Below are 72,089 nucleotides of genomic sequence, written 5' to 3'. Positions count from 1 at the left end.
ATAATATATAAAGCTATTATGGCCTGCTGCGTCGCGCAGCTCGATCCCATAAATATCCTCACAATGGACAAATATTACTGAGTGTGAAATGTATATATTTGTTTTTGAACAATTAATTCAACAGCAACACGACCCCCTGGGTCCCAAAATATTGGCACGTAGTCTAAACATGATCTTTAATAGGAGCCTCAGCTCAATTTCTCTAACACGTGGAGAATGTTCAGATAATAACATGATTCATTAATCTTACAACTGCATAGGATTTATTCAAGACACAATTTATATGGTGCACGTCTACATGCTCGTTACCTGTCGTGTGTGTCACCTCCAAAAAATTTATATCATACCAAATTCGGGGATTCATACCCTTAGAACCAAGTTTAGAAGTGTTACTTACTCAAATCGTATAATTCTACTCTGGTATGCCTTTGCCTCGTGAATTGGCCTCCAAATGCCTCGAATCTAGCCACAATTAATTCGATTCAGTCAATAAAATTTATTGGAATTAATCCCATAAGAAAATACTAATTTTCCAATAAAATCCGAAATTTAGCTCAAAAATATCGCCCGTGGGGCCCACATCTCAGAACTCGACAAAGGTTACAAAATACGAAATCCCATTCAACCACGAGTCTAACCATACCAATTTTACCAAATTCTGACCTCAACTCGACCGTTAAATCTTCAATTTAAACCAAGAGAGTTTTCTAAATTTTTCAACTTAATTCACCCATTAAATGATGGATTCAAAGACATAATCATGGAAATTATTCAAAACTGGATAAGAATCACTTACTCCAAACACCAACGTAAGAATCTCTCCAAAAATCGCCTTCTACCGCGCTCCCAATTTGATTTTGTGTTATGAACTCAAAATCCCCGTTTTGGAACTTTTAATTCTGCCCAGAAATTCCTTCATCGCGTTCGCGACCATAGCTTCGCGTTCGCGAAGCACAAAAACAAATCTGCTGCCAAGATTCCTTCTTCGCGTTTGTGATATCCTCATCGCGTTCGCGATGCCTTCGCGTTTGCGAGACACGAGCCGCGTTCACGAAGGTTTAACGCCAGGCAGGCCCACAACTCCCTTTCCTCTTCGCGTTCGCGTCTGCCCACTCGCGTTCGCGTAGGCTTTCCTCAGCTCCCTTCTTTGCGTTCGCATCTTCTTCATCGCGTTCGCGATGGGCAAATCTCAGCCGTCCAAAATCCTTCTTCGTGAACATGTGAGACCCTTCGCGTTCGCGAAGAACAATACCAGATATCAGTTCCAGCAGTTGCAAAACAAGGAAAAACGATCTGAAACCGTCCCGGAACTCACCCGAGGCCCCCGGGACCTCAACCAAATATATCAACAAGTCCTAAAACATCATACGAACTTAGTCGAATCCTCAAATCACCTCAAACAATGCTAAAACCATGAATTATACCCCAATTCAAGTCTAATGAACTTTGAAATTTTTATTTCTACAAACGACGCCGAAATCTATCAAATCATGTCCGATTGACCTGAAACTTTGCACACAAGTCATAAATGACATATGGAGGTATTCAAAATTTAAGAATCAGATTCCGACCCTGATATCAAAAAGTCAACCCCTCGGTCAAACTTTCCAAAATTTTAACTTTCGGCATTTCAAGCCTAATTCCACTACGGACCTCCAATTAATTTTCCGGACACGCTCTTAAGTCCAAAATCACCATACGGAGCTATTGGAATCATCAAAATTCAATTCCGAGATCGTTTACTCATAAGTCAATATCCGGTCAACTTTTCCAACTTAACTTTTCAATTATGAGACTAAGTGTCTCATTTCACTCCGAAATCCTTCGGGGCCCGAACCAACTAACCCGATAAGTCATAAATCAATTGTAAGGCATATATTGAGCAGTAAATAGGGGAACGGGGCTGAAATACTCAAAATGACCGTCGGGTCGTTACATTCTCCCCCACTTAAACATACGTTCGTCCTCGAACGTGCCAAGAGTTGTTTCCAAGCCACCAAATCACTAATCCATCTTACCACGCACGTACCCAGGGTGATCCTACTTCACCATATTCTGTGTAAATTGTATAGGCCTGACAACACAACATAATTGAAAATCATTACTTCAATCTTAACCCATAAACCTTGGAATTCAATTTCCAACATTCGAAATTTCTTTTCAAGACCTGAATCTCACATCAACACGCTGTATGAGTCTGAACAAGCTATATCATGCCATAACCCTAGCCCCGGATATAATCACTTAACATACTACACAACTTGCATACTCGCAGCACCATTTTCGATCACATTAACTACTCCAAAGTAACCGGTAATAGTATTAAACCCCATATCAAACAAAACCTCGTTATAAAACCTTCGTACACTGCTAATAATGAAAGAAACACGTGAAATCTCATAACACCTTATCAGATCGACAAGTCATGGAGCTCTCTCGTCCCAACCAGTACCATAATCACTTTCTAAGCTGACCTTCAATATTATCCTCCCTATATACCGTAATCAAATCTGATAGTATCCATTCTAGGTCCAATGACCTTATATTATTAAACACAACTATCCCATTGACATGCCACACCAATACAACTCAATCCACAACTGCGCAACCTTGTACCCAAAATGGAAGATGTCTCAAAGTAGAGAATAGTATTGTAAGTTCAACAAGCACCACCACAACTGTAATGCTATAATCTCATTATATATAGTAGAACAAAGACATACAAATTTAATAACAGTAACCAGCTCTTCTAGAGCTCACATAAACATCACTCGCACGGACAATTTACATGCTATAGTATCAATATCTGAACCCGCACAGATAACTCACGTGCCAATAATATCAATAATTTGAATATCAACAGTCTATCAACCAGGAGAGTACCGCAATACCAATGAACATCCGTAAATCAAAACACAATTCCCTTTCAACCGCACACCCTCATCAGGTATTACCGAGAAACTATAACATTCATCTGAATATATAACACTGACCATTCCGTCCAGAATTCGTGATCTTCCTTTCAAGAATGGACTGCCACCTCGTATATATAAATCTAAATCCCGCACAACACACCACATCTATCACGTGAAAAGTACGAGAATCTCATTATAAACTCTCAGTCACCAGCAAATTACATACCCTATTAGTTGGAAACTTTTCTCTTGCTTCTTTCTCGGTGGAAATCACAATGCACAACACGTTCCCCACACCGGTAGAAAATATCTGGTTCCAACCATGGTAGAAACCATTAAGAACACTTTGAAATCTATTTTCACCAAATCAAGCTATCAGAACTAATTTTCTCTATCTCGTCCAAGCCACGCTGGTCACCAAAACCCAAAAATATTTCCACCAAAATATCTATAAAGCCTCCACATCATTATTACCCACTATTCTCAAATCTAAATTGCACATTCCGAACGGACCACAAGACACAAGCCCCCATTAGCACAACAGCCCCCAAAGAAGTAACCCTGCCTTAACACCAACAATCAAATTCATACTCCGTGCGCACTACATCCTTCAAAATAACAATTTAATCATCTCATGTTTTTTTTCATAAAGTGCAATATAACCTGCATTCAAGAAGTTTTCTTACTCAAGTCATCCCCGATCTCAACCTCTGCAAATTATAACTAATCCACAAGTGTACCTCAGAACGAAACCAATATCGCACATAATCGCGCAATCAAATCGTCGATAACAGACTCCCCCACTTGGTCCAAAGCCATATAACAAAATATCTGATATCTCACCATACCTAGATAATATCTAAATTGACCATACTAAGCAATAAAAGATCAACTCTGTCATCGTCCCCTAATAATTTCCACACACGACCGATACACCCGGTACACAATTATAGTATCGCCCACCGGTGTAGATACATGAACAGGTGAAACTAAGGACTCACGGGACATATCCAGAAAATGAACAAAATATGATGAAACATATGAATATGTGGAACCAGGGTCAAATAATATAGATGACTCCCTGTGGCACACTGAGACAATACCTGTGATCTCTGAATCTGAAGCAACAACATCTCGTCTGGCACGAAAAGCATAAAATCGGCCCTGACTGCCACCGGATAGGCCTCCCCCTCTTGGTCGACCCCTAGCTGACTGAGTCCCACTCCGAGCTGGCTAAACGGGTGGTGGAGCAACTGGTGCAGAAGTAGTAGCCTGACTCCTCTGCTGAACTGGACCTCATGTATGGCGGGGACAATATTTCCTCATATGGCCCATCTCTCCACACTCATAGCAGTCCATCTCGAAGAATGGTGGCGTGTTCTGAGGCGGACCTCGGGAACCAGAATAACTACCAGAAGGACCTGGTACATATGATCCCTGAACTGATGGTGCACGGAGCGTACTCGAGGCTGGAAGGGCACTGAGAGCTGACTGACTCTGATGAGAACTGTATGAATCACAGTTGGATGATGCACCACGGTGAACTGGACGACCCTTGTTATGGTAGAACTACCCTCCAGAAGGTACCCCACCAAAACCTCTTGAACCTCGAGGCCTCTTAGCCTCCCCTGTCACCACTCTCCTGGCTACAGACCACATCTATATGTCGAGCAATGTCAACCACCTCATCAAAAGTGTCACCAGATACCCTCTCCCTAGTCATAAGTAACAGCAGCTGATACGTGAGGCCATCAATGAACCTCCTAATCCTCTCCCTATCAGTGGGAACCAACCAAACTGCATGATGAGCCAACTCAGAAAATCTCATCTCGTACTGCGTCACAGACATGCCATCCTGACGTAACTGCTTAAACTATCTACGCAGCTCCTCTCTGCGAGACTGTGGCACAAACTTCTCCAAAAAGAGAACGGATAACTCCTGCCATGTAAGTGGTACTGCACCAACCAGCCTGCGCCTCTCATAAGCCTCCCACCATCTGAAGGCAGCCCCAGAAAACTAAAAAGTAGTGAACGAGACTCTACTGGTCTCTAGAATACCTGTTGTTCGAAGCATCTGCTAGTACTTATCCAGAAAACCCTAAGCATCCTCTGACTCAGCACCGCTATATGATGGAGGTTGAAGCCTCCCAAATCTCTCAAGTCTTCTCTGCTCATCATCTGCCATAACAGGGACTACCGGGGCCTTAGCGGCTGTAACTGGTTAGGCTGGTAGTGCCCCCGGTATCTGAAGTCTCTGTACTACCTGGTCTGGAGTACCAACAACAAGGGTATGAGTACCTCCCCCGGCCTGAGAAGTGGCAGGTGCGGCCTGAGCCGAAACCACCTAAGCAAGACCAGTATAAACTGTCAATATATGGACCAGAGCCTCTTGAAGGCCTAGAATCAAAATATGTGTAGCTAGTGCCTAAGCTGGTCCCGCCGGCTTAACTGTATCCGGAATATGCTCCTGAACTGGAGCAACTGGTGGTACTACAGGTGCTGCTCCAACTGCTGCATGAGCTATACCTCGACCTATACTAAGTGAGCGGGTTATAAATAATGTGTGGTGCTTTTGAGTCAAATCTTGAGGCTAGGATGTTACGGTATTGTACTGTCACTACCCAAAATCTCACCTGTCGTAGTGGCGCCTACCTCAATACTAGGCAAGCTGACAATCTCAATAAACCACCATATCTTTTATGTTTAAAAACAAAATGATTAAATTCAGTGGAAGAAATCTCACAAATACAAATATAACACTCCCAAAACCCAGTGTCACTGAGTATATGAGCATCTAAATGAATTGTTGAGATCAGGCCTACGAGAGGTATTCAACAAGCGCCACTCAACTGCGCAAACTAAGCCCTCCATTGAAGTTCAAGGAAGTAAAGCTACATACTATTGGAAAGAGATAGGCTTTTTCCTTTCTATTTCTTGCGGGCTATTGATTTCGGGTTGAGACTTTGCTTGCTTACTTTCACACTTCCTTCAGTGGGCTACTTAAGGTTTAAGGTAAGGGGCACTCCTAGCATAGATTACCATTCTAACCTGTCTTTACTGGTAGATAGATGCTACACAGTCTGACTGGTAAAATTATTGTCTGAAATATAGAACAGTACAATAACTAAACAGGAAGGGAATCAAGTCTGCGGTCTTCAAGCAGCTACCTTGATAGTCTCCAATGGAAAGAACTCCGAATTCTAACAGTCCTCGTATCTGGGAGCACCTGGATCTGCACACGAGGTGCAGAGTGTAGTATGAGTATAACTAACTTAATAAGTAACAAGACTAACCTCTTGGCTGAAAGCAATGACGAGTTCTGCAGGTACAGTCCAGTATAAATAATGGTACAAAACATAGACATGCTTTCAAGTTCAACAGTTAAACTCAGTACAAGTGAAATAGATCAATACTGCATGATATGAAGAATATGACATCTCAGTAAAAAGGACCTCATGTAAATACTGGTCACAAATTATTCGGTCACTCGGTATAGTTTATGGCCAATCCAGCCCAGGGTTGTTCCAACCCGTATATACAAACACATATCGACTGACAGTCAGTCACTCAGTACCATATAAGGACAATCCAACCCTGGGGTACTTTATTCCCAAATGCAAATGAGACGGACAAATGCCTCGAATCCGGTATGCCTTTGCCTCGTGAATTGGCCTCCAATTGCCTTTGTCTCGTGAATTGGCCTCCAAATGCCTCGAATCTAGCCACAATTAATTTGATTCAGCCAATAAAATTTATTGGAATTAATCCCATAAGAAAATACTAATTTTCCAATAAAATCCGAAATTTAGCTCAAAAAAATCGCACGTGGGACCCACGTCTCGGAACTAGACAAAAGTTATAAAATCCGAAAGCCCATTCAACCACGAGTCTAACCATACCAATTTTACCAAAATTCGACCTCAACTCGACCCTCAAATCTTCAATTTAAACCAAGAGGGTTTTCTAAAATTTTCAACTTAATTAGCCCATTAAATGATGGATTCAAAGATATAATCATGGAAATCAATCAAAACTGGATAAGAATCACTTACCCCAAATACCCACGCAAGAATCTCTCCAAAAATCGCCTTCTACCGAGCTCCCAATTTGATTTTGTGTTATGAACTCAAAACCCATGTTTTGAAACTTTTAATTCTGCCCAGAAATTCCTTCATCGCGTTCGCGACCATAGCTTCGCGTTCGTGAAGCACAAAAAAATGTGCTGCCAATATTCCTTCTTCATGTTTGCGATATCCTCATCACGTTTGTGATGCCTTCCAACCTCTGCCCTATACGTTCGCGAGACACGAGCCGCGTTCGCGAAGACTTAACGCGAGGCAGGCCCCCAACTCCCTTTCCTCTTCGCGTTCGCATCTGCCCACTCGCGTTCGCGTAGGCTTTCCCTAGCTCCCTTCTTCGCGTTCACGTCTTCTTCATCGCGTTCGCGATGCGAAAATCTCAGCCATCCAAAATCCTTCTTCGTGAACATGTGAGACCCTTCGCGTTCGCGAAGAACAATACCAGATATCAGTTCCAGCAGTTGCAAAACAAGGAAAAATGATCTGAAACCGTCCCGGAACTCACCCGAGGCCCCCGGGACCTCAACCAAATATACCAACAAGTCCTAAAACATCATACGAACTTAGGCGAACCCTCAAATCACTTCAAACAACACTATAATCATGAATTATACCCCAATTCAAGCCTAATGAACTTTGAAATGTTTATTTCTACAAACGACGCCGGAACTTATCAAATCATGTCCGATTGACCTTAAATTTTGCACACAAGTCATAAATGACATAACAGAGGTATTCAAATTTTGAGAATCGGATTCCGACCCCGATATCAAAAAGTCAACCCCCCGGTCAAACTTTTCAAAAATTCAACTTTCGACATTTCAAGCCTAATTCCACTACGGACCTCCAATTAATTTTTCGGACACTCTCCTAAGTCCAAAATGACCATACGGAGCTATTGAAATCATTAGAATTCAATTCCGAGGTCGTTTACTCATAAATCAATATCTGGTCAACTTTTTCAACTTAAGTTTTCAATTATGAGACTAAGTGTCTCATTTCACTCCGAAATCCTTTCGGGCCCGAACCAACTAATCCGATAAGTCATAAATCAATTATAAGGCATAAATTGAGCAGTAAATAGGGGAACGAGGCTGAGATACTCAAAACGGCAGACCGGGTCATTACATGTATTTAATCTGTTTTAAATATTCTTGGTATGATGAGTTATGGGAGTTGTTTAAAAAGGTCGTGTCTATGTGAAGTGTAGTTTGATTGCTCGAGGACAAGCAATGGTTTAAGTGTGGGATGTTGATGGTAGGCTATAATCTCGTATTTTAGTCACTTATTGCACTCTAATTTACTGCACTTTTATTGTGTTTGAGTTTTAATCGCTAGTATTTTGTATTTATTGTGTGTTTTATGCCTTGTAGGAGTGATTCTGAGTTGTGTAGATGTTATGGAATGAATTTGCATGACTTGGAGCTTTGATGTCTGAGTAAAAGCCCAAGGGATTAAGCTGGGATCGTGTTTGGGGGTCAAGGACCACATTTGGATATCAAAAAGCAAGGAAAATTATGTACTCTAAGAAATGTCCACAGCCGCGGCGCATGGGGCGGCATGAGGGGCGGCGCGACAGCCCATTTTCCTGCTGTCTGTAAAAAATCAACTCTCTGAATTTTCCCAATAATGCCCCGCATGGTGCGTCACCCCATGCGGCGTGCCTGTGCAAATGTTATAGGGTAAATGTCCTATTTCGGCTAGGAAAAGGTGATTTTGTTTGGGCCCGACCCTACTTGGTATAAATACATGGAAAAACGTTATTTTTCTGGACTTTTGACACATATTAGACCTAGGAAGGCTAAGGAGGAGTTGGGGAAGCAAAAGCACAAGGAGTTCATCATTCAATCCTCACTCAAGACCCGAGTTTGGATTGTTTTATGTTTTCCTTTACTTTAAATATATTTGTGATAAATTACTCCATATCTATGGAGTAGTTCCCTTTAGGGTTTGATGGATATGGTGTATTGATGATTGTTTGTGGATTATAACTCTAGTTTTATGTATTGAAGCGTGTTTGGATGATTTAACTGTTGCATCTATATTCACTTGTACATGTAATCGAGAGAGGCATAACTTGTGATATCTTTGCATTATATTGTTAGTTGAGTTCATTAATTCTTCTTAGTAATCGAAAAAGGCTAATTGAATTATTGATTAAACTTAGATAGGAGAATAATCGGGAGAGGTTCTCCTAAAGACCAATCCACCACGCATTCTTGCATATCTTCACGTGCTTAAATTTGTTTATATTGGGAGGTTAAAACTTAATCGAGAGAGGAGCTTTTGCTGAATGTTTGAACTAATAATTAAGTAAATTCGAGAGACTCACTTGAACATTAAAAGTGAATTATCTAGAGTTAGATCCCTAATGATTATTTTCCACCTATCTTATTAACCCCTACTTTTCTCCACTTATAAATTCCTTGCTTACCTTTGTTGCGATAGTCATTAGTCAATAGCTTTAGACTCTTAGTTAATTATAGTTATTAATCATATAAATCTCAATTGTTGATTCTCTTGAATAGAAACCAAGTTAGAAACTACGAAAATATTGTTTAACTCCAATCCTTGTGGATACGATATTATACTATACTATCTTTGACTAGAGAGCATAATTAAAGTGGTGTTTCGAGCTCGTCATTTATGAATTATGTTTCTTAATGGGTACAACTGTCCGTCTACCTTCGGAGTATGAAGCAAAGGTGGGCTCGAGAGGTACCGCTTGAGTTCCTCCAAGGCTTGTTGGCACTCTGGGGTCCATGAGAAGTTATTCTTCTTCTTCAACAGTGAGAAGAACCGATGGCTCTTGTCGGAGGACATCGAGATGAATCGACCCAAAGCGGCTATGCGCACGGTTAACCTTTGAACAGCCTTGACATTGTCCACAACTGTGATGTCCTCGATGGCCTTGATCTTATCGGGATTAATCTCGATTCCCTGATTAGACATCATGAATCCAAGGAATTTCCCGGACCCGACTCCGAATGTGCATTTATCCGGGTTCAGCTTTATATTGTATTTCTTCAATATGTTGAAGGTTTCCTGCAAATATTTCAAATGGTCCTCTGCTCGCAGGGACTTTACTAACATATCGTCAATGTAAACCTCTATTGATTTTCCTATTTGCTCTTCGCACATCCGATTTACTAGGCATTGGTAAGTGGCACCGGTATTTTTTAGTCCGAATGACATTACGTTATAGCAGTAGGTACCATATTTAGTGATGAAGGACGTTTTTTGCTGGTCGTCCGGGTCCATCTGAATTTGGTTGTACCTGGAGTAGGAGTCGAGAAAACTGAGGATCTCGTGGCCGACTGTTGCATCGATTATACGATCGATGTTTGAAAAAGGAAAAGAGTCATTGGGGCATGCATTGTTTAAGTCTTTATAGTCTACATATATTCTTATTTTATTCCCCTTTTTAGGGACTACTACTACGTTTGCTAACCAATCCGGGTACTTAACCTCCCGGATGGACCCTATTTTAAGGAGTTTAGATACCTCGTCCATGATGAATGCATGCTTGACTTTGGACTGAGGCCTCCTTTTCTGCTTGGCTGGATGGAACTTCGGATCTAGGCTCAGCTTGTGAGTAGTTATTTTCGGAGGAATCCCTGTCATATCAAGGTGGGACTAAGCGAAATAATCTATGTTAGTTATAAGGAATTGGATGAGTTTTTTCCTGAGCTGGGGACTTAACCCCATGCCCAGGTATATGTTATGATCAAGAAGGTGTTCTATCAATATGACTTGATCTAGTTCTTCGACCATTTATTTGGTGGTGTCGGAATCATCTGGGACTATGAAAGATCTGAGAACTCCGTAGTCGTTGTCCTCACCCGTCCCCTACTTCTCCGGTTCGATTGAGGCTGGTGTCGGCAATTGCTATTTGGTTTCCTCTTTGGCCACAAGTCTTAGACCCTTCGATGTCGAAAGTGTGGATACTGGGATCACCTCGTCGACTGCGAACATCTCCTTTGCAGCCGGTTGTTCTCCATAAACTATTTTAATCCCTCCTGGCGTCACGAATTTCAGCACCTGGTGCAGCGTCGAGGGTACTGCTCTCATGTTGTGATTCCACGGTCTCCCTAACAGAGCATTGCACCTCATGTCTCCTTCGATCACGTAGGACTTTGTTTCCTGAATTGTTTCGGAGGTGTTCACCGGTAATGTTATCTCCCCTTTAGTGGTCTCACATGCCATGTTGAATCCATTTAGAAATCTGACTGCAGGCATGATTTGGTCTTGTAGACCTAGTTTTTCCACGACCCTCGATCTAATGATATTGGACGAGATACCTGGATCAATTAATATACGCTTAACTCGAGATTTATTTATGAGTACAGATATTATCAGTGCATCGTTGTGGGGATGCACGATGCCTTCAGCGTCCTCGTCGGTGAAAGACAAGGTTCCTTATGGTACGTAATCTAGAGTCCGTTTTTCCCTCGTGATGGATACTTTGGTGTGCTTTAACATCGACCCCTAGGGAACGTCGACCCCACTGATGATCATATTAATGACGTGCTGAGGCTCCTCTTGCTCGATATGCTTACTAGAATCTCTATTCCTGAAATGGTTTTTGGCTCGATCGCTCAGGGACTCCCTGAGATGTCCGTTGTTGAATAACTGGGATAATTCCTCTCTTAATTATCGATAATCTTCTATTTTGTGGTCGTGAGTGACATGGTATTTACACATTAAGTTGGGATCCCATTGGGTTGGATCGTACTATAGAGGTCGAGGCCACTTAGTGTCCTTGATGCGTCCGATGGCAGATACGATGGCAATAACATCAATGTTGAAGTTGTACTCCGATAACCTCGGTGCTTCCTTAGGCCCGATGGGTCTATCGAAATCGTTTTTGCTCATGAGTCCTCGGTTATTTTGACCTCGATCACTTATCCTTTCAATTCTCACAGGGTTTCATCCAGACCCGTTAACCCTACGATCACCGTTGTACGGTTGATACAGATCTCTACTTGACCTTGGATCACGATCAATGTCTCTTTTGGATCTGTCACTAGCTCGAACGGGATACACAGACCCGGAAGGGGCCCCAAGCTGATCATCTTCGACCCTAATTTTTTATTGATACCAGTTATGCAATCGGCCCAAGTTACAACCGGATATTCTACCAGATTTTACTTCAATTGCTGCCAAGCCAATGAGCTTCGAGTATTGAGTCAATGGGCTAAGGCCTGAACGGCCCAATCGTCTGCCACCGGCGGCAGGTCCATCCGTTCAATTTGAAACCTTGACACGAACTCCCTGAGCATCTCGTTATCTCTTTGCTTTACCTTGAAAACGTCCGACTTCCTGGTCTCGACCTTGATGGCTCTGACGTGCGCTTTTACAAAAGCATCTGCAAGCATAGCAAATGAGTCAATAGAATTGGGGGTAAGTTGTGATACCATATAATAGCTCTTTTTAACAAGGTCTCTCCGAAATTTTTCAACTGGACAGATTCGATCTCATTATCTTCCAAGTCGTTCCCCTTGATGGCGCACGTGTATGAGGTCACATGTTCATTTGGATCAGTTGTTCCATTGTACTTAGGAATTTCGGGTATGTGAAACTTCTTTGGGATCGGCTTCGGAGATGCGCTCGGAGGAAAAGATTTTTGAACAAACTTTTTGGAATCTAGGCCTTTCAGTATTAGTGGTGCTCCCGTGATTTGGTCGACCCTAGAGTTGTAGGTCTCCACCTTCTTGTCGTTGGCTTTGATTTTCTTTTCTCTCGTTTCTACCCATTTTGTCAATTCCTTAAGCATCTTTATTATCTCAGGGTTGGTCACAGGTTCACCTTCATTTGGCCTATGTGTGGCTGGTTCATTTCTGCGAGTGTTTTCCCGGGATAGTTCGGGCTAAACTCTACTGGGAGTACGGCTTTAGTTCTGCAGTTGGGCTATCGTTGTCTGTTGAGCTTGCAGCATTTCGAAGATCACCCATAAGTTGATCCCTTCTCCTTCATCATCACGTGTATTTTGTGCTACCGATCGGACTCCCCCGCGAAGGTTGTTCTCAGGATCGGTAGGCAAATTTGCGTTAATAGCCACATGTGAGTTGGCGTCGATTGGGTCTACGACCGGAATTCCGTTGGGATCGGTAAGGGGCACCTTGTTATAGAGCACCATATTGTTATTCTCTCCATGGTGTCCAGACTCATCATCCATTTTTAGAGGGGCAGATTGGGAGTTCGGCATTTTAAACTTTGACCTGAAATCAAAGACACTTCAAAGAACAAGTATGAAGTAGGGTGTATTATGGAAATAAATTGCCGCTATTATCCTTAGCCCCACGGTGGGCGCCAAACTGCTTACCCTCAAAATTGGATAATAATTAAATTTGTAAGTGGTTTTAAGGATATGCGAATTAATTTGATACAAAGCGATAAATTGAGTTAGAATGGACAAGTAAAGATACAGTAAATTCAAATCACGCGAGGAGGAGGATTCCAGCCTTAGTGAAACATTCACCCTCGATACGGGCTCACAGTGGATAATATTGATGAACGAGAGGAAAAACTTACAATAACAGTGAAAATAATAGTATATTGCTTTGGAATGCATGTTACCATGTGTCTAATGAATTATCATATCCCTTTATATAGTAGGGGAATCCTACTCTAAGTACAATTCCATAAAAGGTAAAAAAATTTTCTGTTTAACTGATTGTCGGTTCTTTATCGATACGTGCCCAGATCCACGCAGTGATATCTGTCCAGTCGAGGATATTACGGCCTTCTGTTGGTTGTGCTTGATTGCCCGACAATGTTCTCCGAAGTTTTTCGGGATTTGGATCAATCTCGAATCATAACCCCGATATTTTCGAGGGCAGGTATCGTGCCCCCAGATTCTGACTCGATGAGACCTTTGCTTCGATTCTGATCCTTCAAAATCATATCTCGAGCTCGTTTTATTCTATTGGAGGCCAGAGTGTATCATGAGCTCGATTTTTACCCGTATACAATTACCACTTATGCAGTCCCGTCAAAATGAAAGAATAAGTTGCCTTTAGTCATGGTAAATTTTGCTAACTTACTTCCCAAAAAAGAAAAAGAACTTTTAAGTTATAGTATTATTTATTTACACACGTGTTCGAAAAAAATGGGGAAAATGAAAAATAAAGTATTTTAGTAGCAATATTAATGTCCCTTTACTAGTAACTATGTCATAGTCATTCCGAAGAACGTTGAGTTTTTAGTCAAAATTATTACTTTTCTATGTGGTAGGTTTATTTTTGTTCTTTAAATATACCGCTACGGATTTTTAATCCCTTAAGTTTACTAGAGTGAAGCACCATTGATCCTAGAAGAATATTAATCTTGTTAAAAACTAAGGATTATTAGGGCCCGGTTGGCCACAAAAAAAATCATTTTTTTTCAGAAATATTTTTCACCTTTTTCTAGAATTAGTGTTTGGCCACAAAAAATTCAAATCCAACTTGAAGTTGAATTTTAGAATTTTCGGAATTTGAAAAACTCCAAAATCTATTTTTCACAATTTTCACTCCAAATCACTCACAAAAATTTAAAAACAATTCCAATTTGTATTCATATCCAAACACTACTTCAATTTTAAAATTAAATATCATTTTTAACTTGAAAATCTTTTTCACTTTTTTCGAAAATTCACAATTCTTAACGTCCAAACGTCCACTAATATGTTAGTGATGCAAATAAGAACAATCTAAGGCTGATGTAGAGTTTTAAGTACATCAACGACAAACTCTTTTTCTTTCAAGACTAAAATATATAAGCGTATAAGACATTAGATGGATATATAAGAGATGCAAGTAGAAAAATGGAAATTTTCTTTTCCTCAAACATCAATGTCAGCTATGTAATTCAACATTAAAAAAGCACGCATAAGGACACAATACAAAACAAGTAAAACCAAATCATAGATTTGATTTTGCATTTTTCTTACACTCTTTTTTATTTTCTCTCTTTTTTTCATGTCCTAAGAAGAAATATACTAAGCTGAGGTCCTCCATTCCCATCAAGATTCATCATATAAAAAGCTCTCATATACAACAACTCACCTTCCGACTCACTGCACTTTCGGCCATCGTCCACCACCGGAATCACTCCGGCTCCGACCTACACGTTTTGCACGGTACGCAACATGTGCCAGTCGGAGTCTGCACGCGTGCGTGAAAGCGCGTACCCGCTCTTTCTGCCGTTGCAATACATAGTCCACCTAGGTTCTTGGAAGAGCGCCTCACGTGCCGGCTGCCACATGGCGCTTTCTCGCACATAATATGTTAGGAGTTTATACGCAAGAGCTCCAAAATTTATCATATTATTTTTGCACTTTTCGTGTTTCAGCTACGGTATATTTGTCCATATTTTATCTCCACATATAATAGTAACTATATTTTAATGACTTTGCAAACGTTGGCTATTTTTGATTACCAGTTCAAAAACTCGCTAGCCCATGCTATTTTCACTGAGAAATAAGATCTTATAAATAGCTAGTTGGATTCACTATTTACTTTTCCTAACCGGTATACATATATTATGCATTGCTCATACAAGATTATAATTTATACATATATTATACATCCTTCGAGTATTTTTTATTTTTAGTTTAAGAGATTGAGTGAACGGTTTTTTGGTTAATTCTTCTAAAAAATTGAACCGGAATTTGCAAAACTTGGCATGGTACTTGTGTGAGTATGATACAATTATTCACTATGTTAGTCAAACATGTGGTCGCTCACAGCAAATTAATAATACATAAGATATGTCTTTTTATAAAGTTTTAAGTATCACTTAATAATTTTTAATTAATATATAAAGCACATATTGTGTCACTTAACCATGGTAATTTCATGTGATTCGAGGTAAATGTTGAGTGTGAATAAAGTTTTTTCGAAAAAACAAATGACCATATAGGTGATATTTCTATTTCTATTATATAGAAGAGAGAAGAGGAGGTTGACCAATGGCATAATGGTCATTTCAAATATATTAGAGCATTGTTTGCTTGTATACTAGGCTCAAAAGTTTGGTTGTGGGTTCTTAATAATAAGAAAAACCAAAACTAACGTGGCCATAAGTTATTAAATTCTTCGGGTGGACCCAACTTTCATTCAACCTTCGTTGTCTTCATTACCTACATTACTTGATTGTTATTATTATTTTTTTCAATAAATACTTTTAACTAGAAAAATTATCTCTTTGGTAATTTTATAGTTCAAATGTTCACCTCATTAAAAATACTATGGTAACATACATTTATATATGACAATTCTATTATCTCCTTAAGAAATATTATTTCATTTATTTTATTTATTAACTATTTCATGTAAAGAAGATTTTATTAAAAAAAGTTTAGTGATAATTATTATGTAGATTTACATTCAGACGTTCTTATATTATTATAAATTGATATCATTTTATACAAAGTTCTCATTAAATTGCAATTTCAATTGGAATACTTTAGAAAATTAGGAAAAAAATATTTAAGAATAAAATATAGTTTCAAATTCCCCTTTTTTGTTATAGAATATTGAAATTTGTTCAAATTGTATAATAAGTATCCCCTCTTTAAAATATGATTTGAGAATATCTGAAGTAAAACTTAAGACAATTAATTTGTGGCATTTGTTTTCTTTTAAAAATTATTATATATTAGGAAGTATGAGAAATATCGTCATACATGATTATACCTCTCCCTCTATGATCGAAGTTAGTTGGGTACTTCCTCTATTCAATAATAAATCAATATTATATAAATTTTAAAATATATAAATATACAATTAATTATTTTAAAACAATCTCAACAAATAACTAATGTGATGAAAATTGTAATATACCCTAAATAATATCTCATTCATATAAAATGAAACTAAAAAATACTGCAATATTTCAATTTAAGGTCAATTTGATTAGTATTTAGAGTGATCGAGAGATTAATTTATTTTTAATATTATGTCATTAAACTAGAACAAAATACAAATTTTCTTGTTAAAAATTCCTAATAATTAAAATCACGATTATTATTTCAAAGAACGAAAAAAATACCTTTTCATCAACTATTTGGGAATAAAATTAATATGTTTTATTATTCAAATTTTGATTAGTGTAAAAAGAAAGATTAATACTTTAACACAACTGAAAATACTAAAAGAATAAAACTATATATCATTCAATTTAAACAATGAGAAAAATACATCACGACTTATTTTTTAACTGGCTTTTTAATCATTATTTTATAGTAATTACTTTTAAGTTTGGTGGCGCAAAAATGTTTTAAAATAAAAAAGTGTAGACCCTATGTAGAAATAATTTAAATTATACTTGAATTATTATCTAATCATGGTATAATAAAGTATCAAACTTCGACAAGTATTACAAAGTGATTGTTATAGTAATACGATTTCAGAAAAATTAAAATACACATAATGCAAAAGATAAATAACAATACAGGTAATCATGATTCTATACGTTATTACACAAAAGCCTATTCTTTTTCTTCTTCCTAAAGGCATAGAAAGTGTATAATTAGCAATAGACCAAGAAATAATTTTTTTTGGCAATTTAAAATTTTATTACCAGGGAAAATATGTACAAGTGCAAAACAGTAACTCTTCTCTATCATTCTACAGTTGGACATGCAGCCCCAACTATAGAAACTCCTACTAATTAGCCAACACCAAATCTACGTAAAACAAAATCTAAGGATAGAAATTTAAGCTTTGTAGCCTTTTCACTAAGCTAGATTTCAGACTACCCCGGCAGTGGATCTCTTGAATTATCAATCTAACCATGTCCTCAACTAGCCTCTTCTGATTTCGAAAAATTCTCCAATTCCTCTCCTGCCATATGTGATAAACAGCACACGTTAGCATCAGTCTATACAAGGTTGCCGATGATCTTCTCCCTGATGCGAAACTTGTAGCCCAGCTGATCTCCTCAGTCCATCCTTTGACAACTCTACTTATTCCCGCCCATTGCAGTAGCTTCCCCCATATAGTTGCTGAATATTTGCACTCAAAAAATAAATGTTCATGATCCTCATCAGCTTCCTCACACAAAGCACAGACTGGAGTTGTTATGCTGCCCCATCTAATAAGTCTATCTCTGGTGTATAACCTGCCTTGTATGGCTATATATACAATGAAGATCTATTTAGGACAACTATCATTGTTACACAGTAATTTCCTCCATGAGACCTTTGTAAATTCTCCCCTTAGCTTGTTGTATATATCTCTGATGGAGTAACAGTTTGCATTCATCACCTCTTCCACTCTAAAATTTGCTTCAGTTAAATACTTACCAGCTCCTAGAATCTTCTGAGTCAACCATGCTGCTTGTTTAACTCTGACATTCCATGCTTCACCTTGCTTTATGTAGTACGTGTGCATCCATTGAATCTATAATCGATCCTTCTTTTTGCACAAATTCCAGAGGTGTTTAAGAATTGTTGCTTTGTTCCATGTAGTAATATCAGTTATATTCAAACATCCTGCAGTCTTAGGCCAACAAAGTTGTTTCCAAGCCACCAGTGCCTTCTTGCTACTACCAGCCTCCCCTGTCCAAAGAAATCTCTTGCATATAGTTTCAATCTTCAATAGAATCTTTTTGGCAATGGAAAAATATGTGACCAAAAGGATTGAATAGCAATGATAACACTCTTGATCAGTTGCAATCTTCCTGCATACGACAAGAATTTTGTTGTCTAATGTTGCACCTTTGCCAACATCTTATCTAGTAGGGGTTGACATTGGGCCACTGATGGTCGTTTTGTACTTAATGAGACTCCAAGGTATCTGAATGGAAGGCACCCCATAGAGAATCCTAGTCTATGCAAAATTTATTGTTGAACTTCCATTGACACCCCTCCAAAATATATACAACTCTTTCCTTGGTTAGCAATCAGCCCCGATGAGGTAGAAAACTGATGAAAGCAATCATATAGCATCTGTGTAGACATTATATCCCCTCTTCAGAATAACAACAGATCATCAGTAAAACTCAACTGTACTATGTTTAACTTCTCACATCTAGGATGAAAGTTGAAATCTGGTTTGTTCTTTAAATCCTTCAGCAATCTTGTGAAGTATTCCATTGCCAAGACAAAGAGATATGGTGATAAAGGGTCTCCTTGTCTCACTCCACGCTTAGCATCAAATTGAACTGTTGGTTTGCTATTTATCACAATTGAATAAGACACTGTGGTAACACATCTCATAATCCATTTAATGAACTGGCCAGGTATGTTTATTGTTGTGAGAACCTGTTCTAAAAATACCCACTCCAGGGAATCATATGCCTTTTGCATGTCTATCTTGATCATACATCTGGGAGAAATTCCCTTCCTTCCATAGCCTTTCACAAGTTCATGCCCTAGCAAAATATTGTCATTCAACAATCTCCCTGGTACAAAAGCTGCATGACTCTTATCAACCAAATAATCCATCACTGATTGCAATCTACTTGTTAACATTTTTTATATGATCTTATATATGATAGTACAGCATGAGATAGGTCGATACTGCTTGATTGAGTCTGGATTTTTTACTTTGGGAATAAGAGTGACTGAAGTGCTATTGACTGGCTTATATATTTTACTCTCATTGAAGAAGTTAAGAACTGTTGTTGTTACATCCTTCCCAATTATGTTCCATGCTTTCTTGTAAAAACATGCATTAAAACCATCACCTCCTGGAGCTTTTGAATCATCAATCCCCTTCAAGGCTTTGAACACATCATCACTGGTGAAAGGTGAAATTAGTTTCAGTTGTTGTTTCCTTGTTAAAACTGGCCCTTGTTTCATCACATTGGGATCAATTGCAGGCAATCTACTAGTTGACTTCCCTAGTAAGTTCTTATAGAAACCAACTATTTCTTGCTCAATTCCTGCTGCATTTCTTATTAAGCTTCCATCTTTAGCTGTAAGTATCTTGATTTGATTTTGTGAGGTTCTCCCTTTCATACTAGCAAAGAAAAAGGCTGTGTTAGAGTCCCCTAATTTAAGCCACTGCACCCTTGATTTCTGCTTGTATATACTTTCCTCTATCATACTTCATTTCTCAAGCTTCTGTCTAATGGTTTTTTTCTACTTCAAACATATCAGTAGTTGATGCAATGTTTCTCATATGTGCTTGGATGTTTGCCAGTTCTTCTCTCATCTACTTGGCCTTTGTAGCTGTATCAACAAACTCTTTCATATTCAAGCCTTTTAGAGCCATTTTCACCTTTTTTAGATTCTGCCATATACCTTCCATATTGATACTCCTATTTTGCCATCCTTCCTGTACCATTTGGTCAAAATCTGGATGATCAGCTAAGCAGTTATAAAATTTGAATGGCTTATTTCTGCTATCCACTCTTACTTCCATCTTTATACATAAGGGATAATGATCTGAATAATGAGGGTCCATCACTTGGACTTGCATAGGAGGCATTACCATCATCCATTGAGTATTGACTAAAACTCTGTCTATCCTGCTATAGACATGGCTATCAGTTCATGTATAACTTCTTCCCACACTTGGTAATTCAGTCGTTCGGCAGTCTTCCATAAAGTCTCTGAAATCTTTGACTTCACTTTCATGCACTACAGTACCATTAACTTTATCATACATATCCCTAATTGCATTGAAATCTCCCATAAGTATCCAAGGCATTGTCATCTGTTCCTTCAGCTCCTTTAAAGTATTCCAAAAATCATGCCTATGAGCAATTGTGTGCAAACCATATACAACAGTGAAAGCAAATTGGACATGTCACGACCCAAAATCTAACCATGGTCGTGATGGCACCTATCGTGTTACAAGGCAAGCCTATTTTTCAAAATATTACTACTAAATCGATTATAAGATTTTGATAAAATAATACCAATATTTGAATTTCTCATAAACTAAATCAACTCTAAATATAATATAGAAAATACGGAAACGAGCCCAAAATATCGGGGTGTCACTAAATCATGAGCATCTAAAACTATGAACTAAGATATATAAACTGTCTAACTGTCCAAAAAAAGAAATGACAAGAGAAGTAACAAGGTCCTACGGACGCTAACAGCTACCTTGCAGTCTCCAAAGATAGCCGACCTGAACTCAACGATCGCCGCGCTCTAACTCACCTGGATCTGCACATAAAGTGCAGGGTGTAGTATGAGTACAACCAACTCAGTAGTAACAGACATAACTAAGGAACTGAGCAGTAGTGACGAGCTAAGCAGAATAATCCAATTATTATTTCCACAATTAAGTACAAACAGAAGTAGACAGGTAATTTCATAAATCAGTAAGACTAAAAGGAAAATTAACAGGTAAATGCAGCAACAGCAAAAGTAAATCCAACCTCACAGCAATGTCACTCAATCACTCAGCACTCGTACTCGCACTCGCACTCAGCACTCAACGCTCAACACTCTGCACTCACTAGGGGTGTGTACAGACTCCGGAGGGGCTCCCAAAGCCCAAGCGCTAAGCACGGAGAACTCACGTGTCATCATATCAATACCTGGATCCGCACGATCAACTCACGTGCTACGCAGACAACTCACGCACTATGGTATCAATACCTGGACCCGCATGGTCAACTTACGTGCTACGCGGACAACTCACATGCTATGGTATTAATATCCTCACAACCAGGCCCTCGACTTCACTCAATCATGTACCTCACTAGCCTCACCATCATTAACAAATAAGGGAACACAACCCACATCAAGTATCAGAGCATATTAGAAAATAATAGAGACTGAGGTAAACATGTACAATAATTTTTATGACTGAGTACAAATAATATGAGCATGAATAAAGCCTAAGCATGATCTCTAACATAAAAGCAGATAAGTTCAACAACAAGTAACTACGTAAACACAGATGATGGCCATGAGGCCTCACGAGACGGACCAAGTCTCAATCCCTTGTGGTGCAAACTCACACGCCCGTCACCTAGCGTGGGTATCACCTCCAAACAATCACGTGATATCAAATCTCCGGGTTTATACCCTCAAAGCCAGAGTTAAAACTGTTACTTACCTTAACAGCGTAAAATCCTATTCCGGGATGCCCTCGTCTCTGGACTCGGCCTCCAAAAGCTCCAAATCTAACCATAATTAGATTAATACCATCAACATAAGCTAACGAATCGAATTCCACAATAAAACTACAAAATATGCCAAAAATCCGAAATCGGCCAAAACCCGCCCCCGGGCCCACGTTTCGAATCAGTCAAAAATAGCAAAATAATAAACCTCATCCTTTCCCGAGTCTAACCATATAAAATTTATCAAAATCGGACACCGTTTGGTCCCTCAAATCCTCACTTAAACTCTCCAAAACTCAAACCCTAACTCCCTCAATTTCACTTTGAAATCATCAATCAAATCCCAAAAACGAAGATGGATTCATGAAATATAACCAAAACTGAGTAGAGAACACTTACCCAATCCTTATTGTGAAAATTGCCCCCACGATCGCCAAAATCCGAGCTCCCCAACTCAAAATATGACAGAATGAACAAACCCTCATTTAATATATTTTTCTGCCAGATATTCTGCCTCGTTTTTTCATAACAAACGATCCCGAAACTCATTATTTATGCCTCCAATGGATTTCTTGTGAAAGTTTAGTCAAGTTAAGCTCTTGAATCACTCAATTTGACCTTATAATGAAGGAGATATGTAGGTTTCAATATTTGCAAATAGTGCAGATTTTTAAATACGCCGTCAGTGGTAATTACGTAATTAATCTGAAAAATCTCGCAACCTAATTCTTAGTAAAATGATCATAAAATCCTCATACGATGTCCAAATTCGACGATTCTTTTTGCTACGGGTCCATAATTACGATACGGATCTAATGCTTCAATCAAAAAAGAAATCAGAGCTTATTTGTTTAATATGATATCATTTATGCTTGAAGAAACGACATCGAAACATAAGAAAAACGAGCGCAACACACCTCAAACCTATCCGAAACTCACCCGAGACCCCCCGGACCTCAACTATTAATACCAACAAGTCATATATCACTACCCGAACTTAGTCTAACCTTCGGAACACCCAAAACAACACCAAAACACCAAATCAACCTCAGATTCAAGCCTAAGAACTTTTAAACTTTCAACTTTCGCCAATTGAAGCCTAATTCTACCATGGACCTCCAAATTATATTCCGGACACACTCCTAAGTCTAAAATCACCCAACAAAGCTAATCGAATCATAAAAATCTAAATCCGAATTCGTTTACTCATAAGTCAACTTCCGGTTGACTTTTCTAACTTAGCTTTCTAACTAAGAGACTAAATGTTCATTTCACTCCAAAACTACTCCGAACCCAAACCTACCAACTCGATACAACTCAACACAGCTGAACAACACATAAATAAGCATAGATGGGGGGAAATGGGGCTATAACTCTCAGAACGAACGACTGGGTCGTTACATCCTCCCCTCTTAGACAAACGTTCGTCATCGAACGAGCCAAGAGTTGTTCTCAAAACCATCAAACCACCGCATAACCTTACCTTGCACATACCCGAGGGTGATCCCATGCCATCCCTATCTAATGTAGGTCCGATAACACAACATAAGTGAAATTTCTCAATTCAACCAAACCTACCAACCTTGGAATTAATTTTTTTTTTTTACTCATCTGAAATTTCTTATAAAAAAATAATCTGAATCCTGCAACCTACACACTGTAGAACTCATTACCTCATACACACCCAAAGAACTAATCATACCCATTACCATGTCGATCCAACCTACTACCAAGATGTCCTATCAATCCAAGTTCCTTCTGAATTACCTTTAAATTGATACTTTGCCCTGCCATAACACCACAATCCTCAACCCAGACTCACCACACGAGACCCAAGCATAAAACCACACCTCCCTAAGGCTCATAAGCCACTGAATACTCTCTTAAATATCCCCAAAAGTACCACAAGCATGCGCTCACACAATCAACACCTCAGTGCTCAAGCTACAGTCAAAACTCAGCCTCATGTCCTCCAGACTGGCTCGACATCAACACACAGAAATCACATCTCGCACCTCATCCATGGAATCACAAGCCGTCGATGCACAACTGATACCGAGCGCCCATGTGCGTATACGAATGCGTGGAAGGAATTCAAAGAGTTACACTTCAAGCTGAATCAATACCTCACGAAAAGAATTCAAGAATGTGAAATTTTCCTAAAGGTTCTACAACCTCTCGAAGATAAGTACAGATGTCTCCGTATCGATCCGTAAGACTCTACTAAACCCGCTCATGACTCGTGAGACCTATGTAACTTAGGCTCTGATACCAACTTGTCACGACCCAAAATCTAAACATGGTCGTGATGGTGCCTATCATGTTACAAGGCAAGCCTATTTTCCAAAATATTACTACTAAATCGATTATAAGAATTTAATAAAACAATACCAATATTTGAATTTCTCATAAACTAAATCAACTCTAAATATAATATAGAAAATACGAAAACGAGCCCCAAACATCGGGGTGTCACTAAGTCATGAGCATCTAAAACTATGAACTAAGATATATAAACTGTCTAACTGTCCAAAAGAAAAAATGACAAGAGGAGTAACAAGGTCCTACGGACGCTAACAGCTACCTTGCAGTCTCCAAAGATAGCCGGCCTGAACTCAACGATCGCCGCGCTCTAACTCACCTGGATCTGCACATAAAGTGCAGGTGTAGTATGAGTACAACCGACTCAGTAGTAACATAAATAACTAAGAAACTGAGCAGTAGTGACGAGCTAAGTAGAATAATCCAATTATTATTTCCACAATTAAGTACAAACAGGAGTAGACAGGTAATTTCATAAATCAGTAAGACTACAAGGAAAATTAACAGGTAAGTGCAGCAACAACACAAGTAAATCCAACCTCACAGCAATGTCACTCTATCACTCAGCACTCGCACTCGCACTCAGCACTCAATGCTCAACACTCTACGCTCACTGGGGGTGTGTACAGACTCCGGAGGGCCTCCCAAATCCCAAGCGCTAAGCACGGACAACTCATGTGCCATCGTATCAATACTTGGATCTGCACGGTCAACTCACGTGCTACGTGGATAACTCACGTGCCATGGTATCAATACCTGGACCCGCACGGTCATCTCACGTGCTACGCGGACAACGCACGTGCTATGATATTAATATCCTCACAACCAGGCCCTTGGCCTCACTCAATCATGTACCTCACTAGCCTCACCATCATTAACAAATAAGGGAACACAACCCACATCAAGTATCAAAGCATATTAGCAAATAATAGAGACTGAGGTAAACATGTACAATAATTTTTATGACTGAGTACAAATAATATGAGCATGAATAAAGCCTAATCATGATCTCTAACATGAAGGCAGACAAGTTCAACAACAAGTAACTACGTAAACACAGATGATGGCCATGAGGCCTCACGGGACGGACCAAGTCTCAATCCCTTGCGGTGCAAACCCACATGACCATCACCTAGCGTGGGTATTACCTCCAAACAATCCCGTGATATCAAATCTCTGGGTTTATACCCTCAAAGCCAGAGTTAAAACTATTACTTACCTTAACAGTGTAAAATCCTATTCCGGGATGCCCTCATCTCTGGAATCGGTATCCAAAAGCTCCAAATCTAACCATAATCAGATTAATACCATCAACATAGGCTAACGAATCAAATTCCACAATAAAACAACAAAATATGCCAAAAATCCGAAATCGGCCAAAACCCGCCCCCCCGGGCCCATGTCTCAAAATCAGTCAAAAATTACAGAATAATAAACCTCATCCTCTCCCGAGTCTAACCATATAAAATTTATCAAAATCGGACACCGTTTGGTCCCTCAAATCCTCACTTAAACTCTCCAAAACTCAAACCCTAACTCCCTCAATTTCACTTTGAAATCATCAATCAAATCCCAAAAACGAAGATGGATTCATGAAATATAACCAAAACTGAGTAGAGAACACTTACCCCAATCCTTATTGTGAAAATTGCCCCCACAATCGCCAAAATCCGATCTCCCCAACTCAAAATATGACCGAATGAACAAACCCTCATTTTATATATTTTTCTGCCAGATATTCTGCCTCGTTTTTCATAACAAACGATCCCGAAACTCATTATTTATGCCTCCAATGGATTTCTTGTGAAAGTTTAGTCAAGTTAGGTTCTTGAATAAACTCAATTTGACCTTATAATGAAGGAGATATGTAGGTTTCAATATTTGCAAATAGTGCAAATTTTTAAATACGCCGTCAGTGGTAATTACGTAATTAATCTGAAAAATCTCGCAACCTAATTCTAATGATCATAAAATCCTCATACGATGTCCAAATTCAACGATTCTTTTTGCTACGGGTCCGTAATTATGATACGGATCTAGTGCTTCAATCAAAAAGAAATCGGAGCTCATTTGTTCAATATGATATCATTTATGCTTGAAGAAACGGCATCGAAACATAAGAAAAACGAGCGCAACACACCCCAAATCTATCCGAAACTCACCCGATACCCTCGGGACGTCAACTAATAATTCCAACAAGTCATATATCACTACCCGAACTTAGTCGAACCTTCGGAACACCCAAAACAACACCAAAATACCAAATCAACCTCGTATTCAAGCCTAAGAACTTCTAAACTTCCAACTTTCACCAATTGAAACCTAATTCTATCACGAACCTCCAAATTACATTCCAGACACACTCCTAAGTCTAAAATCACCCAACGAAGCTAATCGAATCATAAAAATCCAAATTCGAATTCGTTTACTCATAAGTCAACTTCCGGTTGACTTTTCTAACTTAGCTTTCTAACTAAGAGATTAAATGTTCATTTCACTTCAAAACTACTCCGAACCCAAACCTACTAACTCGATACAACTCAACACACCTGAATAATATATAAATAAGCATAGATGGGGGGAATGGGGCTATAACTCTTAGAACGAACGACCAGGTCGTTACAGAACAGTAGCATTAGCATTCTGTACTAATCCATGAATGAATTGCGTGTGACTTTGTAAAGCTGTGAACATATTACTATTAGTATCCCACATAAACCATATTCTTCCTCTGCCATTTGAAGAGGCATTTGAACACCACTTCCATCCAGCTACAACCTTATTTATTATATCCTTTACTTTATCATCTTTAATTCTATGTTCAACAACTGCTATCATAGTTATTTTATTCACCTGCAAAAACACCTTCATCTCATTTTGCTTATATACTTTATTGAACCCTCTTACATTCCATGTAGCAATCTTCATACTGATATGGATTGATGAGGAACCTTTTCTGTATTTTCCTTCATACTCCCCTGTCCTTCAACTTTATCAGCCCAGCTTGAATGTTCAACCTGTGGATCCACTCTTAAAGGAGTAAAGCCATTGGTAGTAACAAGTGTGTATTGCTTAGGACTGGAATAGTTAGCCTGCAGGCCTTTTCCACTAGCTTTTTGCCATGGTGCTTTATCAGTCTCTTGTGTCTCAAGTTGCTGAGTTTGAATTGACTGCCTATCTTTCACCTCATCGGGTTGTTTGGTTTATCCTTTTCTACCCATTGGACTGTTGGCTTTTGGATCTTTGCTTGTTGCATATTGCCTCCATTCTTATAGACTTTGTCTTGTTGATTTGGTGCTGTAAACTTCTGTTTCTGCTGGCCATCCCTCTATCTTTCTCCCTGTAGTTCAACAAATTCTTGTGAGTCATTACAATCATGCCCAACCATAAGACATTTTTGGCAATACTTTGGCACCAAATCATACTCTATTGTCTGCTCAAATTCTTTCCCCGATGGATCCTGCACTATAATGCACTTTGGTAACTCCTTGAAAATGTCCATTTCAATTAGAACCCTAGCATAAGAGATTCTAGTTGTACTTGATGTACATTCATCAGCATATATCGGGTATCCCAAACCACTAGCAATTCTACTCAGCGTAATCTTACCCCAGCAATTCAGAGGCAGATTTGAAAAACTCACCCACAATGGAATAGTCTTCAAAACCTCATCATAGAAGTTGAAATCAGCAGACCATGATTTGAGGATAATTGGCTTGTTCCTTATAGTATGTGGCCCTGTATACATTACTTCATTTTTATCCTCTATGGTATTGAACAAGATGACAAAATATCCCTCATTATGATAATAGACTCTTGGTTTAGCAGCAAAGTTCCAATGGGAAGCTATGAACCTTTCCATAGTTCCAATTGATGGTGAGGCTCCGATAACATACATTATGACTGCCTTATTCCATTTCTCGGTTTCTTCTGCCATTTCCTCTTGTTGCAATTGAACCTTCTTAACTCCATCCTGTATCAGTGGAGGAACATAGACGAAATCCATCCCCCTTTCAGCCAATCTGTTGCCCGCAAATAGATTCACCCAAGGTTTCCCTAACTTCCCATTATTTGGATCGATCTTCCCCTGTTTAAGAGCATTCTCATCTTGTTGCTCAGTACCCTGTTGTTCTTCCTCTGCAATTGGTTTACTCGTGCTAGCAGCAACCTTTGGAGAGGGAATTTGGCCCAAACTCTTAGTCTTCTCAGTCATTTGCACAACAGTTCTCTCTACAGTAACCAATGGAACAGTGCTATCTCCTGAGGTTATTGATCCAATCTTCCCTACCGTAGCTTTAGGCATTGAATTCAGATCACTAGTTTTGATACTACTCGAACCTACTGGTGAATTCAATTTCATGACATTTGCTCCTCCTGAATTAGGTAGTATCGAGCTTTTCCCTTTTTCACTAATTAGAGTTTCATTTGAAGAAGAAGCCATGCCTTGTTCACCACTGCAATTACCTGATACTACGAAGTCAACCAGTTGGATCTTCGTTGCATTCCGCTTTGGTCGTCCTCGCCCCATTTCCGGCCAGCGTTGTTTAGCAAAACAGACCAAGAAATATTAAAAAGAAAAAAACAAGAAGAAGAAAAGAAAAAAAGCAACAATTGAATGCGTGCATCACACGGGAACATCATCTAGTAACTACTCTATGCAATAGGTAGCAAATATTCTGGATTCATCAATTTTCTGCATGGTTGGAAATTTATGTTTTATGCATCCGTGGTTTCAATAATTTGAGTAGAATTCTTTATTTATCCTAAGTGTTACTTATATAAGCACAAAATCAAATATCATAGGGCTAAAAGATCTCAATAATGCATAGCCTATTATGGAACTAAATTAGGTACCTCTCCTACTCTAGCACAAAAGTTTCTTTCAAATATACACGGTATCCATATCTTCCATGACAATATATCCAAATAATAAAATGAAACCATTTGTTTATTATTACCATTGCACTTTTTGACACGTAGAAAATGCCAACATTATTTGACTCAACATTATTTTATTTTTCTCAAATTAGCTTGCTTAATATGTTAGACATGCGGATCTTCTTCGGATCATTTATGGTTAAGTGTGTAGTAAGATCCAAGATTGTCCTTTCCATGTGATCTGTTCTCTTTCACCGTTGTAGAGTCACTATTTTATGACTTATCACCTACATCATTTTCAATCTCTTATTAGTAATTAATCATAGACTTTATTTTTTCCTTATTAGTAATTAATTAATTATTAATTAAGCTAGATTTTGACATGTTAATATACTATAGTATAGAGTTGAAATAATTAAGCTATAATTTTAGTTCAGACTTAAGTAACTGATTTTTAAGCGACAAGCTTTTAAGGTTTTAGTTTCTATTCTTCAAAAATTTTAATACATTTTGGATGATATCTTTTAAAATATTTTACCCTTTTTTCCATTAGTTGCCTCCTAGCCCTCGCTAGGGGTGCACATAGGTCGGGTTGGTTCGGATTTTTCAATTAAACCAATCAATGGTGTCGGGTTCTTAAATTTATAAACCAAATCAATAAAGTCGGATTTTTCGATTTTTTTCGAGTTTTCGGGTTGTTTTCCGGTAAAGTCTTAATAGCACAAAATATGTAACTTGTGCTCCAAATATTTATTTTAGTCCTAGTAGGATACAATTATATAATGTATTTTCCAAAAAATAAATAATAATATGAGATGAATCATAACATTGCACTAAAATATTCAATAACATAGATAATAAAATCGCACAAAGAAAATATTACTAATTCTTACACCATAATAAAAATTAACATAATCTAAAAATACTATATAGGTCGTGTTAAAATAAGTACAACTAATAAGTACTATTAATTACATAACTAAGCATAAAAAAAAAAGATAAACTAGATTATACATTTTCATTATAAATCAATACAAAAATAAAAAATAGATATCCAACACTATTGTCATTCCTAGTGTTGAATTGAATTTCTTTCATTAGCATTAGTATTGATTTGAACTTTATTTGACTTACTACTTTTATGGGCTATAAAATTTATTGGACCATTCAAGAATATTAAGTCCAAACTTTAAATAATATTTTTAAAGATAAAACCGTGAACAAGTTTAAGAAATATTTATAAATTATATTACAATAAATATTTATATGCATAAAATATTTTTTAAAATTGTATAAATGTAATGTCGGGTTGGTTTAGTTTCGGTTTGACTTTTTTTAGTTAAAATCAAACCAAACCAATTATGGTCGGGTTTTTTTTCCAACACCAACCCAAATCAAACCAAACCACAATCGGAATTTTTTTTCCCGGTTTGACTCGGATTATCGGATTGATGCAGTTTATCGATTTTATTTGTACACCCATGCCCTCACAATAAAAAACTATTATTCTGCCATCAGTCTTTTGTTTGTTGTACTGTGATTGTACTGAGATAAGAACACAGCTTTTATTCTTTTTTTTGTTAATCCATTCAATCATTTGGGGATTTTTGCCAGCCTAAAAGTGCACCTTGAGCATGTGAAAATCTTTTATTTTGGATCCCTTTGCTTTTGAGCAAGTTTGATATAATAATAAGGGGGAAAATATGGAACTATTGAGAATATATTGAAGAGGTTGTAGCTGTGTTATAACCAACTGAAAAGTAACAGCCTGGGAAATATATAAATCCACGCATATAGGAGATATTTTCCGACCAATTTATCTTCAAGCCAAGTCTAGTTACAGTTTTTCTCTTTTTTGTTTAATTATATGTACTTTTATTGAAAGACACATCATGATTTGTATAAATATCTGTAAATATCTCCGGTTGGCGGTTGGCACCATGCATCTCATCCTTATAAACTACACACTATTGCCTTCTCCTTTAATTAATGTTAATATCTACAAATATCTTCCCTCTTTTTTATTTTTTTTATTTTATTTTTTATTTTTTCTTTGTTTTTCTCTTTTTAGATATCTTGTTCATATACTTTGAGTATTATGGGATTTACATATATCATTCATTTGCAGTGCATGATTGTTAGGAGGACAAACATCTTCTTTTTCATTTGGTTTTCGTTTGCACTGTCTATATGACTTGCTACCCACCATTAGTTCCACTTCTTTCTCACTGTTTGTTTCCCACCTTTTTTTTTTTTTTTGAATAATCAAACATCAGAATAATTACATTCTTGAATTTTTCACTCCTACTCATATTCCAAATTGAAGATACGAATCTCAATTTTTTAGCAACAAATTTTCTTCTTTTTCATTTTGTAATGGTAAAATGGTTGGGGTCAGAAGCAGATCCAGAATTTGAAGTTTATGAGTTCCTATCGCAATCTCAAATTAATATACCATAATAATTGGTTTCACAATTAGATATTTATAGACATTTAGTAAAAATTTTAATAAAAATACAGAATCTACGCAAAGTTATTGGGTTCCTAGAAATTTATATACTATACTCTATATACGCCCCTGATTGGGGCAATTTGTTCAATACACTAATAGCCAAATTATACTTCAAAAAGTTATACTATATTCTTCTTTTTTTTGGTTGGGGGGGGGGGGGGATGGTTGTAATGATCTGACTAACCCGAATTCACGCCTCGCATGACCCGTTAAAAGGGAGCACAATCCCTACAAGGAGTTTTTCAATTCTAAGAGCTCAAATGCGAAACAAAGTAAAACGATAGAAAAGATCTCGTGCATCCCACCATATTTCTGATAGTTATCTTCCCTTCAAACTGACTTTATAGACAATATGTTTCCAGTCGTCTATCATTAATTTTCCCATTTAAAATTTACCAGTATATGTAATTAGTTATCTTTTGGAAATTCTACATGCTCTTTCATTATTGTAAAATTTTCCCTTCCCTATAGTTGAACATCTGTCTAATTATGTGTGTGTACATATTGAGTTACCAATAGGTGCTTCTTTTTTTTTTTTGGGATGTATGTGTGTGTTTACAAGTTCATATCAACCCTTTTTTGGTTACCCAGTGGTAATTAAATTATTTTTCAGTAAATAATGTTTCTTTGTTGTTACTATATATGTGCCAATTTCATCACTACTTACGCAGTCCCGTCAAACGAAAGAATAAGTTGCCTTTAGTCATGTTACCCAAAAAGGAAAAGAACTTTTAAGTTGTAGTATTATTTATTTGTGCACATGTTTGGAAAAATGGGGAAAATGAAAAATAAAGTATTTTAGCAAGCAATATTGATGTCCCTTTACTAGTAACTATATATGTCATATAGTCATTGCGGAGAACGTTGAGTTTTTAGTCAAAATTAATAATTTTTATGTGGCAAGTCTATTTTTGTTCTTTAAATATACCGCTAAGCATTTTTATTCCTTAAGTTTACTAGAGTGAAGCACCATTGATCCTAGAAGAATATTAATCTTGTTAAAAACTAAGGATTATTAGGGCCCGTTTGGCCACAAAAAATTTTATTTTTTAAAAAAGAAATTCACTTTTTTCTAGAATTAGTGTTTGGCCACGAAAAATTCAAATCCAACTTGAAGTTGAATTTCAGAATTTTCGGAATTTTGAAAAACTCCAAAAGCTATTTTTCACAATTTTCACTCCAAATCACTCACAGAAATTCAAAAACAATCCAATTTGTATTCATATTCAAACACTACTCCAATTTTCAAATTAAATATCATTTTTAACTTAAAATCTTTTTCACTTTTTTCGAAATTTCACAATATTTTTAACGTCCAAACGTCCACTAAAATATTTGTGATGCAATAAGAACAATCTAAGGCTTATGTAGAGTTTTAAGTACATTAACAACAAACTCTTTTTCTTTCAAGACTAAAATATATAAGCGTATAAGACATTATTAGATGAATATATAAGAGATGCAAGTAGAAAAATGGAAATTTTCTTTCAACATTAAAAAAGCACGCATAAGGACACAAAATACAAAACAAGTAAAACCAAACCATAGATTTGATTATACATTTTTCTTCCTTTTCACTCTTTTTTATTTTCTCTCTTTTTTCATGTCCTAATAAGAAATATACTAAGCTCAGGTCCTCCATTCCCATCAAGATTCATCATATAAAAAGCTTCCGAGTCACGATTCCCTACGACTCGTTCAAACTTAGCTCTCATATACAACAACTCACCTTCCGACTCACTGCACTTCCGGCCATCGTCCACCACCGGAATCACTCCGGCTCCGACCGACACGTTCTGCACGGTACGCAACACGTGCCGGTCGGAGCCCGCACACGCGCGTGAAAGCGCGTACCCACACTTCCTGCCGTTGCAATACATAGTCCACCTTGGTTCTTTGAAAAGCCTCACGTGCCGGCTGCCACGTGGTGCTTTCTCGCACTCCAATGCGATTCGGACAAGACCCGATGACATGTCTTTGACTAAAGCAGATGTAGAGATGGCAAATTCAATCAAAAGAATTGGTTCTGACGTGGGATTATTTTGAATGGCGAAGCTGACGTGGCCTCTCCGATGACCGAATAAAGTTCCGGTGAATTTCCGGCCAAGGGAGATCGGTATAACAGAGAGATTGGGCGAGAGATTAAGCCACATGCACGTAGGAAGTATTGTAGGGAATGAGATAATTCTTAGAAAAGACTTGAGAAAATTAAAGTTGACTCCGCCACGGCTTTTGTGAATAATAGGTGAATATGAGAAATTATTATCCTCAAAAGGATCGTTAAAAATAGAATTTGATTTTTGGTAATTAGATGGAATGATCAACTTCTTTGAGCTATTGCAGCTGCTTGTTCTTGGAAGGGTAGAAACTGTTTGTTCATATTGTCTCATTGTAAAGGAGAAAATGAGACAAAAAAGAAATCTGTATGTACAAAGAATAGAGGAGATTAGAGGGAGACAAGATGATGATAATGTTTGGAGGTGGGCAATATATATAAATGGAAACTGTCAACGTTTGTGTTGTTTGGATGTTTAAATAATGCTGATCATTTCATGCATTCATGCCTCTGCTGAATCTTTACATTATAAATTATTTCTTAAAAAAATAATACAAGTGATAATTATCACTTCTTCTGTTTTAACGTATGTGATATTTTTAGATTAGAGAGTTAATTTGACAAATATTTGAAACTAAATTAGATTAGATTAATTTAATATTTTTTAAAAATTTAAAATTTAAAAATAATGCGGAAAGTACTATAAGATACAGATTTTTTTTACATCACTATAAAAAATATTTTAAAATATTTATCAAAATTCACATAGTTTGAATTTCGAGATGCAAAAAGTGCAACATAAATTAGAACAGAAGGAGTAATAAGAACTAATATTAATAACCTGAAAAACAGAGGTAAATTATCTGCCAAATCAAGCTAAAATACTCGATAGTGTTATATTCTCTCTATATATATAAGTTAAATCCAAATTTTTGAATTATAAGTACTTCCTCTGTTCACTTTTATTTGTCAGCTTTTTGAGAGTCAATTTGACTAATTTTTAAAGTTAAAATGCGTTAGATTTTTTTAATATTTAAAAATTAAATAAATATTCAGAAACTATACAAAACTTACTATAATTTGTAATTTTTTTCGTGTGAATATGATAAAAAAAAATACATGTTAAAACGTTCGTCAAAGTTTATTTAGTTTGACACACAACTAAATGTGAACCAAATAATTCTTTAAGGACCGCTGATGATTAAGTGGTCCAGCAACGCATAATCAGGATTACACGTGCAGCCGTTTTGATGATTACTAGTATAATTTAAGAAAAGCGTTGTTCCTTTGCCCGCGTGACTGTGATAGACTGATCTTCGCATAGAGTGGACGGCTGGGATTGCATAATGAGATAGAGCATGAGTACTCTTTTGGTGGACCTCAATTGTTCGCTGCTGCCTCAGTTTATTTGACTATTTCTCGTTGCTCGTCAAGCATAAGTAGGCACGTGTCTTTTTCTTAATAATAACAATAATCACGTCTTAGTGGAACAAGAAAGACATGGATGGTTTACTCATGTAAATCAATAAAAAAATGAGAAAAAAAAATATAAAAAGAAAAAATCAAAGTCGAATCTTATGTCGGATTTTCTCAAAATGCTTGAGAAACTTATTGAATTTCCGAAAGAGTCTTCATAATGCTATACTTTAATTAAAGATCGAGTCAAAGGAGTTGCGCGAAGTTGCACCTTATCGCAGCCGTTTACTTGCTCGTTAGCGATATTTTTTGATTTTTGAAAGAAGGGGCGGAGCTTGAAGAAGCGAAGCGAGCCTAGAGTAGCAGCCTATTATGTTTTTTCAGGCCCCTTTGATATGTTATTAGTCAAGCGCTAGCCCCCCTATAGAGTAAATCTTTTCTGTTATCAATGAAACGAAACGCCAGATAGATTGACCTTTGCTAACTACGCTTTATATAGACTGGAAGCTAGAGAGATACTAAGGTATAATGCTTCTACCAGAGCATGTTGAATCCAATCGTTGCACGTTCCCCCTTTAGCTAAACCACCACTTCACGCTAACCCTTTTGCCTGGCTTAGTATCAAATAATTATAAATTTTTATTTTACATATCATCATGCTACCAGGCTGATTCTTTTCTTTTTGATGTGGACAAATGGATATCACTAGAATAAGCTGATTGTCACATCGCCCTCGATAACTTCTTTTGCATTGTAGCTATGTGTGATGACTCGCCATGTCATCATGCCACATAAACGCCATTTGGCATACATTAATGCCATGTGGAAGCTTACATAGGAGGAATGCTTGCATTTGTGAGAAGATTCTAGAGAAGTATGGACATTTCCTTTGGAAGATCCTAGATGTTTATGGATTTGCTAGGAAAGTCCTTGGAATCTTCTAGGCTTGTAGAGAATTCTAGAGAAAGCCCTTATCTTGTAAATATTAAGGACTTGTGTAACAATTAATATTTGCACACTAGCCCCTAGGAGACTAGTATATAAAGGAGGTCATTCATTTGTAATTCATCAAGCAAACAATTCAAGTTCTCTCTAATACAAAGCTTCCATTAACAATTCTCTTGTGTTCTTTCTACCATTCTCTTAGCGATCTTGAGTGTAGTAAGGCTGACTTGGCATAACAAGAACGTGAGCAAATTGTCAAGTGCCGCACTTATTAGTTAACTACTAAGGACGTGACAACGTGGTATCAGAGCAAAGGTTGCGACTAAGGGAATGGCGAACAACGGAGAAATTAATGTTGCCAACACCCAAGCCAACGTCATCCAGGATTCTGCTGGCAAGAGCGGCCGTAACAAAAAGAGAAATGCCACCAACAAGGGCCAGGAGGTGCCACCCGAGGTTGTGTCAAACGAAGGGCTTATATCCCAAGAACCATCTACCACTGAGGCGAGCGAGGATGGAGTGGAGGTACTGCCTGAGGACGTCTCGCTCGGTAAAGAGTGGGTGATGAAGATGAACGCGGGGATGGACGCCGTGGAGATCTTTGGCCAACGCTTGGGGAATGTGGAAGGCACCCTTAGTGTTCTTGAGGGGCACACTCTTGAAGAGATTGAGAGCATCCGAAATGACTTGGAGGGACGTACACAGACCGAGATGGAACTAAGGCAAACTATCACTGCCTTAGAGTGCAGACTCATGGAGGCTTTGAGTACTATCGATGCTATGAAGGCAAAGATAGAGTCACTCGAGGAACATGTTAGTGCTGGCGTGACCGAGGCAGCCAGCAATATTGTGGTGAGGAGGGAGGCCAAGATCGAGGCTCCCAAACCCCCGGTGTTCAAAGGTGTTCGTGATGCGCAATAAGTGGAAAACTTCCTTTGGCACTTGGAGAACTACTTCAAGCACGACAAAGTGAAGGACGACGAGGCCATGATCAATACAGCGGTGTTGTACCTCTCAGAGACTGCCATGCTATGGTGGAGAAGGAAGATGGCCGACGTGGATAAAGGTATATGTACTATTAGCACGTGGGATCAGTTCAAAGTCGAGTTCAAGCGACAGTTCTTTCCAAACAATGTCTTGTACGAGGCAAGGCGCAAATTTAGGGAGTTGAAGCAAACATGGAGCATACGTGTCTATGTCAAGGAGTTCACTACCCTTATGCTTCAGATCCCCAACCTGACCAATGATGACTTGTTGTTCCACTTCATGGACGGGTTGCAAAATTGGGCTAAGCAGGAGTTACAACGTCGGCAAGTCGCAAATATAGACCAAGCCATAGTGGAGGCCGAATCATTGATGGATTTCAGGAATGACAAGCACGACAAAGGGAAAGTCAAAGAATCAAAGTTTAACAATGTCAAAAGTGGGGGAGACCGTGGCAAAGGCAAGGAGATACAACAACAATACTTCAAGACTCAAGATTCCAAAAAGTTGAGTGGCCATTAGGGCTACGCCGAGAAGAAGGCGCAGGCCGAGAAGAAGGGATGTTACATATGCGGAGGGACACACAGCTTCAGGAATTGTCCCGACCTAAAGAGCCTTAGCGCCATGGTCCGTGAACGGAAGGAGCAACCGCAAGGAGAGAGTTCGGGAACCGCACAGTTAGGTATGATCGGATTATGCGGTGCTGTCACAAAGCAATCTATCCAACCTACCGAGAATGGAAACCAGTACGTAGATCTCACCATCAACAACAAGCCTGCTCGTGCAATGGTGGATACTGGAGCAACTCATAATTTCGTGACCGAGGCTGCCGCAAAAAGACTAGAATTGAAGCTTGCTCCAACCAACTCCCGCGTCAAGACCGTGAAAGTCGAGGTACAAAATGCTCGTGGGGTAGCTAATGGAGTTGGTGTCAAATTGGGAACTTGGAAAGGTATGAAAAACTTTACCGTAACCGCTATGGATATCTTTGACATTATATTAGGACAAGAGTTCTTTAGACATTGTCATACTTTGATCGATCCCTACCTCCAACATCTCTTGGTTATGGAGCGAGAAGGAGCTTGCATGGTACCTACAGTGTCTATGCCACACGGACAGAGCCAAGCACAACTCTCAGCTATGCAGGTTGTCAAAGGTATCAAGAAGGGGGAGCCGACGTTCGTGGCAACCATCGCAAGTCTGGAGGAAGACAAGAGTTTTCAAGAGACACTACCACCTTGCATAGAGAAGTTACTTGAGGAAAACAAAGATGTCATGCCCGAGGAGTTGCCTAAGCACTTGCCGCCTAGGCGAGAGGTGGATCACAAGATTGAGTTGGAGCCGGGGGCTAAGCCACCCGTATTTGCCCCATATCGTATGGCACCGCCCGAGCCAGAGGAGCTTAGGAAACAATTGAAAGAGTTGCTAGATGCTGGTCACATTCTCCCATCAAAGGCACATTTCGGCGCACCAGTATTATTCCATAAGAAGAAGGATGGATCACTACGCTTATGCATAGACTACCGAGCACTTAATAAGGTCACAGTGAAGAATAAGTACCTGATACCGCTCATTGCTGACTTATTCGATAGACTTGGGCAAGCCAAGTATTTTACTAAGGTGGATCTTCGCAAGGGCTACTACCAGGTTCGCATTGCAGAGGGGGATGAGCCAAAGACAACATGTGTGACGAGATATGGAGCCTTTGAGTGGTTGGTGATGCCTTTCGGCTTAACCAATGCACCTGCCACATTTTGCACCCTTATGAATAAGATTTCTAATCCCTACCTTGATCAGTTCGTGGTAGTCTACCTAGACGACATAGTCATCTACAGCAACACCTTGGAAGAGCACATGAAGCACTTAAGGAAGGTTTTCCAAGTCTTGCGGGAGAACGGGCTATACATCAAGAGGGAGAAATGCGAGTTTGCACAATCAAAGGTGCACTTCTTAGGCCATGTTATTAGCAATGGCGAGCTACGCATGGACGAGGCTAAGGTATGTGCTATCCAGGAGTGGGAGGCACCTATAAAGGTAACTGAGTTGAGATCCTTCCTTGGCCTTGTTAACTACTATCGTCGGTTCATCTATGGCTACTCAGCAAAGGCCACACCATTGAATGAGTTGCTAAAGAAGAACAAGTCATGGGTTTGGACGGAGCATTGTCAAAGGGCGTTTGAAGACCTCAAGGAAGCTGTAACAGAGGAGCCAGTCTTGGCATTACCTGACTTTGCCAAGACATTTGAGGTGCATACAGATGCCTCAGATTTTGCCATTGGGGGTGTCTTGATGCAGGATAAGCATCCCATAGCATTTGAGAGTCACAAGTTAAATGAGATGGAGCGACGTTACACAGTGCAAGATAAGGAGATGACTGCTATTGTGCATTGTCTTCGTACATGGCGACATTATTTGCTTGGGTCAAGGTTCATGGTCAAGACCGACAATGTAGCTACTAGCTACTTTCAGACGCAGAAGAAGCTCACCCCAAAATAGGCTAGATGGCAGGATTTCTTGGCCGAATTTGATTATGTGCTGGAGTATAAGCCGGGCAAAGGTAATGTTGTAGCCGATGCCTTGAGCCGGAAAGCCGAGCTTGCTGCAATCACTTCGACAAGATGGGACATTCGTGAGGCTATAAAAGAAGGCATGCAACACGATCCAGCAGCCAAACAACTTATCGAGTTAGCCAACCAGGGCAATACGAGACATTTTTGGGTCGAAGACGGCTTACTACTTACCACAGGTCGGCAAGTCTACGTGCCTAAGTTTGGAGACATTAGACGGCAGATTATAAGGGAGAGTCATGACACAGTGTGGGCTGGTCATCCTGGTCAACGTCGCACTAGGGCCTTGGTTGAGTCAGTCTACTATTGGCCACGCATGCGAGATGACATAGAGTGTTATGTGCAGACTTGTCTTGTCTGTCAACAGGACAAGGTTGAATAACAAAAACCTGGAGGACTTTTGGAGCCACTACCAGTTGCAGAGTGTCCATGGGAGAGCGTGACTATGGACTTTATCACTTGCCTACCGAATTCTGACGGTTATGGTACTATTATGGTGGTCGTGGATAGATTTTCCAAATATGCCACCTTCATGCCCGCCACACCAGGTTGCACTGCCAAGGAAGCTGCCAAGTTATTCTTTAAGAATGTGGTGAAGTATTGGGGCTTACCAAGGCATATTATCAGTGATCGAGACCCCCGTTTTACTGGAAACTTTTGGAGAGAATTATTCGACATACTTGGCACGGAACTGCACTTTTTCACTAGTTTCCAACCATAGACAGATGGACAAACGGAACGGGTCAATGCCTTACTAGAATGTTACTTGAGGCATTATGTAAGCGCGCATCAGAAAGATTGGTCAAGGCTCCTAGACATCGCCCAATTCTCTTATAACTTGCAGCGGAGTGAGTCCACGAGACGGACACCATTTGAGCTGGCCACAGGCCAACAGCTACAAACTCCACATTCATTACCAGCCGCGTTCGAGGGAAAGAGTTTGGGGGCTTATCATATGGCCAAAGGATGGGAGGAGCAGCTTGACACTGCTAAGTCCTACTTGGATAAGGCAGCTAAGAAGATAAAGAAGTTTGCAGATCGTAAGCGGCGTCCCACGGACTATAGAGTTGGGGACATGGTCATGGTAAAGTTTAATCCAAGACAGTTTAAGGCATTACGGGGCATGCATCAGAATCTGATTCGTAAGTATGAGGGGCCATTTAAGATAGTCGCCAAGATAGGCAAGATCTCATACAAGCTTGACATGCCATCATATCTTAAGATCTACCATGTCTTCTATGCCAGCATGCTTAAGCCATATCATGAAGACAAGGATGATCCAAGTAGGGGCCAATCAAGTCGAGCGCCTATTACTATCACCACCTCGCACGACCGGGAGATTGAGGCTATTATTGACTACTAGGCCAGGCAAAAATAAGGGCAAAAAGTCACCGCAATGTTCCTCGTCCATTGGAAGGGGCAATCACCGGAGGAGGCCACATGGGAACGTTATGAAGATTTATGGTAATTCAAAGATAAGATCCGAGAGTTTATGCAGCAACATTGCGCCGCGGTCGTCGCAACATTAGGTGGGGGAGATTGTGATGGCTTGCCATGTCATCATGCCACATAAGCGCCATTTGGCATACATTAATGCCATGTGGAAGCTTACATAGGAGAAATGCTTGTATTTGTGAGAAGATTCTAGATAAGTATGGACATTTCCTTTGGAAGATCCTAGATGTTTATGGATTTGCTAGGAAAGTCCTTGGAATCTTCTAGGCTTGTAGAGAATTCTAGAGAAAGTCCTTATCTTGTAAATATTAAGGACTTGTGTAACAATTAATATTTGCACACTAGCCCCTAGGAGACTAGTATATAAAAGAGGTCATTCATTTGTAATTCATCAAGCAAACAATTCAAGTTCTCTCTAATACAAAGCTTCCATTAACAATTCTCTTGTGTTCTTTCTACCATTCTCTTAGCGATCTTGAGTGTAGTAAAGCTGACTTGGCATAACAAGAACGTGAGCAAATTGTCAAGTGCCACACGTGTACTTAGTTAACTACTAAGGACATGACATATGGCTCTTATCCTTCCTAAGTGGTTCGTAAGTCATCATACCAAATAAAATGAAAATATTTTTTCCTCAACAAAGTATTATTGTGGGAGAGGGTGCAATTCAGGACATGTCATCGTATTTTAAATTGGCACCCTATTATATCTGTGACGAACATTTATTAAAGGCCACTTATTTTGCTTAAGAAAAAATTGATTACTACTATAATATCAGGAAATTTTGATTACTACTATAATGCACGTTTAGTGTATATACTTATTAAATTCAGGTATTAGTTTTATTTTACCATCCCTAACTATGGGTACGTACGTAGTAGATGATTACTCAGTCCCTCTCACCCCCAAACAATGGATAGTAGACCTAGATCATATCTCTTTAGTTGACAACTTAATTATAACTAATTGTGGCGATTTTGATTTTGATGAAAACAAACAATGCACAGGTAGAAAGTGACATGCATGAGGAGCATGCAGATAGTCAAACGCAAAATAGTATGCATGAGAGAGGCCACTATATATGTCGAGGTCCATTTGGATAGGGAATGACACTAAATAGATCGTAAATTCAGAATTTAAATTTAATAGATTTAATTTTAAAAAATTTATAACTGAATTCATTACACTTTATAATTATAAATTCAAAATTTAATTTCTTTTTAAAAGTAAAATAATTTTTACATATATATGCATACTCCATGAAAAAATAATAAGTCAATTGAACCCGTTACTCAGTGGCGAAGCCACATGGTTACGTTTTAGAGGTATATAACACATATTGAACACCATTTGTCATAAATTTTTTACTTTTTTAAAATTTGAACACCCTTGGAGAAATTCCTAGTTTCGCTACTGCCGTTACTTATATGTTACATTCGGGTCAAAATAGCGTGTTTGACCAATTTTTGAACTGGTAATAGAAAATAGCCAGTATTTGTAAAGTAATTGAAAAATAGTCACTATTTAATGTGAAAATAAAAAATGGACAAAAACACCCTTAGCTGAAATACAGAAAAAATTCAGCATAATTTGCTTGTTAATGGAACTCATGTGTATAAAACTCCAGCATATTACATAAGAACTCTAACTTATGAATTTCATCATATTATGCTGGAATATTATATGTAAAATTTCGAATTCCGACATATTATGTTGGCATTTCTTTGGATTTTAACTAAGGATATTTTATCCAAATTTTATTTTTTTCATAAAAAATGACTAAAATTTGATTAATTTTAAATTATGCTAAACTTTAATTAGCAATTGTAAATCCCACTAATTTTGAATTGTAAGTCCTTTGGATAATGAACGTAGTTGATTAAATAATTAAATTACTAACAAGTCAACTAAGTAAACAAAATCTTCACTTCACTTTATAATTTAACATAGGGACGGTTCCAAATTAGGCTTTGTGTGGATGCAATGGCCAATAAGATTGGTGGCCTAACCCAATTTAAGGGGCAGGATTCAATTTACTATCCTTATCTTTACTAAGTAGTAGACATTAATCTCTTTTCCACAAGCATTTGTCATCTTCTTTTGAATCAACATCTCCATTCACCCCTTATTAAATTCAAGCTAAAACGTCATGGACTTTAAATCTTATTAGGGCTAGTTTTATTATTATAATATAGAAAATCATTATCATTTTTTCTTGAAAAAGTAAAAGGCATTAGAGATTGGTTTGTGTGGGTTCCCAAATTATAGGGCCAAGATTCATGAAGTCTTTGTCCCTTTAAATCTGACGAGGGCTAGTTCTATTATTATTATAATTATTTAAATCTTATTCTTAGGGCTAGTTCTATTATTACAATTATTTCCTTCATTTGGCAAATCACAATCAATCATGATCATCATCATATTTAAAATCAAATTACGTACTAAAATTGATAATACTTGATTGTCACACTTTTTTCTTTAATAATGTACCCAGAGAAGTTAAATTAATTCTTATGAAGTGTCACAACATACTAAGTTTTAATTAAGAACTTTATTGCTTTTACAAATTTTAATTTCACATTTTCGACATGAGAATATGTAAGGGATGATGGAAATATTTTCCTCAAGAAAGTAATTTTTGTCTTCTCGACATGTTTTAGAGACAGGAGTTTTATATGGTCAATAAGTAAGGGAAATTAAAAAGGGTAAAATGGAAAGGCCATCTCCACCGTAACAAATATTATAAACAAAGGGTTCAATAAAATATATTAGACGTGCAGCCGTAATACAACAATAGTGTAAATTTAATCCACAATAATATCAACGCTTCGTTACTTACGTAATTAATCAAAAGTCAGGATTAGACAACACATGATGATACTTAATTAAAAGAATTTATTAAAGATAAATTATGTGCATTTTAAAATAAGGGACGACCATAGATATAATATCCTTTTGTAGGTCTTTAATATATGTTAACATCATGTAATAGGAGAAAGATGACACTTAGAACATAATTCTAATTACTATAATAAATCATCTAAGGTGACATAACTGTACGTGGATTGGTTTGACAAAAAGGTTGCCCTTTTATCATTTGTATTTGAAATGAAATTGGGAATTATTATACATAGCGCTTATTATTATAAATATAAACTAGAACCCCAACAAACTAAAGCTTTACTATATATCAAGGGTGGCCATTGCACAACCACAAAAATGCTTGGACGGAATATAAAAAAGAAAAGAAAAGAGAGATTAATATAATCCTTCCCAAGGTTGATTGGTCCGTTCATTTCCACCTTTTTCAACAAGTTCGAGCTTTAGTCATAGCTTGACAATTAACAAAAAATAATTAATATTATGAAAAAGAAATATAAATATTGCTTAGCTACATATAATTAGCTAGTAATTAAGAAACAATATTAATGTAGAAAAGAGGGTTTTAGCTTGTAGCAACTGATAGTCTGCATAAGAAGAAAAAACAACAAGTTAAAATATAATATTTTATTATATAAAAAACGGAGCAAGAAAAAGTTAAAGCTTACATTAATACCCTAAGCGCAATGAAGTGTCTGAATCTTCTTCTGAGTCTGATTTGCTATCACAAACTAAAGTTGAGCTTCCACCAGAAATCTTGTTCGCTGCTTGATTATTTACAGAATAGTGATTGCAGGAACTGCGTCCAAGTTCCTCAATCTTAAACAAAATAAAAACATTAATAAAAAGGAAAACCCAAATATCAGGCCATCGTCACTTATCAGGAAATTAAAAAACAATTAAATTGTAAAAGTACGTGTTTATTTAAGGTTATTTATGTTTTCATTTATGAATTTAAATAGTGTAAATAATTTTTGCAGTGTAATTTAAACTAGCAACACGTCTGCTAATGCGTTTAGCTAGTATGTTCTCGCTCTTTCTTGACAAGGTGGGTTTGCTCTGATGGTATGCACTCTCCACTTCCAACCAAGAGGTTGTGAGTTCGAGTCACCCCAAGAGTAAGGTGGGGAGTTCTTGAAGGGAAGGATGCCGAGGGTCATTTGGAAACAGTCTCTCTACCCCAGGATAGGGGTAAGGTCTGCGTACACACTACCCTTCCCAGACCCCACTAGTGGGATTATACAGGGTTGTTGTTCTCGCTCTTTCTTATTATTTTTTTCTCGCTCCTTGTTGGCGGAACGGCATACCGGAAGAAATTGAAAGATCCACGACGGAATGAAAGAACAGAATTTTGTCACAACAAGAAAAGGCTCATTTTGTGGGGGGGGGGGTATTTTTTTAGTTTTGTGGCGGTTTTTGACCCCTACAAAATGAATTGTGGCGGTTTCAAAAAACGCCACCGTTACCTTCACCACAAGCATTTCTGTGGCAATTTTGTAAAACCTCTACGACGACCACCACAATATAAAATTTTAATTTGTGACGGTTTTTAAAGGTAATTAGCGACGGTTTGTAACACCCAAAATATGATCTCAATGTTTTAAAAAAATAATGTGAGGGGGTTATAAACCCCCACAATTTGATCTCAATCTTTTAAAAAAAATAATCAGTGGCAGCTTATAACTGCCACAATAGTGAAAAATTTTAATTCAAGAATTCAATAAATAAACTCAATAACTCATACAACATAAATCCATTCCAGTAAGAATATCTATAGTAACAAACATCAACACATTCAAATTCATATCACACTAAAGTTATAAAAATACATATTTGATAATTTAAACATTATACATTCTACAGCTGTCCATAATAAGTAAATATGCAGATGTGCTAAGTATTTACTTGGTGATTTGTATTGTTGTCACCTGATCATATTCTCACATCTACCAAATGAAGCAGGCTCACTCTACACACCACATGCTGAAACAGAGAATTTTGATCAAAAACTTATAAAGGAATAAAATTTTGCCAACAAGCTAAAAGAAAGATCTTGGTATATAAATAAACGAAAGGTCTGATTTATCTTACAAGTAAATCTGTTACTTGATCTAACAATAGCATTGAACTGAAGTTGTTAGATACTCACATGAATAAGAGCTAAAGTACAAAGCTATTTCCTTGGATATCATCACAACACTTACATCCACAAACTATTTTACTTGATAGCATAAATTCTTGCCATATATTCACGAAAATCATAATGTAACTAATAAAATATAAATTAACTACCATAGGCTTTCTAACATTAGAATCAAACAAATAAATTATAAGTTATAATCTATCCCAATGATTAGCAAACTTGCATCGAAACTGAAGGCTAATAACACTAGAAAATTTAAGTAGAAGAAATGAACTGAATAAAATAGGAGTGGTCTGATAGGAGTAGTTAGTTAAACAAATCAAGCATGTTAAAATCTGTTGGATCCAACTTCAAACAAAAGAAGCAACAAATTAAAACGCGCAAAACTTTTTCTAACGCATGAATTCCACTAGTATCTGTATTATCCGCAAAAACTACAAGAGAATATATAATAAATTACTCTTAGTTACTTAATGTGACCTGGGAAAAAGATGTGAAGATTTAGGAGATGAGTTAACAAGCATAACTTACCACTCAATGCCATCATAACATCATATCAATCTGTTAAAACCAAAATATGCATAGATTAGCATTCAATCAAGTTGGCTTCATCAAAGTTTGTCCATAGAATTACTCCACAGTAAGAGATCCTCTTATGGGGAACACATACGAATACAAGATATAAAAAATAAGGTGAATCAAATGTGAACACCATTTCTGAACATACCTTTAAACCAAATATGAATGTCATCTCTAAACATACCTATAAACGAAATAAATAAGCACTACTTAAAGATGCAATATTGTTACCTTTAGATAAAACACCATATTAAATGAAAAGTTTATTCGGATTTGTATGTATTTGTTGCTAAATAAGTAGTGGTATTTGCCTCGACTACATCATCAGTTAGATGGTCTGTAGCTAGTTATATCCTAACTCTTAGTATGGCTCATTCTTATAACCTTCATCTTCCACAACTTCTTATGTATCATACAAATCTCTTGGCTTTAGGTTTACAAAAAGCACTCTATCCTTAATTAAAAACATCATCTATGTAGTACACCATATTTATGCTTGAGATACTTCAATGTAAGGCTCATGTTCTTCACCCTCAATCTCGAGTAATTATATAGAAAGTTGGAGTTTATTTTCTTTTTCCAAATAAATAAAATACCAGTAGCATACAAATAATTTACCTGCCTAATGATCTTTGTCTGCTAGAAATATTCAAATTTGAAGGCATATATAAAATAAGTTCAAAAACTTATGCGAGCCGTAGATAAGCTAGTTTTTACAATAAAATGAGTCAACTTACCTGATAGCGGGTTTGAAATTACACCATGTCCAGTACTCTTAGAAACGTGCACATCTGCAATAATGATATGATGCAAGACATATTACTAGAGGAAGTTTTCATCTGCAGTAATTTATTTTTTAAAGAAAGTGAAAAACTAAACTACTAAATTATGAGCTATAAAAGAATAAATTTGTCACCATACCAAGTAAAAGAGATGCATTCATTGAAGACCATGTACTGTCTTGATATTCCTCAATGTAGAAGTGAAAAAAATATTAGCAAGTTCCCTGACTGAATAATTCGCAGAATAAAATGCATTTATGCTCTCCCAATTCCCATATTATATTAATTTGTGGGACAATCAATTTCAACATCACACAACAGAACTAAATTCTAATTGGAATCTGGAAAAAACTTTGCGTTAAATAAAGGAGCTTCTTACTACAACACTGAGTAATCTGTAGCCAGAAGCAAAACATAGGGCCGTTTGGACATAAAAATAATTATTTTTTTTCGAAATTTTTTTACTTTTATCAAAATCAGTGTTTGGCCATGAAAATTTTAAATTTCACTTGAAATTATATTTGAAAATTTGAAAAACTCCAAAAAGTTATTTTTCAAAATTTTTACTTCAAATCACTAGCAAAAATTCAAAATATCTCCAAATTATATTCATGTCCAAACATAACTTTAATTTCCAAATATCATTTTCACTTTAATTTTTTTTTCTTTTTTCTGGAATTTCATAATTCTTATGTCCAAACGCCCACCTAATGGTCTTCCCTCGAATGTCAACACTCTTTAAAAAAGAGAATAAATTTCAAGCTAGATTGTCCATAAGGGTTTCATTACTGGTTCAAGCAATAACTATAACTGAAAAACCCAAATTCTACTGCTACTGAGATAAATAAAATAAATGAAATTAAGAGGAAAAGAAAAATAGAAAAAAATCACCTTTAGACGAGCAGTGACATTCTGAAGTTGATTCGCCCAAATGGATACTTCACTTCAGAAATTCCCAAGACACAATGCAATACCAATAAATCGTATTCCTTGCCTGAAAATACCTTAATAAAAAAAATTACTTAAATTGAAACAATGGAGTAACACAAAAGACATAATCTGTGATTCAAAAATCAGAGCAGGAGCCATAAATTGAGATGAAGAATAATACTTACAAAATGTAACTAATATGGATAGAAAATTGAGAGAGAACGCATATGAAGGGGAGCAATGCACTAGAGAAGAAGCAGTTCAACCGAGGAGTTGAAAAAGGAAAACCTAGGGCTAGAGGCATAATAGAATTAAAAGAGGAAAAGATTCGGGAAACTTTTTGGAAAAGGAGGGAGAACTTACCGCGTTTACTTTTCGAGCAAAAAAACAGGAAAATTAAGGCAACAAATACGTTTTTGAGAAATTAAGTATTTTTCCAACAATAAAATAATATTTTTGAACATAATAAAATTGCTAAAATCCCTAGATAAAATAAATGTAACAACTAGTTACGGATGTATTAATATCGTATTAATTATTTAAAATTTTAATTAATGAAATATGAATATCTTTTTAGATGTTAAATCTAAATATATTTTTTATCTTTTAAATATAAACAAATTGAAAAGACTATTTTTGGGTAATTTTTTTTATAACAACCAAATAAGATCTAAATTTTAAATGTTAATGTAGGTGTATAACAACTAATCGTTATAATAGGCCAAAAAAATATGAACATATGAGATTGTTATAAAGAGGTTTAACAATATATTTTTTCATTCTACTATTTAGTTACTGGTGTCATATTCTTCATAATTGTGAAAAGAATTCATCCACAATAAAATCAATATCTTAATATTGAGAAGTGACAAATAAGGAGAGGAAAAAATGCCTTTGAGTTTTTAGAAGTTGAAAATTAAACTAGGATTAATTAGTATTCCTAAATTATCTATGATATTTGTTAGTTTATTTAATTTTGTCTAATTAGAATTCACGGTCGGAATCATGTAGGAATAGATTTTCTAAATTCCAGTCAAACTTGGTTTGTAGTATTATAAATAGGGGTGTAGCTACATAATTTCTAAGGTGGAGATGTATCATCGATGTAGAGAGATTCAAAAGTTTATAAATAAATAAAAAAGTCTCCTACCATGTTTTCTCTCTAGTTTGATAAATTTCTTCCATATAGCCGTTGTTGAATTTTTTGCTTGTGCTTAAACAAAGAATATGAACGGCTATGTGTGTAAAAAGGGGTGTAGCTACATAATTTCTAAGGTGGAGATGTAGCTTATGTAATGATCTAACCGTTCATTTTAACTTTTAGAACCTCGTTCTCTAAAATAAAACTCCTCGTATGTACTTTTATTGATTTATGACTTGCGGAGATGGTTGGTTTTGGGATTTGGAAGTGTTCGGGTTGAAATCGGAATACTTGATTCTTTAAGTTAGCCTTAAAAGGCCAAGTTTGACTTCGGTCAGTATTTTGAGAAAACGACCCTGGAATCGGGATTTGACGGTTCCAATAGGTTCGTATGATGATTTCGGACTTGGGCGTATGTTCGGATCGGGTTTTGGATAACACGGGAGCATTTTGGCGCTTAACGTTCTTTAATTTTGGTTTGGAGTACGTTTTTGAATAATTGAAGTCCGTTTGGAATTGCGAGTTTGGAAATAATTCCGTATAGTGATTTAAGACTTGCACACAAATTTTGGTGTCATTCCAAGTAGTCTAAGTATGATTCGGCGCATTCGGAGAATTTGGAAAAGTTGAAGTTCAAAGTTTGATCCCATTTGGTTTTGGGGTGTGATTCTTGGATTTGTTGTTATTTTACTCGTTTTGAGAGTTCTAATAGATCCGTATTATGATTACAGACTTGTTGGTGCCTTTGGACGGGGTCCCGAGGGGCTCGGGTGTGTTTCGGACCGCCCGAAGCTAAATTTGAGAAACCAGATTTTCCAGTTATGGTTTCCTTCTTCGCCTTTCGCTAGAGAGGTCTCGCATTCGCGAAGGAAAAACTGGAGCAGGCAAGATTTTCTCTCCGCGTTCGCGAATAATGGATCGCGTTCGCGAAGGGTGATGGCAGTATGCATCGCGAACGCGTGAAGCCTTTCGCGTTCGCGTAGAAGGGCGAAGTCAGGCGGGGAATTGGGCATTAAAGCTTCGCGTTCGCGAATGAGGCATCGCGTTCGCGTGAAGAGCCTCGCGCTCGCGAAGAGTAAAGTTAGGCAGCACATTTTTGTGCTTTGAGAGGGTCTGGGCAGAATGTTAAGTTCAGAAAATGGGACTTTGTCCCATTTACCATTTTCAACGATTTGGAGCGCGGATTTAGGCGATGTTTGAGAGATTTTCAGAGAAAATAACGGGGTAAGTGTTCTTAACTCAATACTGGTTAATTTACCCGAATCCAACACTATTTTTATCATGTAATCGGTGAATTAAGTTAGAAAAGTTTAAAAACCTTTTTGGATAGATTTGAGGACTTGAGGGCCGAATTATTATCGGAATTTAGTAATTTTGGTATGGGTAGACTCGTGGTTGAATGGGCGTTCATACTTCGTAACGTTCGTGCGGATTCCAAAATGCGGGCCCCACAGACGATTTTTTGAGTTAATTTCGGATTTCATTGAAAAATATAGTATTTTCTTATGAAATTAATTCCTATAATTTTTAGTGATTGTATCGAATTTATTTTGCCTATATTCGAGCCAGACATAGTTGGATGATCGTGGAAAGGGTCTTCTAGTGGATTAAATTGGAGCAAATTGAAGTAAGTCTCTTGTCTAATCTTGTGAGAGGGAAATTACCCCATAGGTGATTAAAATTAATAAATGTTGCTAATTGTGGGGGCTACGTACGCACGAGGTGAAGAGAGTCCGTGCGTAGCTACTATAAATATTAAAGTCCGGGTAGTTTATGACTAAAAGTATGAATTACTTGGGTAAAGTGTATTGTTTACTTAATTAAATTATTCGATTATATATATATATATATATATATATATATATATATATATATATATATATATATATATATTATGAATTGTTAGGAAAGATATCGAAAGATGAACATCTCATATGTTTAATTTTCTGTTTAAAGTAATTAATTGTTAAAAGAAATTGTTCACCCTCTCGAATTGATCTTATAATAAATATACTTTCCTTCCGAAGGTACATAAGAAAATGTCATCCTTTCTTGTGGAGCGCGCCGAACGGCTCGGCAGGATAGATGCATCTATGGATCGTGCCGCACCTCCCTCGGCAGTGTACACGACACTCTGGATCGGGTCGTACGACCTCAACAGAAATCGTGCTTAATAATAATAATAATAATAATAATAAATACACGATTTCACAATGTTTTTAATTTGCAGCTTGTGGATTTAATAAATGGTTTGGAAGTTGTTGAAATTGGAAGAATTTAATTATTCATGTTGATTTAGTAAAATTATTGTTAACTTTGTGAATCATGATGAATTAAATAAATTTTATTTTATTCTATTTATTATTGTTGACCCTTAGTGAGTGTCAAAGTCGACCATCTCGTCTCTACCACTTCGAGATTAGGTTTGAACTTACTGGGTACACGTTATTTACGTACTCATACTACACTTGCTGCACTTTTTGTGCAGGATCAGAGACATGTACTAGTGGAGCAGCTATCATCGCAAATCCTCGTTATCCAGAGGCGTAGTGGTGATCTGCCTTTCTGAGCCGTCCTGCAGCTATCAGAGCCTCTCCTTGTATTTTCATTCTGTCTAATTTTATTTCAGATAGTATTTGGAGTTTTGTATAATCTAATAGATGCTCATACACTTGTGACACCAGGTCTTGGCACACACATTGGTAAAATTTGGTGTCTTATTATTTTTCTTGGATTTAAATTTATCTGTATCTTTTCATTTTCTTTAATACTGCTAATAAAAAAATAAAATTTCTTGGAAAAATTATTCTCGAAATAATCGATATATGTTTAGTTTATTAGTTAGCTTGCCTAGCTGTAGTGTTGGTGCCATCACGACCTATATGTGAAATTGGGTCGTGACAACTTCGATGTAGAGATATTCAAGAATTTATAAGTGAATAAAAATCTCTGTTCTCTATCTAGTTTGATAAATGTTTCTCTATATAGCCTTTATTGATTTTTTTACTTGTGGCTAAATTATTTGTCGGGGTATTTCAATCCTTCATTAGCTAAAGATGAATATACAAAATAAAAAAAAATGTTTGAAGACAATAAAAGAAAAACTAATAATTAATATATGGAGATAATGGAAAACCTCTGTTTTTGTGTCTACTTTTTGTAGGGGTAGAATGTTGGGGAAAAGACAAAAAATGGCAAGGGTTAAAAATTGGCATAAATTGCATCAATTTGTAGAAATTTAACTAAAATGTGCAATTTGATTAGATTTTCAAAAGATGGCAGAAAAATGACTAAATATTGCATGAGTTAGTGGCCTCCAATTTGTATCGAATGGCAAAGATTTTGCAGACAATTAAATTTGTATTTCTGGAGGTATCAGAAACTTTCACAATAAAACTACCACAATACGAATGATTTTGTGAAAGTTAGAACAAAACGCCATAAATTAAAAATATAGTGGAGGTCTTTTACAACCCCCACAAAAAGAATTATTTTGTAGGGGTTGACGCAAACGCAACAAAACAAATATATAGTGGGAGTTTCTTGTAACTCCCATAAATTAATCGCCACAATTTAGCAATTTTTTTGTAGTTTTGGGAATCTGATGTGAAATTTTTTACCAATTGCCTGTTTTTGTATTAGCTGTTTAGTAAATGATTTTCTTTTTATTTTTCTTGCAATTGATAAATCTTTTAGTCCATTGTTTAAAGGTCCTTTTTGAGGAAACTGAAAATCTTATGAACACACATTAAATCACGCTCTAAAAAGTTGTAAGTTATTGCAAATGTCAGACCACAATCTATATTATACGAGGAAATATTAGATCCTAGTCTAACATTGTCCGGAATGGATAATTTTCCAAAGGCTATATTTGCACAATATTTTAAACTAAGGCATTTGCGTAAATCAGTAGAATTTGATGATGATTAAAAGAAAGTGTCAGTCTTATATATATTGAAGCTGTAAGAATCTTGGTTACCAAAATTTGGAAATAAGAATTCATTTAGAAAAAAGAAGAAAAGGCTTCCTAAATAAAATTTTACCTGCAGCCTTGATTTTTCAAGTGGCTCCAGTAATACTTGTTCCTGAAATATAGTACACGGACGAAAAGCTTAATTAAACATTCGACCTTTTATTTTCCCTCTCTCTATTTGGAAAAAATTGTGTAATTAACAATAATTAAACATAATTATTGACTAATGATGCAGATCAATTTACCTTCTTATTCTTAACAAATAAAATGCCTTCAGTTAGCTGATGCTCTAACTTCTGCAACTCTTTGAAGTTCATGCCTTCAAGTTCCTTCCCCATCATCCTCCTTCAAAATTAAACATGCAAATATAAGATAATAAAGTTAATTTTATGAAGGAGTAATTAAGTTAAACTAACAATGTATGAATTTTTTCTTATCAGTATGTTTTAACTTATGGTAGTATTATTTTGACATTACTAATTAATTAATCTCACTTATTATAAGAGCGTCTTGGCAATAATAAAGTTGTCGACGTGTGACTATGACGACAGGGGTCCAAGTCGCAAAAACTGGCTCTTGCAGAAATGTAAGGTAAGATTGCGTACATAAGATCCAATGTGGTTCCCTCTCCTCGAACTCCTCACATAGCAGGATAGCCTTAGTGCACCGTACGTTTATCTTTTATTATACATGGTTACTTATAATTATCTTTTAGTGATATAATAGTATAAAAATTTATTTTACGGTGTTGTCATTAAATAGAATCTAAACTCTTTATAAAACCTAATACACTAGATAATATTGAAGAAACATCAAAGAGCTTACCCAGTTTCCTGTCGTAGTTTTGCAACTTCAGCTTTCAAAGCATTCATTTCATCAGGCTGCAATTAATGGAAGGGAATATATATATCAAGCTAACTAATGATATCCTGACAATTATGACTTGAATACTAGTATTAATTGTAACTTATCTATAATACCTCTTCAACATTTTCGACTGTAGCATGCTCAGAAGAATCTGGAACCTTGTCGTTGTATCTATCCACAATGTTTTCCATGCTGCTTGCACAAACATTTTAACATAAAGAAATAATATTAAAATCAGATGACAAATTACTTATTTGGGTAGATTTTACTGTATCATTTTCCTTAATTTAGAGAGATTCTAGTTATCACACTTAGTGTCATATACATATACATTAGAGAGGGATTATAGTGTGAAAGAAAACTAGACTTGAGGTATATGTCATATATATATATATATATATATATATATATATATATATATATATATATATATATATAAATGGTGAAGGGGAGCTATATGACTCTGGTGCAACGGTAAAGGTTATCGCTGCGTAACGAGGAGCTCATGAATTGGTGAAGAGGAGCTATATGACTCTGGTGCAACGGTAAAGGTTATCGATGCGTAACGAGGAGCTCATGAGTTCAAGCCGTGAAAGTAAGTCTGTTAATATGGTTCAGTCCTTCCTTAAACCACGCGCACAACTAGCGGGTACTTAGAACAACAAACTGCTTTTTTAAATGTATATGGCGATGCCCAATTTCACTAGCCCACAAAATGTAACATAAAGCCAAAATTAAAATGCAATATCTAATAGTAAGTACCAAACCTTTCATTTGCAAGAATTTTTATTAATATTTTTGAAACTTATTAAATGGACAAAATTAGATTAAAAATTCATGTAAACAGTCTCACTTAATATGGAGTTAAGACGTATTTGATTGATCGATTCACATCTTTGTCATAAGTCACACTCTTTTCTTCTCAAACTGACATTAAAATTAATACACTTCTAATACATTAGTACAACTCATCGTGTTATAGCTTTAATCTTTACTCTTTAACTAATTTGTTGTATTAGTAGAAAATAAACTCGACATGTAGATCAATTGAATGGTAACATGAATCAGCAAAGTTATGAAGGAAGTGAAGAATGAAGTGTAAAATACACTCGGAGCTAACCATATTAGTATCATAACCATTAGTCCCGCAACTGATCATAAGAGAATAGTACCGGGTCGGATATGAAGAATCATTCATAATTATGAGTGAGGGAAGAATCAATTAATCGCGGAATATATGAAATTTGTCATTATTACGTTAACACAGTTACGAATCAATTGTGTAATGTATAATAAATACAATAAATGATTGGAACGGGCAGATATAGTGTGCTAGTTAGTTACGAATAGGATTATTAGAAGAACCCCTATTCCCGACATTGTATATCATCTGGAAAATAAATTACCATTCTTGTAATCTCTACATATTATTTCTGGCAACTCAAGATTCAAGCACGACAAAAGAGGAGCTATATTCTTCAATAAAAATTCTCTTTCCTTTTGCATTATTTCTTCACTATTTCTCTTATCTGCTTATATTTTTATCATTGTTATTTGAAAAGGTGAGGTAAATCAGTTACTAGTGCCCTAATATATTAATTGTTTGACCTGCAAATCTAATTTTTGGGTTAAATAGTTTGATTCCACTGTCGGGGTCTAACAATCATTTATTTTTTCCATTTATATTCCTTTTAATTCTCTACATTAAATTATATTTGGAATTAACCAAACCAGTAAACATGAAAGCAGTCGAGAGGTAGCTCCAAGATATTCACCTACGAATTCAATCTCGAAAAAATTCACCAGTAAGATCGGCTAATCATGATTTCATAGCTCAACAAATTGGTGAAGCATTGAGATCCTTGACAAGTATTGTAACGGCTAAAAATCCAGATCCACAACCGCAAGTTAATATGGCAGCAAAAATTCCCAATTCAGGACTTGAAAAATTTAGAAGTAGGAAAGTTTCAAATAGTTTTGGAGCAGGAGGTTTTGGTATGCCCATTAATTTCGATCTACAAAATTTAGTTCTAACCTTGCAAAAACAGCTCAAGGAACAGAACGAGCAAATATAGCAAATCTGGGGTGTTCCGCCAATAATTAAAGGCATGAAGAAGGATAAATTATTTTTTACAGCAGCCATAAAAACTTAGTGCAACGCCACCACCGATATCAAAGAAATTCAAAATGCCATATACACCCAAGTATGATGGCACTTCTGATCCACGAGATCATGTGATTGCATTCACCATAGTAAGTCAAAGGGAATGATTTGAACAAGCAGGAGATTGATCCATGAATCAGTGCTGGTGTAGAAGTTCGGAGAAGCCTTCACCAAATGGGCATTAACATGGTACTCTCTTCTACCCGAAAATTAAATTGATTCATTTGCTGAACTTGCAGATGCCTTTATCAAAGCACATTTGGGAGCACAAAAAGTGAAAAATGTGTGGAAGATATCTTTAAGATACAACATGGAAGCACTAAATTACTTAAAGAATTCGTGTATCGCTTTCAACGAGAAAGGATGCTATTACCGCCCGTACCTAATAACTGGGCAGCAATAGCTTTTGTAAGGAATTGAATGAAAAGAGCTCAGAGGTAACAAGAAGGTTAAAGTATAGTCTTCATAAATTCTCTCTAACTATGTGGAATGATGTATAGTACAAAACTCCGAAATACAAGAGGATGCGGTGTTTCAGTCGAAAATTGGAAATATGCACGAAGATTCAACGGAGTGGATTCCTATTAGGTCCAAGTCCGAATAAAGGAATTCGAAAAACAAGGACAAACCATATATCGGTCCAATCAAATGTCCGAGCAAAGAGAAGCAAGTTTTTCTTCACGGGCTGGAAAAGAACCAGACATGACAAAATACGTACAACGGCTCTAATTCCAAACCAAAATTAACATATTATAATTTTAATGTGAGTACATCAGTACCAATACCGGTATTAAGAGACATGGGAGATAAGGTACGGTGACCTAAAAAAATAAGGTCGAATCCCAATAAACAGAGTCAGGAATCCTGGTGCAAATTCCACAACGATCATAGGTATAAGTAGATTGCAGAGTTTTATTGGGAGAGGTTGATTATAATTTGAAAAAAGGCTATCTTACTGAATTGTTCAGTGAGAAAGGTAAGCAAGCTTACATGAAAAACAAAAAAAATGAGGAACCACCTAAGCCTCCATTACCAAAAAGGACAACAAATATCATAATGGGGGTGAGGAAGTTAATGGAGTAACATATACATCGGCAAAGAAACTTGCTAAAGTTTCTGTAATACACGAGAAACGCACATGGCAAACTCTAACCGGGGAGAGCGTAACTTTCAATGACGAAGACACTGATGGTTTATTTATACCATACAATGATGCATTGGTAATTACTTTACATTTTTATGATATAAATACGGAAAGGGTTTTAATTGATCCAGAAAGTTTAGCAAATATCATACAACTATGAGTAATCGAGGAAATGCAAGTAGCAGATCGAATTATCCCAAAGGCTCCATCTTTATCAGGGTTCGATAACTCAATCATGATAATGAATAGGGAAATCACGATATCAAGCTTTGCAGGAGTTGTAAAAAATACTACATTTCAAGTAGTGATAACTGATATGGCATACAATATAATTTTAGGTAGACCACGAATTCACGAAATAGATGCAGTATTGTCAATATTACACCAGGTTATCAAGTTTCCTTCAAAAGTGAGGAATAAGACAAATCAATGGCAATCAACGTGTAGCTCGGGAGATAAACTCAGTAGTTATTGCTAATGGATTGGCTAAAATTAAAGACGATAAATAGCAATTAAAGTATCAAGTTGTGCAGGTGAGTGATCCCTCAGCAGTCATAAAATCAGTTACGGAGGCTAAGGAAAGCACATACGAAAAACCGGAGTAATCACAGAGCTTGTGAAAAATGATATGATAGAAAAAAAATCGGAAGAGGTAGAAGCTGTTATCCTGTTTGTCAATTGGCCTATAAGAAAAGTCTATATCGGGTCAAATCTTAGTCTAGAACAAAAAAAGTAAGTTAATTAAGTTTTTACGAGCTAACTCTGATTGTCTTGCTTGATCGCACTCAGCTATGACAGGTATTTCACCGTAAGTGATGACTCACAAATGAATCCTTTGCACACTCTCGTTAAGCAAAAGAAGAGAAAATAATGGTCTTTTCAAAATCAAGTAATTGAAGAAGATGTAAGTAAACTCTTGAAAATCGGATCTATTCGAGAAGTTAAATACAATAGTTAGCCAACACAATTGTGATTCCAAAGAAGAACAGTAAGTGGAGAGTATGTATAGATTATACATATTTGAATAAAGTATGCCCTAAAGATTTTTTAATGTGAATCTGCACACTCTCGTTAAACAAAAAAAGAGAAAACACCGATCTTTTAGAAATCAAGTAAAGAAGAAGAGATAAGTAAACTCTTGAAAATGAGATCTATTCGAGAAGTCAAATACCCTGATTAGTTAACTAACACGATTGTGGTTCTAAAGAAGAACGGTAAGTGGAGAGTATGTATAACATGCGCTAAAGATTCTTTTCTTTTATCTTATATTGACCAACTAATTGATTCTACTGCTGGACATGAACTCTTGAGTTTTAGATGCGTATTTCGGGTATAATCAAATTAAAATGGACTTGAAAAACGAGGAAAAAACTTCTTTTATTACAAACAGGGGACTTACTATTATAAGGTCATGTTGATATGTAGCTCCAGCATTTTTAGCCCAAAGGGCATGAGCTTGTAGCAGTAAGTTTCCTCGTCTGTAATAAAAGAAGTTTTTTCCTCGTCATCCGGATTCATTTTAATTTGAATATACCCAAAGTAAGCATCTAAAAATCTCCACTTTCGGATCAATCTTTTAGTAGAATCAATAAATTGATCAATATGCGTTAAAAAAAAAGAATCTTTAGGGTATGCTTTACTTAAATCAGTATAATCTACACATACTCTCCACTTACCACTTTTTTGGTACCAAGACGGCGTTAGCTAATTAATCAGGATATTTAACTTCTCGAATAGATCCGATTTTCAAGAGTTTACTTACCACTTCTTCTATCACTTGATTTTAAAAAGATCCTTGTTTTCTTTACTTTTGCTTGATGGGAGTGTGCAAAGGATTCACATTGTGTGTCATCACTTCCAGTAGAATACCTGTCATATTTGAGTGCGACCAAGAAACAATCAGAGTTGGCTCATAAAAATTTGATTAACTTACATTTTGCTCCGAGCTGAGATTTGATCAGATATAGACTTTTCTCTCAGGCCAATTAACAAACAGGATAATGCCTTCGAGCTCCTCCAATGTTGTTTTGATTGTATCATTTTCCTCTGATTCCATGATTACATCCGGCTTCCCGTCCGTGCTTGCATTAGACTCCATGACTGATTATGTGACTCATTCACCTCCACAACTTGATGGTTTAATAGCTATTTATCATCTTCAATTTTAGCCAATTCATTAAAAATAACTATCGAGTTTATCTCTCGAGTTGCACGTTGATCGCCCCTGATTTGCCTTATTCCCTATTTGAAGGAAATTTGATAACTGGATGCAATATTGAAGGCAAAACATCTATTTCATGAATCCATGGCCTTTCCAAAATTATTTTATAAGCCGTGTCAGCTATACCACTTAAAAGGTAGTGTCTTTTATCACTTCTTCTATGAAAGTTAATAGCATGATCTCTCCTTTCGTAATCACGCATGGATCATCAAATCCACATAAATAGCGAGCCTTTTGGGATGATTCGATCTGCCACTTGTATTTCTTTGACTACTCGTAACAATATAAAATTTACTGAGCTATCTGGATCAATTAAAACTCTTTTTACAATAGTATTATAAACATATAAAGTAATTACCAATGCATCATTATGCATGTGGTATAAGCAAGTTGTTTGCATCTTCGTCGTCAAATGTTATGCTCTCTTCGGTTAGAATCTACCGAATACGTTTGTCTAGTGTTATGCGTACACCTTAGCGAGTTTCTTTGCCACTGTAAACATTATTCCATTAACTTTCTCACCTCCGGTTATGACATTTGCCATCCTTTTTGTGATAAGGGTTTAGGTGGTTCCTCATTTTCCCTGTTCTTTGTACAAGCTTGTCTTCCCTTTTCACTGAACAGTTCAGTAAGATAACCCTTCTTCAAGAGATAATCAATCTCTCCTTAAAAATTTACAATCTACCGTTCTATGTATATGGTCGTTGTGAAATTCGCACCAATACTCTTGTCTCTGTTTGCTAGAATCTGACCTCAGTTTCTTAAGCCGGCGTGCCGCATCCCATATATCTCTTAGTATCGCTATCAGCTTTGATGTCACATTAAAGTTTTAATCTGCTAATTTTGACGAGAAATTATAATCGTTGTGTTTTGACACATCTGATTCCTTTCCAGCCTGTGAAAAAAAACTTGTATCTCTTTGCTTGGACCATTGATTAGATCGAATATGTTTTGATTTTTGTGGGTGATCCCATCGATAAGGACCCATATACTGTTCATACCTATTTATCAAATTTCTGTGTTCAGTCTCGGACCTTAAAGGAATTGACTCTATTGGATTTTCGTGTCTATTTCTAATTTTCGATTGAACCACCGTATCCTCTGTTATTTGGAGCTTTGTACTATATCGGTTGTAGACATCACTCTATGTAGTTATTGGGAACTCACAAAGGCTTTACTTTAACCTCCTTGTTGCCTCTGAACTTCTTTCGTTCAAGTTCCTTGCGAATACTATTGCTGCCCAATTATCAGGCACGGGTAGTAGTAGCATCCTCCCCTGTTAGATGTAATCCGCGAATACCCAAAGTAACTTCGTACTTCCCCGCTATATTTTAAAAGATATCTTCCATTCGTTTCTCCACATTTTTGTGCTCCTGAATGAGCTTTAATAAAGGCATCTGTAAGTTCAGCAAATGAATCTATCGAATTTTTATGGAGAAGAGAGTACCATATTAGTGCCCTTTGGTGAGGGTTTCCCCTAATTTTTTTATCAGTACTGATTCAATCTCCTGCTTTGTCAAATCGTTTCTCTCGACTCCTGTGATAAATGCAATCATATGATCTCGTGGATCAGAGGTTCCATCGTATTTGGGTATGTCCGGTATCTTGAATTTCTTTGACATCGATAGTGGCACTGCACTAAGCTTCCATGGCTGTTGAGAATATTTGTCCATATCCATGTCTATAGTTACTGATGGAATTCCCGGAATTTGCTATATTAGTTTACTCTACTCCTTGATCTGTTTTTGCAAGGTTAGAACTGTTATGGATTTTAGATAAAATATGCAAGCAGCAAAAAGGTTGAAAATATGATTGAAAAACTGTCTCTAAAATTTTATTAATCATAGGGCTTTAAATAGCCAAATAAATAAAGTAGTAGACCCCTCCTACAACTAAATTACTAAACTCTTACTATAATTAAAATTCTGAATCTTGTAGCAGACTCCTCCTAAAACTAAACAACTAATTATTCTAGAAAATAGTAGCAGTAACAGATGCAAAATCCAGCACTCCTCCTTGCTTCTGTTGTTGCAGTCTAAAGAAGGTCATCCTCAATTCCTTCTTCTGCTATTAGTGCTTGTGCATGTGCATCTTTGAACTTGCACACTTTTGTAACATGACCTTTTTGTTTGCAATTTCCACATAATGCATCAGGTCTCCACCAACAAAATTTTTCTAAGTATGTTTTCTTTTTGCAATATTTGCAATAAGGATAATCGACTTTTTCTTTTTAGTGTTTCGCATAAAAAATACCCTCAGTAACTTTGTCTTGTCTGAAGGCCCTTCTTTGCTCTTGTACTTGAATAACACTTATTAATTCTGCAATAGAGATGGTAGAGAGATCTTTAGACTCTTCTAGAGAGGAAATTTTGGATTCAAATATCTCAAAAATTGTCACAAGAATTTTTTCAACTATCCTGCCATCTTTGAAATCCTCGCCAAGTAACCTGATTTTATTGACAATTAAAGAAATTCGGTCAGAATACTTAGCGATGGTCTCATCATCTTGCATTCTAAGAGATTCAAAATCTCTTTTCAAATTTAAAATCTGATTTTGTCTGCCTCGTTCACTTCCTTATACTCCTGTTTGAGTGTTTCTCAAGCTTCTTTTGCTGACTCACATGCAATGATTTTAGAGAAGATTGAATCTGCAACTGAATTTTAAATTATAGTTTGGCTTTGTATTTTTTTGGTTTTCTCATCTGAATGAGCTTTGATTTGGGCAAGGGTAGGATTTGCAGGAAATGGTTGTATAAGTTTGTCTTCCATTACAACTTCCCATAGATCATAAGCTTCAAGATAAGATTTCATCTTCACTAACCAAATCTGATAGTTTTCACCAGTGAAAGTTTGTGGGATATTCAAAGAGAGACCGTTGCTTGCCATTGTTAAAAATTTGGTTAAAAATCGATATGGGTAAAAATGCGTATGGTTTAAAAGTGATTGAAATTGGTTATTTTTCAGCGAATTCAGAGATCCATCAAGATCAATGGAGGCTCTGATATCATTGTTATGGATTTTAGAAAAAATATGCAAGCAGCAAGAAGGTTGAAAATATGATTGAAAAACTGTCTCTAAAATTTTATTAATCATAGGGCTTTAAATAGCCAAATAAATAAAGTAGTAGACTCCTCCTACAACTAAATTACTAAACTCTTACTATAATTAAAATTCTGAATCTTCTAGCAGACTACTCCTAAAATTAAACAACTAATTATTCTAGAAAACAGTAGCAGTAACAGATGCAAAATCCAACAAGAACTAAATTTTGCAAATTAAAATTATCGGGTCTACCTGAACCTCATGCTCCAAAACTATTTGGAATTTTCCTACTTTTAGAATTTTCAAGTACTGAATTGGGAATTTCTGCAGCCGCATTAACTTGTGGTTGTTAAGTTAAAGCTTAAGTAGTTACATTGCATGTCAAAGCTCTTAATGCTTTCCCAATCTGTTGAGCAATGTAGTTTTTCAACTCATCTTGTAAGCCTGATCGCTCCTCCCACCGTTTTGCAAATCTCACCGGCGAATTCTCTTGAGATTGAGTTGGAGACTGCACCGATGTATTTCCTAGTTCCACCTCGCGACTACTTTCATGCTGGCCGCTTTGATTAATTCTAGACATAATTTTTTGTAGCGAAATAAGAAGAATATAAGGAAAAAAGTGATCGATTGTTAGAATCTCGGAAACGGAACTAAAATGTTTACCTAAATAATAGTTTTTAAGGTCAAAACAATTAATTGTATATTTTATGGCACTAAATTATTTGATGCACTTTTTTAAATATAAATAATATGAAAATAAATAAACAAAATAATATAGAGATAAAAGAGAAGAGAAATCATATTGATATAAGTAGGTTTTCTTCTTCTTCTTCTTATGTTCAAGCAAAATATTGAATTGCCAGAAATAGAACACTGAGCGATTCTTCGTATCAGATTGCGAGAATAAGTGAATAGTGTTTAGATAGTGATACAGTGTAGGCAAAATGGGTTTAAATAGTAATTCAATTCGTAACCGATTACCTTGTTCAGCTCCTACCCGTTACTATCATTTATTGCATTTATTGTACGTTACATAATTAATTCGTAACTGACGATGTACTGATGGCAAATCCCATGTAATTCGGGATTAGTTGATTCTTTCCATATTCGTAACTATGAGCGATTCTTCGTATCAGACCCGATGCTATTCTCTTATAAATAGTTCCAACGCTCATGGTTACGGTACTAATACGTTTAGTTCCGTGTGTACTTTACACATCATTCTTTACTTCTTTTGTAACTTTGTTGACACGTGTTGCCATTTAACTGATCCATGCGGCGAGTGTATTTTTTACTAATACACTACCCTAAAAACTTACAGAATATTTTAAAAAGAATCATAGAGCAAATTAAAAAAAAATCTATGGTACCATGTTTAATAATTTAAATAAATAGGAAAAGTACCTCGCATTCAAAAAATTTAGGAAAATATGCAACATCTTTTTTTTCTTTTTAGATCTTACAATTCCAATAAATAAGAAAAACCTCTATATTAATCTAGTTACACAACCAATAATTGGAAACGGAAAAATGCATACTAGTAGCAAATATGTAGTAGCAAATTTTAATCAATTGACCATTGACTGGTAACTCAGTACCGTATCATATTACCAACTAGGCAGATCATCTCTCTAAGCCTGTCTAACATGTGAGCAACATCAATCGTGACAAGTCGATCGAGTTATAATGAAAATATGTGTAAATAGAAGTTGTTCTTTATTTGGTTTCTATTTTGTGTTTAGTATTCGTATTAAGGTTCGACTAAATTCATATTTGCGCTGATAAGTCTCATATTGGAGGGATAAAGCGCTCTCTAACAAAAGTGACTTCCTATTAAGGTGTAAATTGAAGCCGTTTGATGACTAGTAAGCCATCCTTAATGCCATTTAGGCTTTTCTCAGTTAAGTCTATTGTCCATTGCCTTTCACTAATAAAACTGGCATTTAATATTCTCTCTATATGTATATCAAGTTCCAATTCTAGTGGAGATAAAAACATTGAGTTAGTTATTATTTTTCATCTGTCTATGTATTGGTGAACAAAGTAACACGATAGCTATGCTAAAGGGAGGTACCAAATACCCAATGGAACTAATCGAGGTGCACATAAACTAGCTTGACGCCACCATTATCAGATATATATATATATATATATATATCACCACACCATTTTTCCCTATCCCTTTCCCAGCCTCTTCCACCCTTCCTCAAAACGAGAAAAAAAAATCATTTCCATGCACGAAAAGATGAATAACAAAAAAATCCAACCAACAACAAAAAGAGGAAGAAAGGTGAAAGGAAAAAAAGAAGAAGAAAAAGTCTAGATTAGAAGCAATGCTGAAACTAAAGGAAAAAAAAAAAAAGAAGAAGAAAGTCAAGCTTTGTCATGTTTTCAATCTTTTTCATCTCTATTTTCCCTCTCCCCATTTCCCTCTCCTTTCTTTTTTTCTTTTCCCTTCTAAGAAAGAAAATGAGCAATAAATTAAAGCCTCTCACTTTTCTTATACAAATACAATGAATGTTATTTGCCAATGTGAACTGATTCATCTCTTATATATTTATATGGTTAATTAGGTTGTATTGTTGGGGATGGGAATGTCTAATGAGGGAAAAGAATTAATACTTCCTGATTTGGAAGGGAAATATGGAGAGGAAATAATGGATTTTCCATGTGTGGCAAAGTAACTTAATATGACTTTGCCGTTTTATATTTTTGGTTTTTGGGGTTCTCCCACTTTTGGATTCTGTTTTCTATAACAGATTGTTTAGATTATCATAAAGATTTGGTATCCCTCAATTACTGCCACCTTTTCATTTTTCTATCCTAAATTGATTGAAGGAAAATAGTGCATCTTTGTATGCTTGTGAAAATAAGCTCATAACCCTTCGTGCGTTCTCTAAAATGTACTATCCGCCTAGGGATATTTTTACCCTCCGATAATAGTTAGTCATTGTTTTGCCTCTGCCATTACAAAACTTGAACATATTTGTCCCTGTAATTTGCGAAAGGTTCACTTTCGCCCTTTTTCACTAATGGGGCCATTAAAAAATAAAAAATAGATATGAAAAGGTCCAAAATTACGCCTCAACCTTGTGAAATGTTTACTTTTGGCTTCAGTATGATAATTTGATATTTTCCATTTTTATTAAGGGATCCATCTTGAACCTCAATTTGTGCATATGAAAACAACAAAATGCTACTTGACAATTAATTAAACAAAATGCTAGTTGTTATAAGAAAAATCAAATTATGGTGGATGTCTACTCTTCCTCCATGATCTTCTCAAATACTTAATGACATATTCAATGACATATTTCTATGCTTAATGACATATTCAATGCCATATTTTTCTTCACTTTTCATGCCTATATAAAGGCCTTTTAATAGATAGAAAAATACACACAATTGAAGAAGAAATAAGAATCTCTCCTCTCTTTCTCTCTATATCTCTTAGCTTATTTTTTCTTTTTCTATATTGTTACTTTGAGCTATATTTTATAACACGTTATCAGCACGAAATCTCTAATCTCAAGGTTGAATTCCACTTCTGGTAAGGTATATCTCGATGATCTATTATCAAAATTATCCAGATTTTATTCAGAAAGGTATGTAGTGTTACAGGCATGTCCTTCTGCTACATCAACAAGTCCAAACTTTAAACCAAATAAGTTTGTACCACTATTCAGAATAAGCAATGGTCTGATTATTAGAAAATTAGTATTTATGCGGCTGCTAAGGATGTCACCTTGTTAAATTTTCATGAACTAAATAATAGGTGGCATGCGGTATACTAAATAATCTACAAAATTAAAATTATACTTTATTATGTATGCTTATGGTTTTACCTTATAATACGATTTTAGTATGCCTAGTATAATGATTATATATTAATTACTGTCAAATATAATATAATTATAATAATAATAATCGTAACTATTTTATTTTATTAAGATAAAATATTAGTATAAGAAGTATGTACTACACCAAATTTTTCATTGATGATAGTTCTTATCAAATTAACATGTTGAATCATTTCTATATGGAAAGCATATAGTAGTAGATAGTAGACAGAGATTTATCCACAATTTTTTTGATTCCTTGATTGACTTAAAGATTCTGCTATATCCTTTTGTTTTTCTAGAGAGCGTAATACTTAGTTTTCACAAAAGTGTATGGTAACTAGTAGTACTATTATTCTGTTTAATATATAATATTTCCTTAATATTCTGGTCATATCACTTTCATCTTGAAGTAAGCTTATTGCAGCAAAGACCACATGTGAATTTTCAATATTATTTTGTATTTTCATATATCTGTTTGACACTACTTACTCAGCTGATTTGAGTAAACGAAAGTCTATTGTTGAGAGTTATATCCAAATAACATTATGAAGAGTTTAACTCAAGAGGTAAGCATTTCCTTCATATTTGAAATTGTTTTAATCCTTTGCTATTAATGATATCAACTTCAATAAGTTCAAGTCGCAATGCACCATGAGAGTAAGACATCAGGATCAAGTCCTGATGATCCATGATGATAAGAGTTGGGTTTGAGTCTCAATTCATTATGGTCTAACATGCCTTTATATTGGTAAGACATTAGGTTTGAGTCCCACTGTAACGACTCGACCGGTCATTTTGAGCATTTACGCTCCTTTCAACTATTTGAAGTATTGAATAGCTTTCTATGAGGTTTATGACTTGTGTAAATTATCGATTTTGGTTTTAAGGTATTTCGAAGTTAGCATGGAAGAATGAACTTTCATGTTGCAAGCTTAAGTTGAAATAGTTGACCGGATATTGACTTATATATAAACGACCTCTGATTTGAATTTTTATGATTTTAATAGATTTGTATGGTGATATTGGACTTAGAAGCGTGTCCGAAAAATTATTTGGAGGTCCGTAGTGGAATTAGGCTTGAAATGCCGAAAGTTGAATTTTTGAAAATTTTGACCGGGGGATTGACTTTTTGATATCGAGGTCGGAATCCAATTCTGAAAATTGAAATACCTCGTTTATGTCATTTATGACTTGTGTACAAAATTTGAGGTCAATCGGACGTGATTTGATAGGTTCCAAAGTCGTTTGTAGAAATTAGAAATTTCAAAGTTCATTAGGCTTGAACTGGGGTATAATTCATGATTTTAGCGTTGTTTTAGGTGATTTGAGGGTTCGACTAAATTCGTATGATATTTTAGGACTTGTTGGTATATTTGGTCGAGGTCCCGAGGGGCTCAGGTGAGTTTCGGATGGTTAACGGGTTGGATTTTGGACTTGGAACTCTGTTTGAATTTTTCTGATGCACTATTTGGTTTCCTTCATCGCGTTCGCGAATGGAGCCTTGCGTTCGCGAAGAGGAATTAAGAGGCTGGCAATATTTGCTCTTCGCGTTCGTGAAGAGAAGAACGCGTTCGCAAAGGGTGGACTGAGTGTGCATCGCGAACGCGAGAGGTGTTCCGCATTCGCGAAGAAGAGAGAAAGCAGCTGAGGACCCCAGGCAATTGGTCTACGTGTTCGCGTAGTGAGGGGGAACGAAGCATCGCGTTCGCGATGGGTGGAACGCATTCGCGTAGAAGGCATTGAGGCAGAGGCACTTTGTGCTTTGCGAACGCGAGGGTGATGTCGCGTTCGCGAAGGAGGAATTTGGACGGGAACTATTTTGTGCTTCGCGAACACGAGGCACTGATCGCGTTCGCGAAGAAAAAAAGCCTGGGCAGAATTTATTGGTTAAATTACCCGAATTTATTGTTGTTTTTATCATTTAATTGGTGAATTGAGTTGGGAAAGTTTGAAAACCCCCTTGGTTTAAGTTGAAGATTTGAGGGTCGCGTTGGGGTCGAATTTTGGTAAAATTGGTATGGTTAGACTCGTGGTTGAATGGGCTTCCGGATTTTATAACTTTTGTCGAGTTCCGGGATGTGGGCCCCACAAGCAATTTTTGAGTTAATTTTGGATTTTTATTGAAAAATTAGTATTTCCGTATGAAATTATTACAATAATTGGTATTGATTGAATCGAATTAATTGTGGCTAGATACGAGGCTTTTGGAGACCAATTCTCGTGGAAAGGGCATAGTGGAATAAAGAATTACACGGTTTGAGGTAAGTAACACTTCTAAACTTGGTTCTCAGGGTATGAATCCTCAAATTTGGTATGTTATGAATTGTTTGGAGGTGACACACACGATCTTGTTATATATATATATATATATATATATATATATATATATATATATATATATATATATATATTTGGAATGGATTTTCCCAGGGCATGGACTTGCCTTACTTATTTGTATTGTAATGAATTATGTGAACATGGATCTTGTTAGTATCATTTATATATATATATATATATATATATATATGGATTTGATTTTCCCAGGGCATGGACTTGCCTTACTTATTTGTATTGTAATGAATTATGTGGACATGGATCTTGTTAGTATCATTTATATTTAGGGATAAATTATCCCACGGCTGGATTGGCCTTATATGGTATTGGGTGACTGATTGTCAGTCGATGTGCATATATATATATATATATATATATATATATATATATATATATATATATATATATATATAACGGGTTGGAACACCCTTGGGCTGGATTAGCCATAAACAGTACCAAATGACCGGATAATTTGTGACCAGTATTCACTTGAGGTCTTTCTACTGAGATGTCATATGCCTCATATCATGCAGTATTGATCTATTTCACTTGTACTGAGTTTACTATATAATTTGAAAGCATGCCTATATTTCTGTACCATTATTTTTACTGGACTGTACCTGCGGAGCTCATCATTTCTTTCAGCCCAGAGGTTAGTCTTGTTACTTATTGAGTTAGTTATACTCATACTACACTCTGCACCTCGTGTGCAGATCCAGGTGCTTTCGGACACGGAGATTGTTAGATTTCAGAGTACTATCAGTTGAAGACTATCAAGGTAGTTATTTGGCGTCTGCTAACCTTGTCTCTCTTTCCTTCATTTATTGTACTGTTCTATACTTTTAGACAGTGGATTTTTATCAGTCAGACCTTGTATTCATATTAGATGCTCATGTACTCAGTGACACCGGGTTTTGAGAGTGATATATTTAAAATTTTGAGATTTCTTCTGCTGAATTAATTATTTTGTTTTCAAACTTAAGAGAAATTGTGGTTTATCGAGCTTTTCGGCATGCTTAGTATTCAGATAGGCATCATCACGACAGGTGAGATTTTGGGTCGTGACAAGTTGGTATCAGAGCTCTAGGTAACATAGGTCTCACAAGTCATGAGCAGGTTTAGTAGAATCTTGCGGATCGGTACATAGACGTCTGTACTTATCTTCGAGAGGCTGCCGAAACCTTAGGAAATTTCACTTTCTTGTATTCTATCATGCGAAATTGATTCGGCTTGAAACATAACTCTTTGAATTCCTTCCACGCATTGCATATGCGCATATGAGCGCTCGGTATAAGTTGTGCATCGCTGACTTGTGATTCTATGAACGAGGTTCAAGATGTGTATTTTGTATTTTGGTGATGGACCAGTCTGGAGGACTTGAGGCCAGGTTTAGACCACAACTTAGGCTCGGTAGCTTCAGTTGTAACATGTACATTTGGACTCATATGTCCGGTAATGTCCCTATGAGTGGAATTTGTGGCTCGATGAGCGGTGGAATGGCTTTGTGATGAGAATGATGTGACTTCGGAATATGTTAAAACGATTTGAATGTGACGAGAAGTATTTCCTTGAAATGTAAAAAGGGCCATTAGGTGCTTGATTTTCATTTTGATGTGACGTACAACCCCGAATATGAATGTTCTGAAAGATCTTTCAGTTAAATTGTGGGACAAATTAAATTCTCATGTCTTGTTAATGAGTTTGGACTCAGAAAGATTAAGTGATTGCGTAGTAATTGTGGTTGTGAAAGGGTATAATAAGATGCCAATTTGAGACTAAGCAGGTGGGTTATCTTTTGCGGAGTAATCTATGTAGGTGTGTTCCTTACGATATGAATAGAGAGTTTCTTTTCTGCCAACGGGGCGTATATGTTGAGACTTGAAAGTTGACTCAGAAAGTTGACTTGATTGTCGCGAGAATAAATGTGAACTTAGCGGATGATTGAGGTAGTTTATGGTGGGTGTTGCATAAGCTTGAGAAGAATTTTCGTTGAACTGACTGCAGTATTATGGCAGTAATAAAGTATGGGTATTATGAATTATCGAGTGTTTTGTTCTATGGCTTTGAGCCAAGTGGGGGAGTCTGCTATTGACAATTCAATTCATGGTTATATGTTTAAAATTTTAGTTTTGGTCCGATACATACTTATGGGTTAGTTATGACTTACAGAGTGTCACGACCCAACTGGAGGGTCATGACTAGCACCCGGGCCATACTTGCCGAGCACCAACGTACATTTTATCTAACCTTCCTTATTATCTTTAAGGGCCGACAAGATCAATATAAATAGTAGACATGGATCATGAACATCCAACAATGAAAGATAATGTCATGAACATACATAACATAGGACGACAAGACTATCAAGAAACTATATATAAGGTACGAGCTACCATGATGCCATAAAAGACTATACAACAAAAATCAGTCGACAAGGCATTCTAAACCATACATAAGTCGACACCTGTCTATGAGCCTCTAAAGGACCCTAAGTGCTACAACATTGCCGGAACAGGGCCCCGACATACCCATAATGTCTATAACAAAAATGCATACCAAGACCACGGCAAGTCCGGAGAAGGGATCTCGCCAATAACCGCTGAACTGGACAGCCTACTGTGGTGGGGGAGTTGCGTCTACCTGTCTATCAGAACCTGCAGCACGACATGCAGCGTCCACAAATAAAAAGGACGTCAGTACGAATAAAGTACTGAGTATGTAAGGCAGGAAAGCATAAGTGAGAACAGTAATGTAAACAGGGATAGAGAATATACAACCTGTGACATCTGGGTACCTCTGAGGGCTACTGACATGAAATACATGATACATACATATATATACATAAACTTTTAAAACATACGCCTTTGTGGGCATCACCATCATCATATCGTACCCGGCCA

The 72,089-nt window shown here is 36.5% G+C and overlaps 2 protein-coding genes across 2 annotated transcripts; both read right to left on the bottom strand.

Moving 5' to 3' along the window:
- Positions 1-33,190: 33,190 nt before the first annotated feature.
- LOC104086715 (protein MIZU-KUSSEI 1-like) lies at positions 33,191-34,229 on the bottom strand. The gene has a single exon (XM_009591037.4). It carries the CDS (start codon positions 34,112-34,114, stop codon positions 33,326-33,328), a length of 789 nt encoding a protein of 262 aa, XP_009589332.1. The 5' UTR covers positions 34,115-34,229; the 3' UTR covers positions 33,191-33,325.
- A 19,121-nt stretch (positions 34,230-53,350) lies between these two features.
- On the bottom strand, positions 53,351-59,848 carry LOC138904253 (agamous-like MADS-box protein AGL18). Its single transcript, XM_070192759.1, has 6 exons — positions 59,745-59,848; positions 54,556-54,634; positions 54,401-54,456; positions 53,821-53,920; positions 53,646-53,687; positions 53,351-53,362 (listed from the first exon to the last, which is right to left on the bottom strand). The coding sequence occupies exons 1-6, from the start codon at positions 59,846-59,848 to the stop codon at positions 53,351-53,353; spliced, it is 393 nt and encodes a 130-aa protein (XP_070048860.1).
- Between the last annotated feature and the right edge of the window lie 12,241 nt (positions 59,849-72,089).

Source organism: Nicotiana tomentosiformis, chromosome 2, assembly GCF_000390325.3.
Source record: "Nicotiana tomentosiformis chromosome 2, ASM39032v3, whole genome shotgun sequence".
Taxonomy (NCBI): Eukaryota; Viridiplantae; Streptophyta; class Magnoliopsida; order Solanales; family Solanaceae; genus Nicotiana; species Nicotiana tomentosiformis.
The sequence above is the reverse complement of the archived record's forward strand: the minus strand, read 5'-3'. Positions and strand labels throughout refer to the sequence as shown.

Coding starts and splice junctions, on each gene's coding strand:
- LOC104086715 (XM_009591037.4), bottom strand. CDS start 34,114: ATGAGACAATATGAACAAACAGTTTCTACCCTTCCAAGAACAAGCAGC.
- LOC138904253 (XM_070192759.1), bottom strand. CDS start 59,848: ATGGAGTCTAATGCAAGCACGGACGGGAAGCCGGATGTAATCATGGAA. Junction 53,921..54,400: donor AAACTACGACAGGAAACTGG/GTAAGCTCTTTG, acceptor TTAATTTTGAAG/GAGGATGATGGGGAAGGAAC. Junction 53,688..53,820: donor TATTTGTTAAGAATAAGAAG/GTAAATTGATCT, acceptor ACTATATTTCAG/GAACAAGTATTACTGGAGCC.